Raw genomic sequence first — 72,089 nt, 5'->3', positions numbered from 1 at the left:
ACAAATGATGAGGTCTTTAACCTAGGCTTGAGTCCAACCTAGCCCACCCTTAGTCTTAGATTACAAGCCCAAGCCCAAGCCCACGCCCGACTTACGAGCTTTCTAGGCATAATGGGTAATGACTTTATGCTCATGGCATCAAATAATAAACATTTAATTATTTAAAAATTTAAATCAAACAACAAGTAATACATATAAAAAAATTTGCTGAAGCCTAAGTTAACTTGGGCTTAGCTAGGCTTTAGGCCTATGGCACAAAAAAAGTACAACATAGGCCTCATTTAATTGCTAGGCTTGGTTTGGATTCGCTTAGTTATCCTTTTATAAATGAAGGCAAATGTGGGACTTGAGCAATGTGGGATTTGAAATAACACTAAGTAGTTAGTGCAATTATTGAGTGTTTTTCCAAGTCCCACATTGCTTAGGGAATGAGAATGAAGGCATTGCTTAGGAGGACAATTCCCATACATGAATTGACTCAAATATTGACATGTGTCAATTCAAAAATATTTATTTCTATGTTAAAACAAAATTCAAAGTTTTCATATTTTATATAAAATAATAAGCATTTAGTATAAAATAAAATATACTTATGTATATATATATAATACAAATATTTATTATAACATAAAAATATGTATATTATATATTTAAAATATATTATATTGTGGGCCAAGAATGATCACCTTTATGTGGCAGAGATGCCTATATATATATATATATATATATATATATAGAGAGAGAGAGAGAGAGAGAGAGAGAGAGAGAGAGAGAGAGAGAGAGAGAGAGGTCTACAATCCGGTATGGGGAATGAGTATTCACATTAAGTATAATTGGCTTTGGGTATCTTAAGGTCAAAATCCAAACCCTATAGGATTAGGATGGACTAGATATCCTAAAATTCCCACGAAATTGCCATCTCCATACGCAAGAAATCAAGTTTTTTTGTTGATATTTTACTAAATCCTTAGGTTCACAAACGGATCTATTCAGTGGTTTGTTCTAAAGTTTCAATTGATAACAACAAAGTAGGGTATGATCTATGTCGACTAGGACTCCAACAGACATCTATATATATACTAAAGTAGAAACATGCCACATCATGGCCTAAGCTTTCTCCCATACTCCAACCGAGAACTCTCAACCCCTCTTCATTTTATCCTTTCTTTCTTCCTCATGAAGCCACCTTATCACTCCCTCCTCTTTCTCTCGTTTTGACATCTCAGCATGTCTGGCCTATCCATCTTTCCTCTATGTTCATCCCTTTGGATATCCCTTCCTAAAACTATTCTTAAAATTTCTCTCCACCAAAATCTAATCTAATCTAGCTAAGTGGCAACACTATCCCCCACTTTCTCCTGAATTATCTATAATTCCTATTTATCTCCTAAATTATATATAATTACTAATTATCTCTAATTTAGTAAAGAGTTTATCTCCTAAATAATCTCTAATTCCTATTTATCCTACACCACTTGTCATCTATATCTATCAAAAGAAAGTTCAAATTAAAAAATTTAAGATATTTAAATATTATAATGAAATTATGTAAATTCATAATTTTCTTAATAATTTTATACTATTATGAAATTCATAACAAAATTATGTACTAACAATATAAATTATAATTTTATGAATTATTCAAATAATAAAAAATTAAAATTTAAAAATATTATTTAAAAATTTCAATAAGTAAATACTATAAATAATAAAATATTAAAAATAATTAGATATTATATAAAAAAATATTTAATATTATGTAATGAATTTAAAATAAATAAAACTTAAATAATGACAAATTTTAAATATTTCACATTTTATTTAAATATTTAAATAACTAAGTATTTTAAATATGAAATATTTAACATAACTAAATTTTAGATAGTTAAAATATCAAAATTATGTGATAAAATAAAAAATTTTATTAAGAGTAGAAAGTCGTTATAATAGATTCCATAATATTTGAATTAATAATTTTATATTTTACAAAATTAATAACAAAATAGTGTAATAATAGTATATCTTATAATTTTATAGATTATGAGATTCAATAAATAAGTAATATTGAAAAAACTAAATAATGATATTATTTAAATAGATAAATAATATTGTAAATAACTAATATTAAATATTTTAAATATTACAAAAATGAATAACTAAATCACATTTTAAATATTATTTAAAAACAAATAAAATAGATTAAATAAAGAAAAAATATATTTAATATTTGATAATAAGAATATAAAATATAAATAATTTAAAATTTTTAAATATCATTATAATAATGAAAAATAGATTTAATAATTTAGAGGTATTGAAGCTTTCAAATAAGCAAAATTGGTAATGACTTTCAAAAAATGTTTTTAATAGATAATAATAATTTCTATATCAATTAATAATTCTATAAAATAACTTTCATAAAATTGATATTTATTAATAATCATTTTAAAATCTTAATCTATATTTATTATATACTTATATATACATATATATATATATATATATTAATAATTATATATAAATATATTTTTGTTTTGTTATTTAATAGAAAATTTTCAATAACTATTGGCGATTAAACTATTGTTATTTACTAGATGTAGGTTGGTTCTATTTAGGTGTAGGTTGTTTGGCCAACCAAATTGACCTAGCTGGGTTGGGGAGTTGGTCACACGAAACCAACCAACCATTAGTGAAAACCAGCCAACTTGAGTTATATTGGTTTGGGTCAATTTTTTGTTTGGTTGGTTGGTTCAAAAGATTTAAATTTAAAAATTATGGTGGTATTATTAAAAAGTTTAAATTTACAATATAAAGTATTTTAGACTAAGGAGTATGAGAAATTTCCCACTTTTCCAACCTAATTGTTGGACCGAAACCCACTAGAAATACTAGAAAATTGACCAACTCGAGTCGAGTTGGTTGGTGTCACTTAATTATATATTGTTATTTTTGTATTGTAAAAAAGATTAAAAGTAGTCTATAAAATGTAACTAATTATTAATTATTTAAATGGTTAAAGTATAAAATAATTGTCTACTCTTATAGGCTTTTATTGTTTAGCTTTCACTTAATAAAGCCTATGCATTGCATGGGTCCTTACTAGGTGCAACTTGAGTGGGTTGGGTCGGGTTGAGGGTCAATCCAATCCTAAGTCTCAAACCTCAAGCTCAAACTTGGTTCAATTCAATGATAAGCTTGAGTTTACTAACCTAGCCCCAACTCAATCTTAACTAAGAATCTTGGACTTAGGGATGGCAATTTCCACCCCATCTAGTGTGTATCCACCCCTACCAACCTCGATGGGGTGGTTTTTTTTTTTTTTTTTGTTTGAAGGATGGATTTTTGGGATTCTACAACCCATATGTTACGGGTAGGGTACATTATTAACCCAGCCCCCTTAACTTGCATATTGTTTGAAAGCATATAAACTTTATGTACTAGGTGTTGAATTTAATAATATTTTGAATTAGATGTAAAGGGTAATAGATGGTTTGTGCGTTCTTTTACATTTTAATCAAATAATTGGAAATTTTGTTATTTATGTTATTTTTGTTATTTATTGCTTTTATATAACAAGAAATAATAGGAAATTAGATGCGGGTTTTAAACCCAACCCATCCTTACCCTTGAATACGGGGACAATTTTGCATTTTCATGTGCGAAGAGGGTTTAGATTCTCAAAATCTAATCCGTTAGGCGGGTAAAGTCTAGAATATATATATATATATATATATATATATATATTGTCATAAAATGTTGAGCAAACTTAAATTGCATTAAATCATTACCCGAGGCCTCAACCTAAGCCCAATATGAGTTTAGTTTAGGCCCAAGTTTTTTTTTTTTTGCTCAAACCCATCTTAAAGATAAAAAAAACTCAAACCCACCCATGCAAAAGCTTTGATTGAATTGGATCGGACTTGGGTACACTAACCTGCACCCTTAGCCCTATTGCTTGAAACTGGTTTAACAAAGTCCGAACATCGCATGAGTCCCTGCTAGTTATTATTTAAAGAGGAACAGAATGTAGCAGCATATGTTGAGATGGGAGATAGTGGCAAGTTTCTGCATGCAGCAGCGTCAAGGGTGAATGGGATGGATGCTTAATGTAGTGAGGTGGCAGCACTTCTTATTGCCATACAATATGCTGTTCATTTCCTAGGCCAAACTATTCTTGGGTGATTGTCTTCCAATTGTGAAGCTGGTGTATCATAAGAATCAACTTCCTCCCTTAATTGGAGATGTGGGTTAATTGAAGATGCTTGATGTTTTGCGGATGGGTATCCATTTTATTATTAGAAACTTCAAACCACTTGGCTCATTTTTTAGCAGTGTTTTTGGTGTTCAAATAATTCTGTTCAAGAGTAAGTGGATTGTCATCTTGGAGATTACATTTCCTGCAACCATCGTCGCAGGACAAACCTGAGACCCCATTGATTTTTGAATGCACCAGTGTTTTAATTAAACACCAATTTAATGCTATATGTTGTCTGTTTTACCAAACACTGGCGTGTTAAAAAATCCTGGGGGTGGTTTCGGGTTAATCAAAATAAATTAAAAACAAAAATGTCATTTTTGCCCCTAATAAAAATAGACAATTATTTTATGTTTTTATTTGGTCAATTTTATTTTTTATAAAAAAAATATTAATGATATTTTTGAAATAAACAACCATGGATCCATACCCTTGAACATTTTTCACTCAATTTAGAGGTATTTTTAGATTAAACAACCATGGGTCCATGCCCTTAAACATTTTCTACTTAATTTAAATGATCATGTTATTATTTTCAGATGACAAAATAAAAAATTCTTAATGGAAGGTCAATTAAATAAATAGGTTGCAAACAATAAGGGGTATTTTAGTAAAATACAAACTATAGGATAGGTCTAAATAAATCTATAAAACTATAGGGGTATTCTAGTAAATGACCCAAAATTTAATGAATACGACAAAAAGATTTTTTCATCAATTTTGGTAAATATAATAGTATCTTATTTGATATGGGCCAATGTGTGAAAAAAATAGATGGAAGTATAAGTATTTTGTATTTATCATAAAACTCAGGGTCATAGGAGTTCTGAATTTTTTTATACATCAAATCCCTGTCGGCACCATATCTTTCCGGCATCATATATTTTTTCAATAGAATATTGCGTAGGAATGGGCTGAGGCTTTGGTGATCCGTTTACCCAATCCCAACCGAATTGGGTCAAACCCAGCTTCTCAGGCTCATCCATCCAGGGCTCAAAAATCTAAGACCAATCCATGCTGCCATATTGGGCTTGGGTTGGGCCGGTTGGCTTCACCAACCTGTAGTCCCCTGTTCATGGCCCAGTCTCGGGCTTAGTTTTTACCAAAAATCTGAAGGGGCCCAAAGGCCGAATCTTGAGTATCTTTTACTGACATAAAATACACCGACTTTTTTTTTTATTTAATCACCACGTTATGTATTTAATTATTCTATTAACTATTCAGTTGTTCATGTTGATTTTCCATTGCTCCGTCCATTTTCCTTGGTGATTTAAATACTTCTTTCTTCAGTTTATTTTTATTAATTTCTTAAGTATTTTCCAATTATCCCATGCATCATGCAGATTACTTGTTATTTAAGGCTGTGTTTGGTTGTGATGCAAATGTAAATATATATTTTGTATAAATAATTTTTTTTTTGGTTTAAAAATGTAAAATATATTCAAAGTGTAATCCACTTTTTGCATTTTTCATGTTTGTTTGAAATCGGTGTAAAGCATGGGCCCTATCATTAAATGCCTTAAACTTTTGGTCAATATACCAATTATCAAAAGAATACAAAAAATGTATCTAAAAAATGGGTACAGTAGTGTGCTCCCTTGACGGCACAAAACTGTTAGAAAACACATTTATGATCTTTTAATCATTGCGTTTTTGCATATCAAACAAACACTCACAAAAATGGGTGCATGTTAAAACTCTTTTTGTATCATACCTTTTGGCATCATGGATATGAAGAATACATATAATATTAAAGACACGTTCAAATTTTTTATAATTTTTATATTTTGTATTTTCATTATTTATTTTATGACACCAAAAGTTAACTTGTTTAAATGGAAGGGAAATGCAATTGCAATTGACTTTGAGAAAAATTGGTTTTATCCTATGTTAAAATCAACTAGTCAAATAGTTTAACCCACATAACTTCGCAATGATTCGGAGTCCATTTACCACCAAACCACTTACTTACAAAAGGCCATTTACTTTGTTAGCAACATGGTGACCTAATTGAACTTAACCTAGTTAGTGGGATCACGAACTAGACATCGATTTTTCTAATTTTTGTATTCCACTTCTATCATTAATAAAAACAAATTCTTTTCGGTGTTCAATATGTTAAGTATATAATATTAGACATATCCCCGAAATTGTTATATTATTTTTACATTATTTTTTATTTTTTTTTGTTTCTTATTATGATACCATGTGTTGACCAATTTAACCCAAATGGTTGAACCACTGACCTACCACCTAGATGGAAATCGGTGTCTTTTTTGATTGATTTAAAATTTTATATTCTATTTCCATCATTAATAAATACTTCATATTTACCTTTTGGGTTACCATTGTATGGCCTAGTTTTTGCCTACTCTATGATGATATATAATAATAGTGGTGTCCAAAATTGTCTACAGATTTTCTTTATTTTTATATTTTATATATTTACCTATTTTTATTTATTGTTTAATTATGGCATGATGGGTTAATCCATTTGGCCCAGATGGTTGAACTACTTACCCACCATGTAGATGAAAAAAAAACAATGGTTTCATTTTTGGGTTTCTTTTAAAAATAATTATTTATGGACTTAATTAATGAAATTTTAAATTTTCATGAAACTTATATACAAACAATAATTTTCATGAAACTTATATACAAACAATAATTTAAAATCTAAAACTATTTTGGCTGAATTTTCAAAATTTTAGAACTATTTTTTGGGATATATTTAATTGAAATATCAAAATAATTCACAAATTTCAGAATATTCTGAAACAGTTGATATTTCATTTGATAACTAAAGTCCTCACTCTTTTATTCATACCTTTTAATTATTCATCTATCCTCATTTCGAAATCAAAGTTAGTCAAAAAGTGATTAGAAAAAGACAGGGTGTAGCACGAGTCTTTGAAGGCTTAGGCAGCCCAAACAGGGCACGTGCAGTAAGTATGGATCCTTTTTTTATTTATGGGACTGAGGATCAATCACATGGAGGGGCCAGGGGATTTGATTGATCACATTGTTGAATGTCTCCGGATTTCTTGACTAGGAGCTTCCATCGATGGCGGCATAATCTTTTGCATTCCACACTTTTGTACACGAGGACTCGACTTTAGCTTTCCGGTTCTACCTAACGGCTAACCCGAACCGAACAGAATGGCAGCGACGATCTGTTAACTTGTTATAGTTCAAAATTTGAGGAATTTAATGCTGGTTAATAGTGGGTTAGTTAGAAATTAAAATTTTAAGCACTGTTTTTAAAACTGGACCGGACCGGATGGTTGGACCAGAAAAGAAGGGAAATGGTCATCATTTTTTCTCCAAAACCGCTTTTCCCCCCAAAACTGTTGATTTTGGTTAGCAAACCGTTGAACCGTTCGATTAACCATTCGAACCATTTGAATCATTTTGACCGGTTTCCAATTTTATTAATTTTTTGTCAGAATGGGCCAGCCGTTCAGGTCAAACAGTCAGACCATTCGAACCAATAACCGGACCCCTAACCGGTTCGTTTTTAAAAACAATGAATTTAAGGACCTCGTCTAATAGCTTAATTTTTTACGTTGAATGACTTTTTTAGATGCTATAAGAGTTATTGATCAAATAGTTTAGTGTTCAATTTTCATTAACCCCCTTACATCAAGGCCTTGCATGCTTTATGGAAAGTTATTTATCCAAATAAATATTTCTTAGGAAACATTTATTCGAGTAAATGCATTTATTCATCTTCTTTTATTTCTCATGTAAATAGGACAATGATTATTTTAATCATAAAAAGTTATTATTAAAAGGGACAGTTTCACCTCATCCAAGTCTTCCTAATTCCCCCCTCCCTCCGGTAGGAAAGTTACTTATCCAATTGGGAGATGGGTATCATTTATCTAGGTAAATGATACAAGGGGAATAAATTTTTCATGGATCCCACATAAATACGAAAAAAAAAGAACATGAGTATCTTGGACAATTAGAACCACAATCCCATTGACCAACCCCCCCCCCCCCCCCTTAAAAATGCAAACAAAAGAAACCTCCCTTGAAGTTTTTGGTTGTTATTGAATCTCCCCTGAAGTTTGGAAATTGTGATCACCTCCCCTAAACTTTTTGACATAGTTGCAAGTTTACTCCCCTTTGTTAGAATCCTTTGAAAAGAGGCATGGAAATGTCCAAAATACTCATTTAGTTATTTTTGACCAAAATCTTTATTTTCCAAAATTTCTCTTCATATGAATGGCCAATCCAAACCCTTCTAATCAAAATTGATTTATTTTTCAAATTTGCCCTTCATATCAATTGCTCAAAGGTAAAGGTGCAACTTTAAATCATCTTTTTGTTTTGTTGTTTGTAAAGTTTGTATTGTTCTTTTCTATAAAAACCAGCCTCGGTAGTAGCTAACCACATTGGTATTTTGGACATTTTTGTGCCTCTTATTAGAGGATTCTAATAGAGGAGGTACTTGCAATGTGTCAAAAGTTTGGGGGAGGTGATTACAATTATCAAACTTCAGCCCAGGGTTTAGCAACAATCAACAACTCTGATAATTAATTTAATATTTGTTTGCAATTAATCCTCATAGTAAATGAGGTAGTGTTCAATTATCTTCACTCCATTATAATTAGGGTAAATTGCTAAAACCTCCCCTGAAGTTTGGTAATTGCGATCACCTCCCTTGAACTTTACACAGTTGCAAGTAGATTCCCTTGTTAAAGTATTCTAAGAAGAAGCACAAAAATATTCAAAATAGCCCTACAATTACTTTTGACCAAAATGTTTGTTTTCCAATTTTTTCTCCATAATATCAATCACAAAAATCTTCCAATTTTTTCTTAATATCAATTACTCAAAGGTAAAACCACAACTTTAAACTCTTTGTTTATTGTTCATAAAGTTTGCATTGTTTTTCTATAAAAATCAGCCCCAGTACTACCAACCGCACAAGTATTTTAGACATTTTAGTGCCTCTTATTAAAGGATTTTAACAGAAAGGATCAACTTGCAACTATGTGATAAAGTTAAGGGGAGGTTTCAGCAATTTACCCTTATAATTAATTAAATTTTAGTACACGGTAAGAATTGACCCTATTCATGGAGCTCACCTAACATGTTGAACACTTGAACTTGAATGGTTCGTTGACAGGTATTACTGATTTTACAGGTGATAAGTCAAGGGTTTAAAGATGGTGAATCACCTTCATGCGTACTCATGTGGAACATTGTATAAGGAAACCATGTAAACAAGTACAATTCCATAGGTGTGGCACATTAGGAATTTTTATCTTCTTCAAGTAGGGGTGGCAATTTTTCACCCAACCCGTCCATTTAAATGGATTGGGATGGGTTGGGTTGTGGATAACCATTGGGATAATAATTACAGATATAAGTATTAATTCCTTAGCTTTTTTTTTTTAATTTTCTTCATTTGAATTAAATAATTTATAATTAATGCATTAATTTTATATTAATTATTGACTAAATTTAGTATTGTCTTGAATCAACACACTTCACCCAACATAAATCTAAATCAATTTGACCTGAGTTCAGACCAGTTCAATGCAGTCTAATCCAAGGTTCAAAGTATCAGAAGCGCAAGGTATATCGGAAAGGTAATTTTAAGAGACACATCAAGATACACTTTGGAAACACATAGATACAGACGAAAAATCAAGATATGCATGGATACACTAGAAAATTTAAAAAATCTTTAAAAAATATAAACAATAATAAAAATGAGTTTTATGTGATTATGATTAATTTATTTAAACATAAAAGATCATTCTTTAATGATTTATATGAAGTATTGGGATATAATTAGTAACCATTGAAAAATAATAGAAGAACTAAAATGTATGTGTATAGATACTAATATTTATTAGTTAAGATTTTTTTGAAGTCATTTATTAGTTAATATTTATTATATATAGATTTAGATGATATTTATTATGTATACAAATTAATATATTCCTTAATTTTTAATAAATAAATTTAACTTGTATCCATCTTATTATTATATAAATATTAATAATCAAATTTATAGCATTTGTTGGGAAACATCCACTAAGGCAAGAAAGATTACTTTAAGTATAAAAAAACATATTGTTCTAATAAGTAATTGAGGTTGGCATAATGGTTAATTTATTAGTGTTGCAAGCAAATGACTTGGGTTCAAAACTTCTTACCTTTGGGGGTAGGATGGTTCGGTACCGCTTGCTTTTCCCGGTTTGGGTCATCCGGTCCAATCAATGTTCACGCAAAATGACCCGACCCGTACAAGTCGATCTAGGTCGAGCCAAATATGAAACAGTTTCAGACGAGATGGTTCATTGTCCGCGTGCTTTGCCCAGTCTAGACCGGCTGGCCGACCAATAGCCACACTGCCCGACTCGATTTACTTACGTTGACCCACTTCGGGTCAGTCAATTCGTTCTCAAACCCGTGCACAAACGTGATATGATCCGGTCCAAGTCAATCCACCATTGACTGAATCAGGTTGGTCCGGTTCAATCCGATCGGACTAATCTAGGTTTAAACGGTTCAACCACCCTTGATGTGATTAGCTCGAAGATAATCCAATTAGATAGTTTAAGTTGGTCTGACCGGTTTGACCTAAGTGGTTCCGTCAAACTCAAAATCCGAATATAGTCAAATGGCTTCGCCGCTTATATAAAAATAACATACATATAATATGATTTGAACCTTAACCACTTATGTAAATAATAACTATAATTATCATCAAGCTATGATCAACTTATTTGTTAAGAGAGAGTTAGTTTGTTTTTTAAGCTAATAAATATAAGATTAATGGTTTGAACATGTTGAATTAGATTAAAGCAGATTTAGATTGAATCCAACCCATTTAATTTTATATAACTGAGTGATTAATGAGTTGACGGATTGGATTGAAACTCAACCCAACCCGCCCAATTGCCACTGTAAACTTATTAACCGCAGTCTTATACGTACTTTTTATTTGAGAAAAAGGTATGATTTTAATTCTATATACACTACGCCAATTGTAAGTTTTGGTTTACTTCTACTTGAGATGGATTTTATTTTGCCTTATTTATTTGTGACAAGTGGGGATCCTAATATTATCATAATCAGCATATTCTTTTAACAAGCCTTATAAATCAGACTGTTCTTCCTATTTAAAAACATAAATTATATGTATCAAAGAAAAGAAAAGAAACTTACATGGTGATAGTACCCCTGAGTTGTTTTTAGCCCTATTTCATTCACCATATTATGCATACTATTTATAATGGCTTCTTTACTTCCTTGGCAATAACTGGCTTTCTTGAAACTTATAAAAATGAAACGGGATCTCGGCAACCAAAGTCTCCCCTTTCACACTACACGGAAATAAGATATAACCATTTCAGAGAGATTACCGTGCAGGGCACTAATAGAAGATTGTTGTCACATTCTCGTCCAAGCATCAAAGAGAATAGGATACAACCACACGAGAAGAGAAGGAAACCGTGCAGCAGACCGGTCGACTAACCAAGGTCTAGATCTATTGAGAGGAGTTCTGGTATCAAGATTTTCCTTGCGAATTAAGGTAATGTTTGGTTGAAGGAAAAAAATAGGAAAAGGAAGGGAAAGATAGGAAAATTTATACAAAATTTGTAAAGGATTCGTTACCTTTTCATTCCTTTTCCTATTTTTTTCTTCAAACCAAATACAGCATAAGGTTTAGGGAGAAGTACAAATCAGCCCAACTCAGAATTTACTAGGCCCAAAGTACAGGGGGAATGCATCCTGACCGTGAACTGATGCCAAATTCACGGGCAGGATGCGATTTATAGGGGGATAGGGCTAGTTGTAAGGGGGGGGGACTGGAATTCAGAATTCTGCATTGTGTGTCTCCGTACTTTTCCCTAAGGTTTATTGCTTTCTTAGACGCTGCGGGCCATGCCTGGCCCCTCTGGTGCTAATTTATATTCCAATTTACAAAAAGTACATACACGGAAAATATTCCCAGTGTTAGGTCTCCAGCAGGGGTAGAGCCAAGGTTTTATGTTAAGGGGGCCAAAAGCTAATAAACATGGATTGGGGTAAACCTGTTCATGGACCGGGTAGACCAACGGGCCAGTCCAGCCCAGCTCGATCTAGGTCAGGATTGGACAGGATTTCAGGCCCGTGGGTTCGGGCTCGGGCTTACAATATCAGGCCCGACCTTTTTTCGGGCTGCACTTGGACTTTCTCAAAAAAGCCCGGCCCGATTCCAAGTCCGAATTGATAATGTATTATATATCTATAATATTTTTCTTTATTTTTCTTCTCTTTTTTTCAAGTAATAATGAGATCTTTCATTATTTTTTTAAGTTTTTGATTTTTTAATATAAATAAAATAGTTTCTAATTGAATTAAAAAAGAAAACAAATCTTTTTTTTTTTCCAAATTTTTGGCTGAGCTTGGATTCGGGCCTGAACATATTCAATAACATAAAGGCAAAATTTGGCTCGGCTCGTAAACAAGTCTAGATTGGGGGGAGTTAAAATTCCCATTTTACCTTTAATGGTCGCTTTAGTCTTAAGTGTGGTGATGCAGCCATGGTGGCATTATTTGGAGCAGCTTCCTATTTCGTAGCCACGTCAGTGATTAGTTTTCTGGATTTTCATCAAACACAACTGATGATGCACAATCCGGTCGGTCTTAGTTGTCGTGCCGAATTGGCGCTTCGGCTAAGTCACTCTCGGTTGCCAGTTAACATAGTAAGGCTATACGCCCGATCTGTTCCCTGCTCGGGTTAGTTAACATAGGCTTAGAACTGGGCCATGGGCTATGCACCTCGGGATCCATACTTGTGCAGCTTGCTTCGCTGATGAGGTGCCGAGGTCATCTTTAGCTCGACATTCTGGCCCTTACAGTGCCGAGGTCCTTAGCTCGACATTCCAGCCCTTACGGTGCTGAGGTCCTTGTTAGCTCGACATTCTGGCCCTTAGGGTGCCGAGGTCCTTGTTAGCTCAGCATTCTGGCCCTTAGGCTCTAGTAGTGGCTCATGGCCTGCTTAGTTTGATAATTTATAGGTAATATCGTCTTAAGTTGACGACGTTCCATGCCCGGGGTATCTGTTTACCCTCCAGGGTCTCGAGCTCGTATGCTCCCCCGAGTGCTCTCTTTACTCGGTAGGGTCCTTCCCAGTTCGGCCCGAGTTTGCCAACGTGTTATGGACACACCGACCGGCAGCGCACTACGGCGCAGTCATAGGCAGCAGCAAGCACAGCAGGCTGCACAACAGCAGGCATCGCCCGACAGCGCCGCACAGCAACACGCACTGCCTGACAACGTGCAGCATGCACCACCCGGCAGCACGCAGCACGCACCGCCTGACAGCGCGCAGCACGCACCACCCGACAACAGCACGCACCGCATGGCAGCAGCACGCACCGCAAGGCAGCAACATTGCGAGACGCGCGCATCACCGACAGCAGTAGTAGGGCGGGGCCCACATGACAGCTCATCAGGGTGGGTCCACACTTATCTTACCACATCAGCTCTGCTCGCCAACTTGCTGCCAGCTACACCATTCGTCATCCCTTATCCTTATCCTTATATTGCCTTATCTTAAGTAAGAGTTGTGTTACCTTTAGGAGTAGGTAATTAGGAGTTTGAGTTTAAGTTGGATTACCCTAGCCTAGCCGAATCCAACAAGGAATTTCCTTTTGTAATCTCCTATTTAAGGAGCTACGAATTGAAGTAAAGGCATTGAGTTTTCGATCAAGGAAAGAGCTTAGGAGAGTTAGGGTGGTCTCTTGGACAAATCACCCATTCGGAGAGTTCGGGTGGTCTCTTGGACAAATCACCCACTCGGTTTTCCACAATAGGTTCTGCACGCAAGGAAATGCGCAAGGGAAAGTCAGGCTTTCTCCCCGTGGATCGACCCTGAAGGGATAGGGAATCCATCATATGGACGCCCAATATTGCGGAATAAAGGGGGGTGAATTTCAAAAATTTTTTCTTTCCCTTCAACTGGGAATCAAATTCCCTATTTGGAAAATCATATTTTCAAGGATCATTCTTGAACCATAAACTGAACTAGATCTGAACCAAAAGAAGGAGAGAGAGATAATACCTGATACAGAGAAATAATATCTCTCAATGGAGGTGTTCACGCCCAAGGTAGAAACCAAAAACCACTCCCACTAAAGATGGCGCAATGCAGGGTGGAGCAGAATCAACAGTGTCCTTCCTAAGAACTTGATTCTTCCCAAGAATCACCTCGGCGGCTAGTGAATACAACTCCTACCAATCTTTTCTCCAAAAGATTGGAATCAAGATCCAATCTTGATTTCTCCCAAGCAATGGAGATCGAACTGCTATAGGCAGCTGCAGGAAGGAGGCGGCTAGAGAGAATTTACAGGGTGCAGAATTCTCTCCTCTGTGATCTCAGCTCTGAAGACAAGACTTGAGTCTGTTGGTTGTTGTGTGTCTAAAGGTTGCCGCCCCCTCTTCCTTTTATAGACTTAAAGGGATCAGCTCCTAATCCCATTAGGAGTTGCTAACCCAAATCATATCTGTATTAGAAGTCCCTTTAAGATAAGGGATAATCCTTATCTTATCTGCAGATTATATCAGCCAGTTCCTAATCTAATTAGGAAGTTTTCAAATCTAAATCTCATTCAGATCTTGGACTCTCTGAGTGGATAGGGTGTGGGCCCAATCCTATCAGCTGATCTTATCTCAGAATTCGCCCCTTAAAGACTAATCAAATTAGCCCAGTTCGAAATGGGCTTAAGGCCCATTCAGGGTTATGTATTCATTAAGCCTTTCAAACTGCTGCCTAGTTGGGCTTCCTTGTATGGCGTGGGACCCAAACATTGATCTACACATCAGCCACATGGGTTCAGCCCAGCCTTTGTTACAAGGCCTGGCCGAATACACTGTTATGAACAGTGCACCCCCTGAAACCCATCAGATGGGCTCTATGGGCCCAACACTAACCCTAAGTGGTCCCTGGGCCAAGCCACATTGTAACACCCAGGGACTGTGGGCAGATGCAAGATTAGCCCATCAGGTATTATCCTCAATGGCCTTACACTTAACCTCTCAGCCCATAATGATCATACACTGCCCGACAAGAGAGGACCTCTCCCTCGGCTGCATTTCAAAACCTTTTGCAAACATTTCAAAACCATAATATATATATATATATACTTTTTATATCTCATATAAAATATATTTTGCAAAACAAATCTCAACGATTGAAATCAGCTGCCGGTAGTCTTGGTTTTCATCAGTGAGAGTGCATCCCCGATCATTACCTTTGTCCGACAAAGGGGCTGATCCTGTCACTAAGGATCTCACTGATTGGTATATCAAAGACAGCCCAATCCGACACCTAGTGCAGTATCATAATCGAGTCTAGGGGTCGAGTGTAACTTTCTAGTTTTGCCCATCAATCTCCAAGGTCCAGGGCAATACTGGAAATCTGGTCCAGTTCAAAGATTCAATTAATCCCACACTGTATGTGCCTAGGGTCTCACCCCGGTACCTGAGACAAGCCACCCCAACCGACTTGGTGGCACCACAGTGTCAGCCTTGTCAGGATAGGTCTCCCCATACCGACCCACTGGCTGTGAACATTCTAAACTAACACGAGTCTCATTAAGTGTCCAGTTTAAGGGTATTACACAGAAACATACCAAGGGAACATGAATCAAATATGCACTTTTATTCATTTACAATAAACTCATAAAGTACATCAATTTTGATTGAAGCTAAGGGCATACAAAACTATCTAACAGACCCGTGACGAGATCCTACGCCTGGGCCCATAACATTATGGTATCAGAGCCAAACGTCATGGGCGATATGGAGAAGCTATCATCCAAGGTCCATGAACTGGAACATAGGCTAGTAGAAACCAACATGGAGGTTCATGAAGTCAAGGAAGATGTCCGGGAGCTGCGACGCCAACTGGAAGCATTCCTCTCCAACAAAGAAAGGAGTTCTGAGGGAATTTCCAATACAAACAGTCGCCGTCTAGACTGGGCAAAGGCATCCAGCAAACAACAGATCGCTTCCCCGACAGCCATAGTTATTCCCAAGTATAGCCGTTTGGAGTTTCCCTCATATAGCGGCAGCGGCGACCCACTAGGATAGCTGTACCGTTGTGAGCAATCCTTTCATAATCTACGCACGGAGGATGAAACTTTAAAATCTCCTCCTTTGGTCAGGGATGGTAACTATGCAGAAGCCCAAGAAACAGGAGTGCACAAGAGATATAAGGTGGATGGGCCGGATATGGAGGTAACTTCCTTCCAAGCTTATATTGATGGCATGGATTTTGTGTTCATGGATAACCCTATGTTTCGCAATATTGAGAAAAATATATATGGGGGAGGCTGAGGGGATATTTTAAAATGCATGGTTCTCTTCTGTAAGGCTGCTCTTGAGGTTCTCTTCTATAAGTATACCCAGTGCGTTCTGGTGATCCACAACATAGTACACCGGGGTCATGGTCCAGTACGCGATTTTCGTTATGTGGATCTTCCACAAAACTACTTCAAACTACATGACCCAGGAGGTGGGGAACACTTCAATGTCCTTGCAGCTGGCCTGAAAGCAGCAGATCGTGTAGTCACTGTAAGCCTTGGTTACGCCTGGGAGCTGAAAACTAAAGAAGGTGGCTGGGGTCTGCATCAAATAAATGAGTGTGATTGGAAGCTGAAGGGCATCGTGAATGGGATTGATGCAAGCGAAGAGAACCCCCAGCTAGATGTTTACCTAACATCGGATGGCTACACCAATTACTCTGCGGAGACTCTTCGGACTGGCAAGCCTCAATGCAAAGCAGCTCAACAAAGGGAGCTTGGTCTTCCTCTTTGGGAGAATGTTCCTCTGATTGGGTTCATTGGCAGGCATCACCATCAGAAAGGTGTTGATCTCGTTGCTGAGTCCATTCCTTGGATGGTGGACCAGGAAGTGCAACTAGTCATGTTGGGCACTGGGAGACCTGACCGGGAACAACTTCTCAAACATTTTGAGAGTCAACACCATGACAAAGTCAGGGGTTGGGTTGGTTTCTCTATGAAAATGGCTCGTCGAATAACTGCTGGTGCGGACATCCTACTCATGCCTTCTAGATTTGAGCCATGTGGACTGGACCAGCTTTATGCACTGAGCTACGGGGTAGTCACTGTTGTCCATGCTGTTGGTGGATTGAGAGATAGTGTGCAGCCGTTTGATCCATTGGCAGAGTTCCAAGTCATGTATCCGGAATTCAAGCTTGAGGACAAGCTCGCTGTCCAGGAGGGGTGTGGTGTTATGGACACACCAACTGGCAGCGCACTGCGGCGCAGTCATAGGTAGCAACACACATGGCAGGCCGCACAGTAGCAGGCATCGCCGCACAGCAGCACGCACCGCCCAACAGCACGCAGCACGCACCGCCCGGCAGCGCTGCACAGTAGCATGCACTGCACGGTAGCAGCATGCACCTCACGACAACAGCACCACGAGACGCATGCACCGCCGATAGCAGTAGTAGGGCAGGGCCCACATGACATCTCATTAGGGTGGGTCCACACTTATCTTACCACATCAGCTCTGCTCTTCAACTCGCCGCTATCTACACCATTCCTCATCCCTTATCCTTATCCTTATCTTGTCTTATCTTAAGTAAGAGTTGTGTTACCTTTAGGAGTAGGTAATTAGGAGTTTGAGTTTAAGTTGGATTACCCTAACCTAGCCGAATCCAACAAGGAATTTCCTTCTGTAATCTCTTATTTAAGGAGCTACGAATTGAAGTAAAGGCATTGAGTTTTTTATCAAGGAAAGAGCTTAGGAGAGTTAGGGTGGTCTCTTGGACAAATCACCCATTCGGAGAGTTCGGGTGGTTTTTTGGACAAATCACCCACTCGATTTTCCACAATAGGTTCTGCACGCAAGGGAAGGCACAAGGTAAAGCAGGGCTTTCTCCCCGTTGACCGACTCATGATGAGATCCTACGCCCGGGCCCATAACACAACACTGGGCTCGGGTACCATGACCTTGCGGAGAACTAGGTCACTGACGCGGAAGTTTCGTCTCTTAACTCTGGTGTTGTAGTACCGAGCTACCCTTTGTTGGTATGCCGCGGTCCTGATGCATGCGGGGTCCCTTACCTTGTCAAGTAGGTCAAGGCTGGTACGTAGTCCATCCTTATTAGTATTGTCGCTGTATGCTTCCAACCGAAGTGAAGGGATTTCGATTTTGGCTGGGATGACTGCCTCCGTGCCATAGGTGATGTTGAAGGGAGTTTCTCCGGGGGCGTCTCCTCTGTAGTTCGGTATGCCCATAGGACATTGGGCATTTCGTTTGCCCATAACCCTTTAGCTCGGTCTAGCCTGGCTTTTAGTCCACAAAGGATAGCTCAGTTCGTGACTTCTGCCTGACTGTTTGCTTGTGGGTGCACAACCGTCGTGAAGTTTTGCCGGATCCCCATGTCTTGGCACCACTCTTGGAATTTGATGTCTTCGAACTGCTTGCCATTGTCGAAGATCAGCACCCGAGGTAGCCCGAAGCGACACACTATGTTCTTCCAGAAAAAGTTCTGGACGTTTCGGGCTATGATGGTTACGAGAGTTTCAGCTTCAACCCACTTGGTGAAGTAGTCTACTGCCACTACTAGGAACTTCCTTCCTACTGTTGCTGGTGAGAATGGCCCGAGTAGGTCGATACCCCATTGTGCAAAGGGCCACGGCCTGGTGAGGTACTTGAGGTCGACGGCGGGCTGGTGGTGAATATTGGCGTGCTTTTGGTACTTCTCGCACTTCTTGACTAACCCAACAACGTCTGCTTTCATTGTTGGCCAATAGTACCCCTGTCATAGTGCTTTCTGAGCGATGGCCCTCCCCCCCCAGGTGTCCACCACATAAGCCTTCATGAATGTCGTGGAGTATGAGCTCGGCTTCGGGAGGCTGCAAGCAGCGTAGGTAGGGGAGCGTGTAGGATCTTCGGTACAGCCGTCCGTCTATCATGACGTAGTGGGCTGCCTAGCGTTCTACCCTCTTGGCGGCGTTGCGGTCTGCGGGGAGGGTTCCTTGTAGTAGGAAGCTCGCGAGTGGATCTATCCAGCTCGGTTCTGCTTGGGCGACAGGAGCGACCTCCTCTACCCTCTGGAGATTGCTAGGCCGAGGTAAGTCCTCCATGTACACAGTTCTAATGGTGTTGTCACTGGTGCTGGCTAGCCGGGACAGGGCATCGGCCTAGACGTTCTCCGACCTCAGAATTTGCTTGATGAAGTGTGACTAGAAGCTAAGCAGAGCCTCTTTTACCTTTGCCAAGTAAGCGATCATAGTTGGCTTGCGGGCTTCGTATTCCCTTGTAACTTGGTTAACCACGAGCTGGGAATCGTTGTAGATAACTATGTGTTTTGACTTTACCTCTTGCGCCAGGCTAGCCCGGCTATCAATGCCTCGTATTCCACCTCATTGTTGGATGCCGCGAACTCGTATTCCACCTTTACCTCCAGATTCGTGCCACTCGGACCGTGGAGAACTACACCGGCTCCGTTGTCCTACTGATTTGAGGAGCCATCTATGTGGAGGATCTAGGGCTCTTCATCCCAATTCGCGCTCGGCCTAACCTAGAGAGATATCGAACTAGGTGCGACCTCACAGGGCTCAGACTTAACCGGCTTGGGAGCACCGAGCTCACCCGAACTGGGAGCCTCGTGCTCAGCCATGCTGAGGACCTCGGAGCTGAATGTGCATTCTGCAACAAAATCCGCCAAGGCTTGGGCTTTGATAGCGATTCGTGGCTTGTACTGGATGTCGTATTCACTGAGTTCGATGGCCCACTTCGTTAATCGACTAGAGACCTCGGGCTTGAGTAATACTTACCTCAAGGGTTTGTCGGTGAGGACGATGATGGTATGGGCTTGGAAATACGGGCGGAGTTTTCGGGCCGCGATGACCATCGCATAGGCTAGCTTTTCTATATCCAGATATCTTGTTTCTGCTCCCTGTAATATTTTACTAACATTGTAGATGGGTTGATGGACCTGATCTGCTTCTTTTACCAGTACCGAACTGACCACTTCGTCGCTTGCCGAGAGGTACAATTCTAAAATATCACCTTCTTCGGGTCGGATTAACACTGGGATAATGGTGAGGTATTTTTTGAGTTTGTCAAATGTGAGCTGGCATTCCGGGTTTCACTCGAACCCTTTGCTTTTCATTGCCTTGAAGAAGGGCAGGCAAAGGTCTGCTGATTTAGACATAAAACGACTAAGAGCGGTTATTCTGCCATTTAATCTCTGAATATCTTTTACTTTTCGGGGTGGTCTCATATCTAGGATGGCCTTTATTTTGTTCGGGTTGGCCTCAATACTGCGCCGGTTGACGATGTTCCCTAGGAACTTACCCGAGGTAACACCGAAGACACACTTGTTTGGGTTTAGTTTCATGCTAAATTGACACAGAATTTGAAAGATAGAATGCAAGTCTTGTATTAATTCATGCGAAAACTGTGTCTTGACGACCATGTCGTGTACATAAGATTCTATCTTTGTGCCAATTAAGGGTTGAAACAGCTTATTCACAAGCCTTTGAAAGGTTGCCTTAGCATTTTTCAGTCCGAAGGGCATAACCTTGTACCAGTACAGGCCAAACTCGGTTATGAAGGCGGTTTTTTCCTCGTCGGACGGGTCCATCCAGATTTGGTTGTAGCCCGAGTAGGCATCCAGTAAGCTTAGCAACTCGTGTCCTGAGGTCGCGTCCACTAGGCGGTCAATCTTTGGGAGGGGGAAGCAATCTTTTGGGCAAGCTCGGTTTAGGTCGATGTAGTCGATGCACATGCGCCACTTGCCATTTGCCTTTTTTACCAAAATTGGGTTGGCCACCCAGATCGGGTAATGAACTTTCCTTATGAAGTTTGCTGCAAGGAGCTTCTCGACCTCCTCATTGACCGCCCTCTAGCGTTCTGGGACAAGATTGCGTTTCTTCTGTCTAATGGGCCTAACTATAGGGTTAGTATTCAGCTTGTGAGTTATAAGGTCAGGGTTTATACCAGGCATCTCTGCCACGAACCATGCAAAAACGTCTAAATTTTGGAGTAAGAAAATTACCAGTTTGGATCGCAAGAATTCTTCTAGGGATGCTCCGACCTGAAGTAATCTTGCGGGGTCTTTTGCTGAGACAAAGATGGGAACAGTTTCCTCCGTTGGTGCAACTCGCTCCTCATTCTGTTCCACCGGCCGCTCCAGTTCGAGATCACCAGTTACCTTGGCTTTTCCCTTGAGGGCGGCGACATAGCTGGTCACCTCGCACTACCCCGATGCCGAAGTCCGTTGGGAACTTCATGGCCGAATAGTAAGTAGACACCACTACCTTTAAAGCATGGGTGATTGGCCAACCTATTATGGTGTTGTAGGGGGATGGGGTCGCGACCACCAAAAAATCGTGACTGAGTCTTACAGTACTAGGCCATGTTCCGACTTCCACGGGTACTGTGACTTTTCCTAGGGGTCTGACCTCTTCTCCACTGAAGCCGACCAATGGGGTGTTCGTGGGATTCAAGCCATTCTCTCGGAACTGAAGTTTGTCGAAGGCTGCTTTAAAAAGGATGTCTGCTGAACTGCTAGAGTCAACGAGTACGTGCCAGACTTCGAAGTAGTTGATCTTTACCTTTAAGACAAGTGCATCGTCGTGGAGGTAGTGGACCCCATGCGCATCGTCTTCGGTGAAGAATATGGGGTCTCCGGTCCTAGGCCGCTTTGGGGGGATTTTATTCTTCTCTGGCGGCCGCCCGGGTTGATGCCCGAGCTGCTGCCGAGGTGCATCCTGCTACGATCGATCCTCCAACGATCACGTGGATTGTTCCCCGAATTGGTCTTTCTTCTGGGGGCTGCTTCTGCGGTTCAGCTGGCCGGCTGCTGGACTCAGGAGCATCTCTGTTGTGTTCTCCCTGCCGACCTGTCTTATTACTATTATTATTATTATTATAATTCTGTACAAAATTCCTTAGGTACCCGCGACGGATAAGTTCTTTTATCTCGTCGCAGAGATTATTACAATCTTCGGTGCTATGACCGTGGTCTCTATGAAAACTGCAATACAAGTTTTTATTCCTCTCGTTCTGGTTTCCCTTCAAACAAGGTGGCCATTTCACGTATGGGGCATCTTTGATCGTCATTAAGATCTCGACCCTCTTTGCGTTCAAGGGCGTGTAGTCCGTCTGACCTTTTAAGGGAGCTCGGAACAGCTGGCTTGGCTTCATCCCCCGAGGTGGGTCTTTCCTTCTCCTGTCATTTGGGTTGGAGGGTTCTTCTTCTCTCTTCCTTTTTTCGATCCCACTTTCATTCCTTTGATTGATCTCCTCCTCTGTTCTTATGAATTTGTCCGCGAGCTTGAGGAATTCAGCTACGGTGGCGGGCTGGTTGACTACCAAGTGCCACTTGGGCTCCTTGTGTGTCATGCCCCTCTTGGTTGCCGCGAGCTATAACACGGGGTTTAGTCATAGTATCTGCAAGCACATGTCATTAAACCATTTGACATAGCCCTAGATGGACTCTCCTTTCCTCTGGACTATTTCGAGGAGGCTTTCCTCGGTTCGGGGACACCGCTTGCTAGTAACAAAGTGCACGGTGAAGACTTGCACGAACTGGTTTCAGCTTCTTATCGACCTGGGGCCAGGTTCCTGTACCAGGTGCGGGCCACTCCCCTGAAGGTGGTAGTGAAGGCCATACACATGCAAGACTTACTGGCCCTCGCCAGGTGCATTTGGGACTGGAAAGCATCGACGTGGTCATTGGGGTCAAAGGACCCATAATACTTGTCTAGGGGAGGGAGTTTGAAATCTTTGGGCATGGGAACCACAAGGAGTTCTGATGACAGGGGGAAGGAACTGAAATAATAGGGTTAACTTTCACCTCGTCTGAGCTTGTTTCTTCTTTACCTCGGAGCTTGGGCAGGATGTGGGTGGTAGTTTGGCGTCTTCGCTGCTGCTTAGAAGGCTTGGTATTGGCGCTACTTGCCTTGGTGTTGTCGAGCTTGATCGGCCTGGACCTTTGGTAGTCCAGGCCAGGACGCCGAATTGGTTCTCTATGAGTGGGAGCTCGAACTTAGAGTGCCGAGGTGCTGACTTCAACAAGGAGGTTTCTGATCCACCGGTGAGTTGCGAGGCAAGGGTAATTAGTCTTTCCCTCCTGCCCGGGGATGAGGCCTGGCTCCTGAAGGGGTTCTGAAGTTGGGAGGCTTCGCCTCGGTGAAGGCGCCCACCCTGAGGGGGGGATGGCTTGATTGGCTTCGCAGCAGGGTGCCGAGGTGGGAGCTGTGGTTGGTTCAGAAGCAGTTGGGGGAACTGCTGTTGATAGTGACACTGAGAAATGTGGTACAGTTCTTGCTGCTGATGCAGTTGATGTTGCTGGAATTGCTGCATTTGGTCTTGCATTGCCCTCATGCACTGCATCAAGTCATCAAGATGGTTTTGGCTGGTCGTTAGAGGGACAACGGTTGGTTTGACGAAAGTTGTCTCGATAGGGGGGGAGGGGAACATTCACAGGTGCCACCGCACTCGATGCATTGAGGCTAGGGATTTCGTCCGTCGAGAGGGGGACGGTGAACTGTCCGATACATACAGTGGCGGGTTGAGGGTGTTCCCCTACAACATTCAAGTCGGCGTTGTGCCTGTTGCTACTGGAGGAAGCCATGGAAGCTGAGGTTTCTTTGAGAGAGAGAGAGAGAGAGAGAGAGAGAGAGTTAAAGGTTAGGGGAGGCTTTTTGAAGTCTTCCCACAGATGACGTCAAATGATGATGCGCAATTCGATCGGTCCTAGCTGTCGTGCCGAACTGGCGCTTCTGCCAGGTCACTCTCGGTTGCTTCGACGTATCGTGTGGCCAAGGGGTCGAGCCAAATCTTCCTCTATCAACAACTTTTGGCATTTAGATATAGGGCCAACTTGGAATATCAGAAGCTGTCTTGATAGCCAGTGCTTCTGCTTTGGATGCGCTGTGTTAATTGAGTTGCGGTGGTTGAGCACCGCTATTGTGAAGAAGTAATTTAGAGTATGTTCAGATTTAGGCAATGGTTTGGGTGTTTAAAAACATTATATTGGCTTTGAGTTTGGCTTTAGTTATGGCAAAGTTCATTCGGGCAATTTTTATCTCTGTATTTATATGTTTTATTTCATAAGTAATATTGCAATATAAGGTTAGAAAAGGCTGTTAGCACTCCCAAACAGGCACTAAAATTAGCTTCACCCGATGAACAAGTGGGCTTTTGAGTTTTTTTTTTTTATCGAACATAAATTCTAGACTTCCTGTGTGAGGAACATTTTTCAAAGTCAGAAGTGACGGTATGAAAACTCTCCCAAACAGGCCCCACTTAACAACACGTCAACAACTTCTGAACTTGTGTCAAATGATCCATCCACGTATATTGTCACCCGTGTGTATATGAACTGCGAATTTATAAGATAATTTTAGTGATGAAATATTGAAATCGATAAAACCGAATACTTTTTTTTCGGTTCGGAAAGAATACAAATATATACAATATAAACTTTTTTACAAAACATATTTGTATTTGTACTCCTTTCAAACCGAGCCTAGTTGTGTTTAGTTGTAATGTAAATTTATTTACACTAGTACAAATGTATAAAAGTACAAATGTAAAAAATGTAAATTTTTGTTTAATTTTATTTTGGATTTTATTTTACTCTATTTTGTCTTAATTTATTTTATTTATATTGCAATCAAATAAATTTAACTAAAATTAAAAAAAAAAAGTCAAAATTTACACTGAAATCATTAACACTATCATAATTTTGCATGAATACAAATTTATTTAATTGCAACCAAACAAAGGCTAAAAAGAAATAGATACACAAATAGTCCAGCCAACATGGTGCAATATACCACTTTACTTTACCTGCTACAATATGCGCACACATAGTTTTACACCTATTTACTTCAGCAAAAGTATGAGCCACATTAACAAATTTATCTATAGAAGACAAAAAAAAAAAAAAAATCCGATTAGTGCCACGAAGCACCCATTGCATCCGTTCATGAGTATATGAGAATCTGAAATTATGAAATTATGCCAACAGCTTTGGAGCTTTTGCAAAAGCTATAGTGCTTTCCAAACCACCATGCTTCTTTCGGAGAAGTACGGAAAGATCGGATGTAGAATTCTGAATTCCAGCCCCCTATTACTAGCCTTTTACCCCTCTATAAACCACATCTTGCCCGTGAATTTGGCATTAATTTACGGTTAAGATGCATTTCCTCTGTATTATGGGGCTATAAAATTCTAATATAGGCTGATTGATCATTCTTCCTATTTTTTTTGGGGTAAAACTCCAAAATAAGAATTAACCATCCACCTATTGGTTATTGCCAGTTTTTAAAAACAAACCGGTGATCAAACCGATCAGGGGTCTGGTTACTGGTTTGAATGGTCCGATCGTTCGACTTGAACGATTCAACGATTTATTGACCAAAATCAACAGTTTTGGGGGAAAAACAATTTTGGAGGAAAATGGTGCCGGTCAGGTGACTGACTCTTGGTTTTTCTGGTCCGACCGTGCAGTCTGATCTGGTTTTAAAAACACTGATCAAGATTTAATTTAAAATCGCAAATAAATGCGCAGAAGCCAAAACAATTTTTTTTTTTTTTTGGTTATCTTGTGAAGGGCTAAACAACGAGCAGAAGCCAAAAGTTTCAAGGGAGTTTTTATCCCAACCACCACCACAGATAAAGCCGAATGCTTCACTACTTCAATGCACATTATAAGCAATGACTTGTCTTATAAGCACTCTAAAGTAATTACTACATACGTGGTTCAGTGAACGAGCTTTCTGGTTGAAAAACGAGCTTCTGTAATCTTTACTCAGAAAGAAGGCAAGCTTCAAACTTTTCTGCCACCGACCACCCTCCAAAACAAGCGGTTCTTTAACTTGTAGCCGTCCAAAATTGTACTTTCTACTGACAGTTGATGGGGTGGGATTAAGGAGTTGGCAGAGCTATAGAAATTCACGGGACAGAGGACACCCATGAGACTACTGACTACTGCTGACTGCTAGAACAAACAAGACAAGAGAGAGGATAATAAAATACAACAAAGGCACAGAAAGAGGGAGGGGGCCAAGAGATCATTCCGCTTAAAAAGACATTCGATCGTTTGGATTCTGATGTCGGCTATCAAATTTTGTTTCTAGAAACTGACGGATTTCCTATGCTATAAAATCAATCCATTATAATTTTTGAAGATCCTTATTATTATTATTATTGATTTGTGTTGTTCAGTCTTCAAACATTTTTTCTTTGGTTGAAAGTTGTTCAGAATTCAAATACTTTATTGCTGTTCTTCAAAAAAAGGATGGATAAGACATGCAAATAAATCTAGTACAGTTGCACATAGTTTTTTTTTAAAGTTGATTAGTTTTATCCTATTGTTCAATAAAAAGTTTATGTTTCATCGTTTAGGCTGTCTACACATTTTTTAATGTATATTTACATTGATAATAAGACATAAAATTAAATTTGCATTCAATTAGATTTTTGATAAAAAAAGACATACTTTATTAGAATTTGCTTTAGCATCCATTACAGTTAAAGTTAAATTTGTCAGTGCAAAACTAACCCAATTTTGATATTTATATGAACCATTTTATATTCTACATATTTGCATTCACACTTATTTGCATTGTTTCCAAACATAGTGTTAGACTCGGTTCGAAAGAAGTACAAATACAAATAGGTAGAATACAAAACCTTGTATTTTTGTATTATTTTATATGCATTTGCACTATAAATATTTGTATTCTATGAACTATGTGGAAGAGTGCAAATATAAATATGTTCAATGTAAATACAAATACTGAAATACATGGTTTATGTACATAGGCTATTTTTGTATTAGTACTCTTTAAAAATGGAGACTTAATCATATAAAAATTATAGTATCCTAAATCAAATAAAAACTCAGTTTAAATGTGTCTGTACTAGTTGATAACAGCTGAAGTGGTTTATCTGAAAAGCTTATTTTTTTGTCTTTTAGTGAATAATTTTCTAAGTAGGTTGTGAGCTCTTTAATGGCTGAGTCTGAAAGTTGGGCAAATTGTTATATGCTTGAATATTTTACTATTTAATTATTTTATCAACTAAAGACAAAGCAATAAGTTGTTCAATTCAGCAACTTCAAGTCATTACCAAACAGCCCCAAAATAGGGTGTCTTGGTATGTATTTGCATGTGTGTACACATATATATGCATTATCTTAATCTCTTTTGTTTTTTAAAAAAGAAAATAAAAGAAAACCAAAGAAACTGAGATGAAACAAAGGGACAATGTATGATGTGGAAAATATATGGTATGGAAAGAGTTTTGACCAATCAAAATCCACCCATGAATTTTGATAAATAACACCTAATTGGCTACCATGTTTATGACTCCAATTGACTGGTCAGAAAATTTTTAGATATCATATTTTTTCCATATCATAGTCGAACCCACAAACAAAATAATCTACCCTCTCTTCTAAAAGAAAGTCTTTATTCTCTTTTTTCTTTTCCTTTTCCTTTTTTTTATTTTCTTTTCATTTCTTTGACTTTATTTGCAACCAAAGACAATGTTCTGAAGTTACTTTTAATTTAATAAAAAAGGTTCCTCTCACACTTATTCCTTAATCTAGTTAAAAGAAAGCAAAGTTTCTCTCTTGATAGCAACATCACTCAATATATCATACTTCCAACAAAGCAGCAAGTAACAAAAATAAAAATAATAATGAGTATGAATGATTTTGTTTTCAAGAGAGGAGATTAAAGAAACTGAATTATAAAAATGAGTATGAATGATTTTGTTTTTAGGAGAGGAGATTAAAGAAACTGAATTACACAAATCAGATTGTAGTTTGGGTCAGACAATGAATTAAATAAAATGTCAATCAAGATCTGACCAGATTAAAAATTCATTGTAGTAAAAAGAATAATAAATAAATCAGGAAACGAAAAAACAAAAACAAAACTAGTGAATGTGATAATCAATGACTTGGACCCTTAAAGTTTTAAGCCATATAAGGGCATGATCAATATGAACATTTTTTGTCTCTTGTTTCTAAATAATGCTACATAAAATAAAAGGTCATCATCCAATGTTGGTCCTAGTCATCTTAGAACGACGATCCAACAATTTTCACTCATGATCATTGTGGACCGGATCATCTATATAGGATATAAAAAAAAACTCTAGATATTTGATATCCTTATTTTTTTTAATGAAACCTCAATTTCAACTATGATCTTATTAAATAGCTTATAATTAAAACCTCTTTTTCTTTTTTTTTTTTTCAATTCGATTTCTCCGCCACCACAAACCCTAGTTATATGTAAGGATGATACATTTTTTATTTATATATTAGGAGAATCCAAATACTCTAAAACAACCCTGGTAATTTGGAAAGAGAAACGTGAAACCCAGACATTATACAGTGCCACAAGCATAAATTGAGACTGCTGGAAATGGAAAATGGACCACCTGAGAATCGGGTTCTGTTATTTTGCTTATATTCATCCCACGTTCCCATAGTAATTTTCATATCCAATACATGAAATTAGTATATTGGGCCGAAAGTACTCAAGTTGGATTTGATGCATCATCATGAATAAGGTTGTATGTAGGGCCCCATCAAGTTATGACTCATGAGACTTCTTTAAAATTGTACCCCACACTGGGGTAGTCGTAGGCGTAAAGAATAAATTAGATACCCTCATTCATGAGTAGACTTGTTTATGGGCCGGGTAGTCCGATGGCCTGACCCAGTCTGGCCCGTATTCTAGTTGGGCTTGGTCATGTAATTAGACCCGTGGGCCTGACCTCAGGCCTAACACAATAAGCCCGACTGTGTTCAGGTCGGACTCGGGATTTGTCAAAAAAGCTTAGCCTGAGCCCGGTCCAGCCTGACTTAGCATTATATATTTTATAAAATATATAATATGTATTTTATATATTATATAAAATTATAAATAATATAATATTTATTAAAATATATATTTATAATTTAATATATACATTTTTTATTATTTTCTTTATAATCTCTCTCTCTCTCTCTCTCTCTCTCTCTCTCTCTCTATTCAGCCGCTAGCAGTATGGGCTAAATTTTGGGCTCGGGCCCAGGCCTTAGAAAATTCAGTTAATACAGAGTGAAAGCCCGGCCCGGCCCGGCCCATGAACAAGTCTATTCATGAGGAGGCTCACTAATTATTCAAATTGACGCTTCGGGTGAAGGATAACATAGGCGTGTATATATACTCATAGGGCAAATCTATGATGCCGAAAATAGGGATATCAATCTCCCTTGTAAAACCGGGGTCTTGCTTCGAATGGGGTAGGTTTTCCCCGACCCTAAACAGGGATGGGGAAAATATTTTTTCCTCGAAACAGGGACGGGGCATGGATGGAATTTGTATATAATTCTCCGGACCTGCCCTAAACCAAAAGGTAAACTAATAAAATATCACTAGATTTAATATTGATATTTAAAATATCTCTAAAAAATCCTACGATCCCATAGTTTTATTTTTGAATTACCCCTAAAGTATTATAATTCAATTCCTAAAATACTCCCAAATTCCTACATCCTATATGTAAATTGTCCATAAAATAGATAATTTTTAAGTAGTTGCCTTGGAGCGGGGAAAATTCGGGGATAGGGCAAAGTATCTTGACTACGGGGCGGAGATGGGGAGGGGGTGCTCCGCCCCAAACCTGCCCCCCGTTGCGGTATCATTGTAGAACCCAATTATTATAACACAAGTATAAATAAAGAAACCATTTTGTTGAGTAAGAAATTTATAGTTGAAAGAAAGCGGGCTAAGTCCTCTCTTGTTATTCTTAATTTTTCATTTGATAATTGCTAATAAAATTTAAAGGTGGCTGCCCCTCCACTGGAGTAAAGTTTGGGGTAAAAAAATTAATTTGTTACAAGGTTCAAACTTCAAATTATTGAGACATGGTGATGACATGTGTTTTGGGGGTTTGGAGAAAACGTTTCCCCTTTTTTACGTTTTTTTATTCAAAATCTCATGGGGCCGGTCTTAGGCTTGCCTATCCCCTGAAAATATCAAAAACTCCAAACCTCATTATTTAATGTATCAAGTTTAAAGAGTTTCCCTCTCTCGGTTTTGAGAGATTCTCTCTATGGGTTTCCAGAGTTTGCCTTTCTCTCTTTGCTCTGAGAAAGTCTTTGTCTTAGGGTTTCCTTGGTTATTTCTCTTCGTCCACCTTTTTTCGTTCTTCTTTCATCTTCGGTCGTTTTTGGAGTGACACCCCTCGGGGATTTACCCCTATCCCCTTTCTTTTATTCTGCCTCTCCCCCTCAATTCTCCGTTCTCCGCTTCTTCCTTTCCTTCACTCCTCTCTTTCCTTCTTGATTTTCTTGTTCCACTTTTTGATCTTTCCTCTCACTCATTTTTCTCCTTTATCTTTTGTTTTTTCTTTCTGTTATTTTATGCAGGGATTTTGATACAAGAGGCAGACTCTTCCTTGAAGATTTTGGTGTTGGGCGGTGGCCTTCAACGTTAGTGGCTATTTTCCAGAGAGTATTTCACTAGCGATTATAGTTCCGATGGTTACAGTTCCAATAGATACAGTTCTAGATGGTTACAATTCCGATGAGTACAATTCTAGCAATTACAGTTTTGGGTGGCTCTAGTTTCTAAGTCACTACTTTCTTTATCCCTCACTTTTGGTGGTTGGAGATGCGCTCAATTGTTTCTTTTGTTGGTGATTCTACCTCACCTTATGTCAGTTGCAGAAGTTCTTTTTTGTTCTCCTTTATTCACTGTCTATATTTTGTTCTTTCTAAGGATTTGTATTTGCGCTTTTTGCTTGGTACTTTGATTACTTACATATATTCATACAAGTTTCTTAGTTTGAATGAAATATGATTCTTGCCTAACACACCCTAATATGTTACAAAATTTTAAAACCTTGTGATGAGGGCGGATTTGGCCCTCCAATGACATTGTGACACGTAGCATCTCAGAACAATTGGGTGGCACCCGGAACCACATAGGCAACAACTTACCTTAGCCAAGATGATGGCTTTCTGGCACAGGCGCTGAATTGGTGACCTGGTGACTTCGAGCACAATTCAGGTCGGCTAGAAGCACCTTGTCCAGGGCTAACCTACAACACCTCGTCATTGGTCGAAGTGACCTTGACGCAAGGAGCAACCTCCCTCGAGGGCGTTCTGGCCTGACTGAGGTCCAGGTGGCGACCTACAAGATGTGCTCGCCGACAAATTCGGCATGCATATCCCAACACTCCCACAATCCTTGGAAGTTGGCCCATGTACTGAACATTCCAGAGGATGGTCAACGTGCATGGCGGTTGCCTCTGGGAATCTTGGACCACTTAGATGACCTCTCGAAAATCTCGAATGTGGTGCATGAATCCCACACTAAACAATGCCTATATAAAGGCACCAACCCCAGTGACATAGAGGGGGCAAGTAAGCATATTCTAGCTCTCATACTTTGTGATTTTTAGCTCATAGTCTACTATGAGAGTATTGACTTAAGCATCTGAGCGACATCGCCGGGTTAGCCACCCCGAGTCCTCTAACATTGATTCCTTATAGGTCTCTAAAGAACTACGAAGCTCAACAATCAATCCAGCTCGACCCTTTGGTCAGTTCGACACCTAACCTGCCTAACTCGACTCAGTCAATTTGGCACCTAACCTGCCCAGCTCGGCTCAGTCAGTTTGGCACCCAACCTGTCCAGCTCAGCCCAGTCAGTTCGGCACCTAACCTGCCCAGCTCGGCTCAGTTAGCTCGACACCTAATATGCCTCCAGCTCGGCATCCAGGTCATCATCCAACAAAAGTTCTCCACTTCGGCCTCTGAGTCATCGGCCACTTGGAAGCAGACCAAATGACAAGGTACTTAGCGCAAAAAAATTGATTCATCAATTGGCGCCGTCTGTGGGAAATGCTACAAAAAGCCAAGTTCTCATCTTCTAAAATGCTAAGTCCTCTTCTTCCAGAAAGCTAAGTTTTCACCTTTTAGAAACAAAAGCTCTCACTTTCTAATTTCCATTTTCTATGAACTCAAAGACTAAGCAGGAAGCTGATGGCCAACAGACTAAGCAGCTCTGCCGACTTTATGTCAATTCGGATAAAGCCTCATCAGTCCTCTTCGCGAGGTACCCTCTACAGGATGAGCTCTTCGTGGCTTCCGTGGCAGTTGGCGGCCAATGGACTGCACGGACGCCCCTACTGGTCGAGCCTTTCAAGGCTCCCGTGCGAGCTGGTGACCTAAAGTCAGTAGTGCTATCCCCATAGGTCGAGCCCCCAGTAGCTTCTTGTAGGAATGAGTGACCAGCGTCACGAGGCTGATGCAGTGCAGCCGTAACTCTAAAGTGTCGAACTAATTAAAGACCTCAGCACCACATAAGACCCAGTCGCCTCTTAGGCATGGGAAAAATCAAGGAGAGTGGATTATGAATCGCTCCAGAGCCTAAGGGCTAAAGTGTCAAACTGATAAAAGACCTTGGCACCACATAAGACCTATCGCCTCTTAGGCATGGGCAAAATCAAGGAAAGTGGACTACGAGTCGCTCCCAGATCCTAAGGGCTAAAGTGTCGAACTGATAAAAGACTTCGACACCGCATAAGACGCAGTCGCCTCTTAGGCATGGGCAAAATCAAGGAGAGTGGGCTACAAGTCGCTCCCAGAGCCTAAGGGCTGAAGTGCCGAACTGATAAAAAACTTCGACACCACATAAGACACAGTCGCCTCTTCGGCATGGGAAAAATCAAGGGTAAGGAGAGTGGACTGTGTGTTACTCCCAAAGCCTAAGGGCAAAAGGTGTCGAACTGATAAAAGACTTCGGCACCACGTGAGACCTAGTCACTTCTTTTGCATGTGCGAAATATAAAGCAATTCGTATTCAACACGAGAAAACAAAGGAAAGACTAGTTTGCTCTCAGCACCATGATGGATGCAAACCTGATTTCTTCACGGCCGACCTCCACCTCAGTTGCAGGCTCCGCATCAAATTCACTGGCTAGGGCCAGCTTGAAGGACGCTGCATCGAAGCTTACCTAGGTGGAGTGACATGATAAAGTAGTCACATAGAACCCACTCTTAAGGGTGGCATGATGAGCTTCACTCTTGATGTACTTAGTCAGATCGCTAATAAGGTAGATGTCCTCAAGGTACCTGTTCCACCCCTCCTCGAGTAGATGAATTCGCTCTCGTGCCCTGAAAATAAAGATGGAGAGGTCCTGCAGAAGGTTGCAAACATTTGGACTCTTCCAACTTGAGAAGCAAATTGGATTGACGCGTACGAGCTCATCGAATTAGTCATTCCAGGCCAAAAGGAGCAATCTACTCCCTTCGCCGAGTTACTTTCAACTCGGGAGTGGGGAGCAATTGATGAGGGCGGATTTGGCCCTCCAGTGACATTGTGACACATGGCATTTTGGAACAACTGGGTGATACCCAGAACCACTTAGGCAACAACTTACCTTAGCCAAGATGATGTCGACCTAGCACAAGTGCCGACCTGGCGGCTTGGCACAGACGCCTAACTGGTGGCCTGGCACAGGCGCCGACCTAGCGACTTCAACCACAATTTAGGTCGGCTAGAAGAACCTCGTCACTGGTCGAAGTGACCTCGACGCAAGGAGTGACCTCCCTTGAGGGCATGCTGGCCTGATTGAGGTCTAGATGGTGACCTGCAAGACGTGCTCGTCGACAAATTCGGCATGCATATCCCAACACTCCCATAATCCTTTGAAGTTGGCCCACGTACTAAATGTTCCGGAGGATGATCAACGTGCATGGCGATTGCCCTCGGGAATCTCAGACCACTTAGACGACCTCTCAGAAATCTTGGATGCGGTGCGCGAAGCCCACGCTAAACAATGCCTATATAAAGACACCAACCCCAGTGACATAGGGGGAGGGGGCAAATAAGCATATTCTAGCTCTCATACTACTTTGTGATTTTTAGCTCGTAGTCTACTATGAGAATACTGACTTAAGCATCGTAGCGACCTCGCCGGGTTAACCACCCCGAGTCCTCTGACATTGATTCTTTGCAGGTCTCTAAAGAACTATAAAGCTCAACAATCAATCCAGCTCTGCCCTCTGGTCAGTTTGACACCTAACCTGACCAGCTCGGCTCAGTCAGTTCGGCACCTAACCTACCTAGCTCGGCTTAGTCAACTCGACACCTAATCTACCCCTAGCTTGGCATCCAGGTCCTCATCTAGCAAAATTTCTCTTCGGCCTTTAAATCATCGGTCACTTAAAAGTAGACCAAATGATGAGGTACTTAGCGCAGAAAATTGTTTTGTCACCTTGATTTATAATGCATTAGATGCTACATTTGATCCAATATCAATGAAAGAAAAAAAAAACACTGAAAAATAAATAGAGTTTAAAAAATGGACCTGGAAGGAAGAAAGCTCACAGAATCACTAGATCATCGGATGGACCATCTGCTCTAAGTTGAACATGTCGGTATTATCGATTAGGTTGTATAGACTATTATACATGTTGTATTTGTAGTTAGTTGGTGTTAAGGGTTATGGTTATGAAAAAGAGTACTATCGTCATAGAATCATACCATTTATTTTTATTTTTTTGAAAATGATAATGCCTTTCTTTAACGAGACAATTAATGCAAAAGAAGTTGTTCCTGTCCATACTTCATTTTTGAATCATGATTATGTGTATGTATTGATTAGGAATAACAGAAAAAGGTATGATATCGAAAAAACTTATCTTATCGGCAATAAACCAGTATCATAAAGAGGGTGACAATCTGGTATTCATCAAAATTTATAAGATTGCCTTGATTGGTCAAAATTCTTTTAATAACGTCTTTTGGTATCATAACTTTTCCCTTTTGATTATTTTATCTAACAACCCCAAACAAATATTCAGTTTCATAATATAGTCGATTTGAAACTTGGAATAATGAACTTTTGTGATGCAGAGTATGAATTTCAAATAAGGGCACAATCATGGAATTCTCTTTTTGGAGGGTAAAAGCAGAATGACGCGATTTTAAATGATGCTCAATCCATCACTTAAAATGACGTCGTCTATGCATTTTTTTTTTGGGTAACTATTAACCAACTTCGTCAGTACTCCAAGGGCCCAAATTGTGTCAAATAATGCATTGGGACACAACATATCTCGCTCAAAATTTAATAATTTGATACGAATTATCGTTGGACAATGGTTCAAGAGTATGAAATGAGAAATGTAGACAGAGTCCGGGAGGGGACCAAACTTCGAGGGGTAAAGAGAGAGAGAGAGGGGGGGTCAGTGGGTCTTAATCTTTATAACGTCCTCCAACTATTTGCTTGATGGTGGGAGTTTAGTGGGCCCGTGCACCGCCAGGCTCTCGTGGTCTATCATTCTCACAAAGGGACATAGGAAATATTGTGCAGATCTTCGGGACCATATATCTGTGGCTTCATGTCATGTGCACGTCCAAGGGTATCTGTCTAACAACCAAGTCCATATGGTAATCCTGAGGAACAAATTAAACTTCTCTTGTGTTATAAAATGTAATAATTTGAGAACCTGTTTGGGGTGGGGGTGTTAAGGTCCTTAATTATCAGATGGTCCAGTGTCCCTACCAACCAGTCTGTTGGTGAAAACCCCATAAAACCAAAAAATCGCTGTTTTTTTTCAGCTAGAAATAGGACTTTCTGCTCGAACTTTCTTTGTGGGTTCACAAAGTAGTTCAAACGGGCCCTTATAATAATAATAATAATAATAATAATAATAATAATAATAATATTATTAATATTATTATTATTATTATTATTATTATTAAAGGAAATGTGTTATGTGTGTGGCTTAGGCCCGTCCCATCACATATATTGGAATGAACTAGAGAACTCTCAATGACTCGTACCAATCCGACCTGGGAATGACAACAGGGCAGGGTGGGGCTGAGTTTTGCCTTCCCCGTTCTTGACCCCGAACTCAAATGCCCCACCCCAAACCCTGATGGGACTAGAAGCCCTAACCCCATCCCCATCCTCGAATTTGCCCCACCCCGCTTTGGTCATTCTTACTTGTATACTTAAAAATTTATTTTCTTTATTTTTTTAAATCTACCTAGAACTATTTTATATTATGTTACATAATATAGTTGGGGCGGGTTTGGGATGGGGTGGACAAATACCATCCTTGCTCCATCCCCGATCCCCATAGTTTCGGGTTTCCTTGAAACCCAATCAGTGGTAAAAAAACCCACTCCAACCAAGGCGAGTTCCCACGAGGACAGGTCAATTGCCATCTCTAGCTAGACTGCCTATCTTACCCAATATTTATCTCCTTGCATGACTAGGACTCCTACCACACCACATCTCTCTTATATATAGGTACTATCTTATCGGATAAAAGATATGCAATACAAAACACTTACTAGCTTCTTGTTTCCTAGCTTTTCTCATCGACCTACCTCTATTGCTCAGCCCAACCACCCCTTTCTTATTGACTTAAGCAATAGAGAGCTCACCCTAAGCATACCTTGTGACTCTCCCCTTTTGCAAGTCTACGAAAGTAGTTCGTTTCGACTACAAACCTCAATTCATCCTCTTTCCTCCTATTTATCTATTTGTAATATTTTGACTATAACAAAATAGTGTTGTCTGTAGGAACTAAGCAAGGAAGTAATATTTTCATGCTTCCAAAGACACATGACAACACCATTGGGGACTCTTAGAACTAGTCCCTTTCCCAACAAGTCTCAACCCTCACATAGAGCCGACATGAAATTCAACATCCATCGGATCCTTAGCAACAAATTCGAGAGGTCCGACCCAACACACGACAATAAATCATGATCCTTTAACGTTGAATTGATGACCTTATTGCTCTGCTATCTAGTAACCAAGGAACACCTTAGGAGCAAGACAAGATTTCAAGCATCCAACAAACCAATACTATCACATTAGCAGTCCAACTTAGTAAGCACATTGCCCAAGCTATTGGAACAATCAGTAAAACCTATAACCTAACTGCCTAACCACTTACTCTAAATACAATGATAGCTAAATAGAACGATTGCCCTAGAGTAACCATAATACTTGACCCTTGGGTAATCGAGCCCATCATTTAAAAGTCCAACATGATCAGTAAAAAACTCCATAGATGCATAAGATCCCAAGTAGAAAACCTCAACTAGACCTTGAAAGCTCCAAGTTACAATTGCTACACCCCATTAAATGTCTCTCAAATGTAGATCCTACTCAAAGTCCAAGACAAACCCTCTTCAAGTGTCCATACAATCTTAAATCTAACCAAAGAGATTAGGATGATTATTGCAGATTCACTTGAGGTCATGGACGTAACATTGAGTACTAATGAGAACTCAAAAATGAAATCGAGTACCTCATTCAACGAGGATACCTCAATCATCACATCTCCTATAACTGATACAAGAAAGACAAAAGTAAGAACCTGACTAGTATTAGAAGATTGTTTGAACCTTCTAATTTAAGTCTTATTCAAACTCAATTTTCATTCTAAATGTTTTTCTTTATAGGTAGGATGATTGGGCCCCAAGCACCTAAGGACCTAATCAAGTTAGACATGGAATGGCGGTCAAACACCAAAGCCATTCAATTAAACTTTGTAGATTAATTGGTCGTTGACAAACTAAGGCCTGACTCCCAGTATAAACCCATGTGGGCCCCAATGGGGCAGTCACCCCTGGTTGTATTGACCAAGTTGTCATGACAACCAAGCCACCACCAAGCATGGCTCACCTAAAGACCTAGTTGAGTTAGACTCAGTAGGGAACAACAACCAAGTATTAAAGTTGAGGAATTGAATGGCCTGAACATAAAGGACCTTACATACGTTAGCTCAATGGACCAACACAACTGGACTGAAGAGTTGAGCCATCTTAGCCATCAACCTGACCTGACTCGCAAAGGCCCTACATAGGTCACTTTAGCAAGTTTGCTTGGTTAAGCCAACTTAGCCTTCAACCATGTGCAATTGTAACGGCCTTAAACAAACCACCTCAATTATCGTACAAGGAAACTAAGAAACTAACTAGGCATACCAGATTTTCAAGAGCTTGGTTCAAAACAAAAACTTCCATTACTTTTTTAAAAAAATGGCCTTGGATTCTTGAGGCTTACAAAGTATAAAAAAGAAAAAACTTTTAGTTCATGTTGAACTGGGGGTACACCGTCAATCCTTGGTGCGACTGCCTTCTCAGTAGTGAGAGGCTCCACCACAGTGGCCTTGGCATCCAAAAAATTGACGTTACGATTCAAGTAATGCTCAAAAACTTTTGATCCACACATCAAGATCCAACCATAAAGATGATTATCCTATACTCTTTCAAGGCGTCTTAATGGTCCTTCAATGCTTTATTTGTAGCTACAACTCGGGTCCCTTCCTCAACTAATTGGACTTTAAGCTCGACAACCTTTCACTTAGTCTCCCTAGCTTTCTCCTCTACTACTCGATCATTTTTAACCTTCAGCTTTTTGTTCTCAGCCTTATGGGCCTCTTCCTCCATTAGCATCTCGTTGAATCGTGCAAACATTTGGCGAGACGGTCACATACAATGCATATGGAGAAGATGCCCTATAAGAGAACATCACTTAGAACGACAAGGGAAAAATGAATCAAACAATGTGAATAGGAGGAGAACATATCGACCTCAATTGCCTTTACATAGGCAAGGTATTGAAAAACCTTGATAAAATAAGGCTTTACCTCATCGAGATCCATGGGAAGGTATATCCTTTGAGCCAACTTCTTGGCTAATCACCTATTCCTCATGGAGTTGATCTCAGTGATAGGGTTAGGCCACTTTGGCATAAATGACTACCTCTTTCCAACACCCGAGGGGACACTTCGGAGGTCCCTATCCCAACCTGATTGTCACCTAGGATCTCAATGTGTTCTTGAGTGACTGTCTAGGTGACCACCAAGGGGATCAATACCTACCTTGTCTTCATCTTGGCATGCTTTCGTTTTTCTTTTTCTTGAGTAGCCTACGAAAATCGACAATATTTGCATCAAGTAAAAACAAATAATAGTATGAGCACATGTTGGTCGACTCATGGTACGTTCCTACCTATATTTGCCCAACTAAAATTAGCCTAAACGATCATGGTCTTGAACAGGAACTCCTTTATGTTGGCTTCAATATTAACCAAATTCTTGAAAACCCTAAGCTCTTTCTTGACCAACTCAAGATTCTACAAGCTGGTCACAGGGGCTAGCCATCTCATTGGCAACTTCCACGCCTCCGACCTGTTACATGAAAACATCGCTCATTCCAAGCATGATTGGAAGAAAGAGCCCCTTAAAACTAAGTGCCATTTTTCCAAGTTGCAAAGTAATTCCACCCCTTGGACTGATTATGGTTCTTCAACAAAAAATGCCCTTGGAGATTTTAGTGGATAGACCACGCTAACGGATCAGAGTCATATAAGTTACAGATAAATGAACCTCACAGAGTTTGAGACCAACTAAGAAATGGTCACTCAATGATCCATCAAGATCTAAGCCACCTACTCATCTATCAGGAACAACTTGGCCTTAAGTCTTTCCTTGTATATGCATAACCATCCCATAGGGGCCTAGCCACTTTGCTCCTCCTCGGGTCTAAGATATTTTTTCTAGATCCTCACCATGTCTCCTTGCCTCACGACACTTTTGATAAGCCACACCCCCTCCTTAGGCAACTTGACATCCTTGTTCTCGTCCACGCCATGTATGTCCACCTCGACGTTTTCATCCTCAGCCTCACCCCTAGCATGGAAGCAACTAGTCTTGGTATCTCTATCCTTGGCCCCCACAGTAGCCTCAGGATCCTCATCTCCATCGATCTCTAATCTCGGCCTCATCGGCTTTGACTTCAAAAGAAAATTCATCATCTTTTCGATGACTACATGCCTTATTCTACCTAACCTTGGCCAAGACAATCTCCTTAATCAAGTCGATTTGGTCACTAGCCAACTTTATCACAAAGTTGGAATGGGATCTATAATTAGAATTGGAACTGGACGAGGAGATACCGACCACCTAAGTCTTAAATGAACACTAACTAGTACCAACTTGAACTCCTAATTGGATAATGCCACATGTCCCTTGTTTTAGGGGTTACTCTGACAGACGCCTCCAAAGTCAAAGTGATGCATTAATGACCAACACCCATGTCAATCATACAAGCAAAAGAAATGCAATCCCTGAGATGGAACGTATAGTCCATGCACCATACAAGGAAATGGTTGTCTATCATGGAATGGTGGTGCAGCTTGAATCTAACCATTTTGTCATCCAACAATATTACTTTCTTTGACCAAACAACCTCCCAATAATTAAGTATCAAGATTATCGCCTCAGTCTCAAAAGTGGAGGTCAAATGATGAGGCCCATACATGTGAACCACACCCATGCCACCGCATGTCCCAAAATGAATTAGAGAGCAACCGATGACCCGAATCATCCCAACCACCTATTTGACCCAGTACTCATCTCCCTATAGGATTAGGAGTCCTCAACAACATGACATCTCTCCTATATATAGATACGACATCCTCGGATAAAAGGTACATAATTCATAATACTCTCTAGCTCCCTACTTCTTAGCTTTCCTCCCCAATCAACCTCCTCGGTTCAACTCGACAATCCCTTGCTCAATGACTTAAGCATTAGAGAGCTCACCCTGAGGGCATACCATGGGACTCTCCACTTTTTCACGTTTACAGAAGCAGCGCAATTCGACCACTCACCTCCACTATGTCTTTTTGGTCTATCCAATCCGTCCAAATTGATTTTGGACTGGACGGGGTCCAGTCTAAAACCGGTCCATTGACACCCTTAGCAACGGGGTGGCGCACCCACTCCCCATCCTCACCCCATAGTCAACATACTCTACCTTGTCCCCATTGGCGGGGCAGGGCAGCCACTCCCCATGGTGATAGGGAATCCCTGAATTTTCCCCTCCACGAGGCAACCACCTAAAAATAATTTATTTATAGATATTTTACAAATATGAGAGTATTTTAGAAATTGAATTGTGACAATTTGGGGGCTGCTTTATAAATGGAATTTTGGGATCTTAAGATTTTGGAGAAACTGAAAAATATTTTAAAAGTCAATATTAATTTAGGGATATTTTACTAGTTTCCATTGGGTTCAGGGCAGCTTCGGGGATGCAAGCCCCATCCTCACCCCGTCCTTTTTTTTAAGCAAAAAATATTTTTCCCGTCCTCGCCTCATCCCTGTTTAAGATTGAGGAAAACCTACCCTAATTGGGGAGGGGCGAGGCAGGCCCTGGTTTTACAAGGAAAATTGCCATCCCTACAATGGGGGGGGGGGGGGGGTTGGCATTCTCTCTGATTAGATCCTAACCGGATAAAATCTTGTCAATGCACATAACAATCAATATTAGTTTGTAAGGCTAGTTGGATTGGACAGTGGATACATACAGAAATTAAGGTTGCGCTTGGAGACAATGCAAATGGAGTATAAATCGTGATTTAGGATAAATTTGCTCTTTGGTTACTTTTGCCTATATTTGACAACATTGCATTTATGCATTGACAAATGACAGAACACACATTTTGTAATTCAATAGAACTCTGAAGAAGCATAAAAATGATGCATACATCTTTATGTTTAATTTTGTTGCATGTCCTCCCTTGGATGGTAACCATCCAATGATTATGAATATATAATTCTGTCAAGTGTTTTGGGCCCCAGACCGCCATTGAGGCTTGTGTTTCTGTTACGCCTGTCAATGAACTCCAAAAGTCCGATATTTAATTCAAATTATAATCTATCCGGGATTTAGATGATAGTATTTGTATTTAATAATCAAATCAGATGTGAATGAAGCTTTATTTGAGTTTGAATCTTGTAAAAATTCTTATTTTATGTATATATGTAATATATATAAAAAGTTTACAATTGATAAATTTAATATATTATATTTATATATATTTATTATAGATTAAATATAATTAGGTTTTTAATTTTTTTTATATTTTTTGGTTATTTTAAAGATAATAAAATTGTAGGAGATTAATTAAATCTAAATCCGATTCAAATTAAAATTCGGTATGATAATCAGATGCAAATGCGGATACAATTAGATTCGATCCAAATATGATCTGTTTACAGCCCTAATTCGTTCCCCCACCCGGGCCCTTGATTATGCTTTTCAAGATTTTTCCAACTGAAGAAGATTTAATTATATCTTCACTGATCTGACAAATTCATCCATTGAAAGACATTCTTGCTTCGACAATCTTTAGATGTTAGAACTACACGAGGCAAAATGGATTAAGAGTTGGTATTAAATCGGTCCATATTACAGAATCCCAAATAGGCTTGTACCGAATTCGTCCAGAGTAGGGTCTCGGAAACATTTACCCGATTGGCCCGCCCCCATTGACATCCTATTAGTTGCATGACAGAACCGAATAAGCTGAAGACCAAATCCTGCACACCAAATTGAACTTACTAATATTCTATACACATGGGGTTCATGTGAGACCCAAAACAAGAAACACTGGCATGTTGATTCGTAGTACACAACCTGACCGAATGTGTATAATTTTATCTCCAGCCAACCCGAACTCTTGCGAGGCTGAATAATTCATTAGACGAATGCATGGGACATGAATAGAACTCTAAGCCACTTAATCTGCAACTCACAAGATTGTTTTTTGTCTAGATTCCTTAGGCAAGTCGGCTTGTGGAAAACTCATGTCCAAGTATTATAATAATTCAAAAATGAAGACACACCGCCCATTTCCAAGATGAGTTAAGGGGACTGACAAAGTATGTGTATGTCAATGGTTATTAACTATATATAAAGCAAATTATTTGATTAGACATGTTAAGAAACGAAGATTCCTTTTAACTGTAGCAGCTTTCAATCAAATAATAGAGACTATGCTGGACAAAAATTCTCTCTCCGATTTCATGGGCAAATTGCTTATTACTTGGGTTTTGTTTATAATCCAAAAGTTTGTCGATTCTAACTGAACTGTGATCTTGTGAATGAAGCCATCTCTTCCTCGTCTTCTTCGGTTAAATCTATGATGTCCCCAAGATATGATACGGGTTAAGTGGTTATAACTTTTCTTTTCTCTCTATCATATCTTTCGATATCATGTACTTCCGATTCCATATGGCTTATTTGCTTATTTATTTCTTTTGATAATGCAGGTGTAATATTTTATTTTTTTAAGTTTGGAAAAATAAGTTGTAAGCATCTCAGGAAACCAATCCATTAAGGATTATGAAAAAAAGTAGATTAATTAGTGGGTAAAATACAAAAGCCTCCTATGAAGTTTTTGAGAATCATAAAAACATTTTCTATAGTTTCATTTTAACAAATATTTCTCTTAACTTTTGAGAAAATCAACAAAAACCTCCCTTCCCTTATTGTCTCAGACGAAAAACGTTAGATTGATGCACCAGTTTTTTTCCAAATATCTATTCTACCTTTTTATAAATTATTTTACATATAAAATTACTGAAATAATTCTATTTTAACTCAAAAAAAAATAAAATTTCATAATTTTGTATGTAAAATTACTGAAATGATCATTAAAAAGGTAATTCTTCCTTCCCCTCGTATCCTAACAAAACGAGCTACCTAAACCCCACTTCTTTGTTATATTGGCATCTATTTTCTCCGGTGATTACTGTCACATACCGCAGAAAGGGGGCCATTGGCAAGTGAGATGAGGATGAGGACGAGGAAGACAACAGAAGAAAGATCGGGATTCATGAATAAAGACAACGTCCTCCTTTGGTTTGCAACAATTTTTCCCGTTTTATTTACTGCCTCTCAAATTGGGCGATCAAAGCATCCATTTTCACTTTTTCTCTACTTTATCATAGATCGATGGCTGCTTCAGCAATGACGTGGAAGAGGATGGGCTGGGTTTTTTTTTGGTCTGTAATGTTCGCAACGGTTCGCGGGAATAGGGGTTTGGAATCGGAATCAGAATGGTTTATTCCAATTTAAACTGTTTGGTTGAGCAAAATTCGAATCCTATTCTCATTCCTGCTGGAATGGCATTTCCCCATTTGAAGGAATGACCATTCTCTATCCCTTCCTTGAGAATGAAATTCTATTCATACTGATTTTAATTTCCATTCCCATTCTTGTTTGAAGGGAATTGACTATTTTGATTCCAATTCTAGAGGATTTTAATTCCGATTCCGACCGTAAACCAAACGAACCCAAATTTAATTATTTGAATGTATGAAGTATATATAAGTAATTAATAAAAAAACCCTCAATAATTTAAGGGTTCGCATCCGCCCCCCACAGATTTGCCCCCCAAAAACTTCCCATGGATTCACAAACGCACTGCATGTCCTCCCACACGCGAATGCTAACCCGTTCGGAGTGTATGTATCCTCCCACTTCGCCCAAAATAAGTAATCTCTCAAACTCTCATTCCTTCCCCTCTCTCAAATCTCGGCCTCACTTGAATTCTCGACTTGGAGTGCGCGAACTGAAATCTACCGGAGCTTCCCCCGTTTGAGTTCCCTTGGCCAATACCGATGATCATTTCGGCAGCTTTATTTACCAGAGGTACGTTTTCCTCTTTGTCCTCGGTTTTTCCATTCTCATATTTTTTTTCTTATTTTTCTACCTTGTTTTTTTATTTTTTGCAATAGAAAAAACAATGGAAGCTCCGGCCCGCATGGGTATGTACAACAAATGTGTTTGATATTTTGATGCTTGAAACAAACAAAATCAATTAAATACTGATTTTGGGTTGAAATGTTCTGTTCTGTCTGATGAGCCAAAAAACCATGCCCGCATGTTTGGATGATTGGAGGAATTGGTGCTTCGTCTACAACGGGAAAGAATTAAGTTCTTTCTTGTTTTCTAAGCTAGGAGATGGCAACAGTTGACTTGTAAATATTTAGACCAGATAAAGAGACATAGCAAAGAGCATAGAGGTAGAGGAAACAAGAATCCTTCATGACAACCTGAGAACAAGAGAAGCAAAATTGTACATGCTGAGTGATTTGGAAAAACTGGATGCAATTTTTTTCGTTAAATGAAATTGGGTGATTCCATCAAAACCGTAAGTTGTCATTAAAAGTATAATAATTTTTCTCTTGTGAAGTGAGTTGTTGGTCAATGGAAGAAGCATAGAATTGTACATGTTGCGGCGGTTTTGACTTATCAGTGTCAATTGGCGAACTGGAAGAGGGCTCCCACTCCAACGAAAATGAGAAAAAAAAAATATTGGGAAACCAAATCTCTACGTAACCTTCATATTGAATTTCTACACAACCTTTGTTGGGAATCTTCTTGCATGCATGTAATTAGTATTCATAATGTATTTAGAAAATGGATTCCTACTGAAACTGAATCTCCTATAAATTATATAATAAAATTACGACAGTTTCCATAAAGATTTCTTTCAGAAAAAACAAAAAACAAAAAACAAGATATAAAATGAGAAAAAAAAAACAAAAACAAGATATAAAATGAGAAAAAAAAAAAACTTTTTTGAGAACTGAAGGATACTTACCTCTGATAAATAAATCTGATAGAACAGTTGTCGGTGTCGATTGGTGGAACTCAAAGGGGGGGGCAATCTCCGGCAGGTTTCAGTTATGAGAGCAGAAGGTCGAGCGGTTGAAGTGAGCTGAAATTCGAAAGAGGAATGACAAGGATGACCTTTTGGGCGAGAGGGAGCTAACGGCCGTCCCATGGGATGTGTGGGAGGACAGGCATGAATCCCCCTAATCCGCGTGGGGAAGGACACGCGGCGCACTCACAACCCGTGGGACGTTTTTGGGGGGCAAAGCTGTGGGGGACGGATGCGAACCCCTAATTTAAGTATGGAGAAAAAATGTGGTCCGATGTACTCGGGTCAGCCTGTATACTTCAAGGAGTTGATTGTGATCAGTGTTTTAAAAACCGATAGGTCGTGGGTCCCTGATTTGACCGTTTGGGTAGAATGTGTGTCAAAGCATGATACATTAGTGTAAATATATAAATATGGGATTTTACAAATTTTATATATAGTATCAATATATATATATATATATGTGTTTTATTTTTAAAAACTTTTAAAAAATATGAGAATTAAATTCAAGAAAAAGATTTTTTGATGAAAAAAATAGAAGAACAAGGCACATTGATTCTTTGGTACGCATATATCTCAAAAAGTTGTCTTGAAATGATATAACGATCATTCCAAATAAACAATTGAACACAAAGTTATGATCTTTAGAAGTTTTGAGTATAATGTTTAACCTGTGACCTGGTGGTTAGGTCAAATGGGTCACAATTCAACCACTTAAGTCAGACAGACAGTCATTACGGTTTTTCATCGAAAGCTGGGTTTTAGTAAAACCGGACTCACAACTATGATTGAGTGATGGTTCAACCGTTTCAACGATGATTTGAAAACACTGGATGTGATAATAAATGAGTTTTAATGTTAAGTTATTTCCCTACATCGGAATGATCATGGACCGGACCAGCCTCAGGCCTGGTTTTTACAGAGTATATTAATGGCCTTGAGGCCTTGCCCAAGCCTAGCCTACATTCCTAGGCTGTTCATATGAACTAATAATTTTATTTTTAAATAAATTAACAATTTAAATTTTATAATCAAAATAACAAAAAATATAGAATTTTTATGGCTGCTTGGACCCAAAATTCTGGGCCAGGTCAGCCAGGTCATGCAGGCCCGGACTGAGATGATCAACCCTACCCCTGGATAATCCGTTTGAGAAGGGGCTGGTTTTTGGATCTACAAATTTAAGCAATTGATATGGTCTGGATTTACTAATTATACAATTAACTAAGGTTCGAGACTGGGATGCAAAGTCATGATACCTTAAAAACTTACAGCCAAAACCACTCCAATGAGGTGATTATTTTCAAATTCACAGAAAATTTTGATTGGTGATCTTCCGATATCATGTCTTTTCGATATCATAGATTTTTCATTTAACTAAGTATAAAATTCTATTTTTATTTGCAAAATTTAATATGGTTTATGTTCTAGGTGAATAAATAAAAGGGACAGCCCATATATGTAATAAAGCAAAGGGATTGGGTTTTCCTGTGAGTAGAGAATTCTGAAATTGGACTTGTTGAATTATAACTTGGGTGGGTTGGTTTTGTCTCCAATTCACTCAATTGAAATTTAAAAGAGACAAAAAATTGAGGGAAAGTTCTTGATGAATCAGTTCTTGGTGATGTATTAATTTTTCGTGTTAAGTATCTCGTCATTTTGTCTGCTTTCAAATGACCGATGACTCAGAGGCCGAAGTAGAGAACTTTTGCTGGATGAGGACCTGGATGCCAGGTTGACCAAGCCGAGATGGGGGCAGATTAGGTGCCAAGCTAACTAAGCCGAGTTGGGTAGGTTAGGTGCCGAACTGACTGGGTCGAGCTGCATATTAGGTGATGAGTTGACCAAAGGGCCGAGTTTCCTATTAGGTGCCGAGCTGACCAGAGTGTTGAGCTGCCTATTAGTTGTTGAACTGACCAGAGTGTTGAGCTGCCTATTTAGGTGTCAAGTTGAACAGAGTGTCGAGCTGCCTATTAGTTGTCAAGCTGACTAGAGTGTCGAGCTGCCTATTAGGTGCTGAGCTTACCAGAGGGCCGATCTGCCTATTAGGTGTCGAGTTGACCAGAGTGTCGAGCTGCCTATTAGGTGCTAAGCTGACTAGAGGGCTAAGCTAGGCAGGTTAGGTGCCGAACTGACTGGGCCGAGCTGGGCAGGTTAGGTGCCGAATTGACTAAGCTGAGCTGACCAGAGGGTCGAGCGGGATTGATTGTTGAGCTTCGTAGTTCTTTAGAGGCCTACAAGGAATCAATGTCAGAGGACCCGGGGTGGCTAACCGGCGATGTCGCTCCGATGCTTAAGTCAGTACCCTCATGGTAAACTACAAGCTAAAAATCATAGAGTATGAGAGATAGAATCTACTTACTTGCCCCCCTATGCCATTGGGGTTGGTGCTTTTATATAGGCGTAGTTTGGCGTGGGTTTTACGCACCACATCCGAGATTTACGAGAAGTCGTCTAAGTGGTATGAAATTCCCTGAGGCAATCGCCATGCATGTTGACCACCCTCCGGATCGTTCGGTACGTGGGCCAACTTCCAAGAATCGTGGGAGTGTTGGGATATGCATGCCGAATTTATCGGCGAGCACGTCTCACTAGTCGCCAGGTCGACGCCTTTGCCAGGTCGCCTGGTCGGTGCCTGTGCGAGGTCGCCAGTTCGGCGCCTATGCCAGGCCGCCAGTTCGATGCCTGTGCTAGGTTGCTAGGTCGGACACCATTATCTTGGCTAAGGCAAATTGTTGCCTAAGTGGTTCCGGGTGTCACCTAGTTGTTCCGAGATACCACGTGTCACAATGTCATTGGAGGGCCAAGTCCGCCCTCATCAGTTCTCATTTGGTAAGAGCTCAAAATATGAATGAATTAATGTGAATGCAAATTTATTCAAATAAAATAATGCAAATCTGATTCGATTTTACACCAATAAATTTATGTTGTCTTCTTTGTGATGAGTGTGACGTGTGAACATTATTCCCAAGACTGGACCCAACCTATTTTACATTGATCAAGTAAGTTAGAATGTAAATTTAGCTTCCAAAACAGTTGAAAAAACAAATGTATCTTCATTTTCGGTATGAAAACACATTCTTACCAATCATCTACAAAATCGAATCGGGGTGCAATAGTCTGACTGTCTGGGTCAATTGGTCATTGACTTATTCAACGATTTGTTATCAGGGATCAGGTTTGGGATAAAATGGAACCGGTTGTTTAAACAGTTCCCAGGCTGAATGGTTTGACTGCCAACGACGGTTCAAAAACCATGCTATTTATTATTATTATACTCCAATTTGCCCCAATTCATAACTAAACAAAAGAGCTAAACAATATTGATTAAACAAAAATGTTTTTTTCTTGTGTGGTAGTTCATTTCCAATTGATTGATAATTAAGACCTTAAAGAAAGCATCCATGTTAAAATGATGGTTAATAATCCACAAATTCTGGCACTAAGGAAGATTAAAGCCCTGGAAGAATATTAGTTTACCAAAAGTCCAAATTGCCCATCGACCTAAAAAATAAAGTGTTTGACCTAGAAGGATTGCAATCGTTGACCACGGCTTCTATTACCAATCTGGCCAAACCGGCCCTTAGTTCTTCTGGGTTTAGGGTTTACATAATTCAAAGTTCAACACCGAATCGGGAGTCGGGAGCCAATAAAGTGTTTCATTTAAGAAAATATACTCCTGTTTCTTTGCTTCTTTGTTTGTTATTGCTTCTTTCTGCTGCTGGTTTTTGTGGAGAACTCTACCTGAGTAGATTACCATTAACCCTCCTTGGTTTGACTAGCAGAACAAAACACTACAATTAGGTAGAGACTTTGGACTTTGGAAATCCAAAAACTAAAGGCCAATAGTGTGTGGATTAATCTTTTTAACAGTCAAAACTATATATTAAATTTAAGTTTCCAATTACCCAGATTTGTTAAAGTAATTAAAAAAAAAAGAAAAACAAAGCAAGATTTTAAAAATCAATTCAGAAATGGAGCCGCTTTGACCACCATTTTTTAGGTTAATGGTTTAACCGTTTAGGTCAAATAGTTTGACCTATAATGTTATAAATAAAATAAAACACAAAAATATTTATTAATACTCAAAATATACTATAAATATGTAAAAATAATGAAAAATATCATCAAAATTAAATAAATATAAGGTAATGAGGCAGGCATGCCCGATCGGCTCCGGAGCGATTACCAATTCTTTGGTGGAATGGTCTGACCGTCTGGTCTGATCAGGTTTTCAAAACAGTGGAAGAAAGAATAAATGTTCATATTTAGGCAGCCTAACTCTTAAATTCATGGTTTTTAAAATCGGACTGGACTGGACGATTGGACCAGAAAACCAAGAATTGGTTAGGTGACTGGTTCTGTTTTACCCCAGAACCGTTATTTCATCAAAAACTGTTGATTTGATCAATAAACTGCTGACCCGAACAATCAAACCATTTAATGATTTTGGCTGTTTTTATTTTTTTATTTTTTTATCAAAATGGGCCATGCATTCGGTTTGAACTGTCAGACCATTTGACCTGGAACCGGATCCTGACCAGCTCGTTGTCCGATTCTTAAAACTGAACCCACCACGTATAGCCAGAAGATACCTGAAAGGTGAAACAAAACCCGGGGATTATGCTATAAACTGGCTGGGAGTTTTCTTCATGTCTTTATTTTCACAAAGTCATTCTCATCTTCGCATGGCAATCTGAAAGGGACTGTTTTATTGCATCAAAAGTCAAGAACTCAAAATGCGTTCTAACCAATCAAGAAAGGAAAGAGTGTAAAGTAAAAGCAGAATTGCATAAACAAACAAACAAGTGCCAGAAAAGGGGGGACTAGTAGGCATAGAAGAGGGATGAACTGTTTCAAACTTCTATCATTTGTTTAGGGCCCCAACTCTCAGTCTCAACTCATTACTCACATTTCAACTACTCTCATTCTTTATTGCACCTTCTCCCAGACCCTTGCTTTCGACACCACCTACAATGTTACTGCCGATAGCCGGTGGCTGTCGCAGTGTGAGCTGCTGAGTGAGAACGCTCAAGAAACGGTCCCAAGCGGTCAGCGCGGGAAAACCCGATAAAATTCGTCTCGTCAATCGTCACATTTCTTTTTTATCTTTTTACTTCTTTTTTCGAGAATTGAGAGAGTTGAGACTTGAGAGCACTTCTCGCCGCGCTGGCGCAGGCCGTTGATTGCGGTTGGGTATTAAAGGTTGTCGTTAGGCCCTATGTTGGGCAGTAACCAACCTTTTGACTAATAAAGTGAGAATTTCTTCTCTTTCCCAAATACTTTTTAAATTTTAAACCACTATTATTTATTTATTTATTATATTGTTTATTTATATTATTTTCCACCGGGGGAGACGAGACAAGAATACGCGAAAGTAACTAAAACTACTACTACTAGACGAGGAATTACCGATATTACAGGATTTGCCATTGGTTAGAAAGTATTTAGTGTTGACTACCCTATCGTAAGCTTGTCGGTGGGCTTTCTAGTTTCTATGTATAGAATATATACAAACGATGAAAGTTCTGTAAATTATAATTTATAAAATAGAAAAAGAAATTAATAAATAGCCGTGAGTGGTGCTTGTCGGATTGTCGGGGCTTTTGGAATCTTCACTTAGGGAGCGTTTTTCCACACCGACTCGTCTGTGGGGATCCCTTCCTCCTTAAGTCCTCAGATGTTCAGTGGGGTTGTTCGTTGTCCCAACCTCACATAGCACTTGGAACCATGTATTAGAAACATATTCCCATAAATAACAATTTATAAGTATGGAAATATTCTAAATGTGCGGCTCAGTATTTGTGAGATTGGTGTAAAGCGTATTTTGTGTTTATTGTCCCAGCCTAACAAAGCACTAAGAGCCGTGCATTAGGAATATTTTTGTATGAATAATAATTTATGTTTTAAATGTTCGCAATAAAATACTCTCAATATTATACCAACTGTCCACTGCAGCTGTACGTTGGGAATATTTCTTTTATTATTCACGAAAATATTCTCGATGTGTGATTGCAATGGCTGGTTGTAACATTATTGATATCATATGTTAGGTAGTTGACCCGAACTTCCCTTACCCTCCTCCTTGCACCGAACTCAATATTAGCCTCAAGCTAATATGGTACGTTGAAGCTCTAAGGTGAAAAGCATACCTTCAACTAATCAGGTTAGGTATTCATAGGTATATTTTCGCACTAAATTCAGAGTCCCTTGCAATCATAATTGAGAATATCTCTCCATAAATATTAGATATTCTTAATGCATGACTGAAAAATACTAGAATGACCTGAAGAAGGTTTTGTAAGTACAAATCAGATTAACGCATTAGTGTACAGCTGTATAATTAAGCATATGAATCGTGTCTACATTACAAAACAAGACGAAATTTCAAAAGGATATTTTGGTAATTTTAGAAGAAAAGTTAGTTGTTGCCCTAAAATGATTATCCTTTGCTCACCAGACTTTAAACGTGATTACCTGGACCCGGTCCAAAGGTAATGAACAACAGATGGAGCCCCTCCTTGATTGAAGGAAGAAGTAATAAAGAAATAATGAAATTCCGATATAATAGAGAGAGAGAGGCTAGTGGTTGGCGAGTCTTCATACCTCACATGCTCTAATGTCTCTCAATCTGGGGGATGGGCCGAGCTAATGGGGGCCACCGTTTGTATGCGTTGGAGATGATAAGAGGTGGCCCCCACAGTGACTTTTTTTTTTTTAAGTTTAAACCGGTGCTTTATTTTGTTCTTTGTTCTTTATTCCTGTTTATAATCGTAGGGTTTCACTGTTTCAGCGATAAAAGCGGAGATGATGCCGGAGTCTGAATAACTCTACTCTATAAACTCTCTGGTGTGTGAACTCATCAACCACGATAAAAGCACACACCCTTCCGCCGCTCTTATTTTAATGTCTGAATTATCCATCTGTGTGTTTCTCCACCTCAGTCCTCACCGTTTACATTTTTATAACTTAGACATGGGTGTGTGGAATCGTTGAGTCAGCGGAATTTGTGGGTTCTTCTCTATCCGACTAAAACCTAATATTTTTATTCGGGCGGTTCGGATTACAGAGTGCGTGTGCCTGCCAACTGTATAGCTGTATAATATATACGGATAAACCTCCTAGTGATCGAGGTGGATTCGGATCGGACCCAGACATCCAAATTAGCACAATCCGTATCTAATGGTTGTGGATTAAATTCTGATTTAATCCGAATTCATTTTATTATTTTTAGATAAAAAGTTAAGAAATTGATTACTTTTTAGCTTATATATACGGAATAAATTTATATAATATAAAATTTTAAATTACTGATTTATAAACTGCATATACCGGCCTACACAGAATTATAGTGGAAAGTGATTCTTATGGCATGGTGAGAACAATTAATGAACATAAATCTCAGCTCCTACTGATATGCTGAAGTATTATTGCATATTATAATTTAGAAAGCATGAAGCTGCGAATTCACTATATTAGGGGTGTTCATTGCACGGTCTAGTTTTTTTGAGAAGCTGAGATTAAAGCAAGGTCTTTAGGCTATAATTTTCACAGTTCAGATATATGGCCTTTTCAAATTTAGACATATTAGATTTTCTGATAATTTGCTGTTAAACTCATAACTCATTACTATCATTCAGACAATTGGCCTTCTCATTTTCTAGAAACTAAACACGTGAGAATTTTGAGAAATTTCAGCTACAACTCTCCACCATTTAGATACATGGCCTTCTCATTTTTCTAAAAAACTAAACACATGTCATTTTTCTGACAAGTTGTTGCTAAATCCCACAACCCACTACCAACATTTTTAATCCATTCCTAAAAAAATGCAAAAAATGCAAAAATGGTTATCCACAACCACTTCCAATCCATTTTCAATCCATATTCTAATAATTATTGAAATTTTATTTTTTAAAATAAATATTTCTTAAAGTTTTAACAATTATTTAAAATATTAATATATACAAATTTAATATTATTGATTCCATAATGTAAATTTAACATTACTGATTTCTCGTACTTATTACAAGGTCATTCACTAGTTGATATCGGTAGTAGACCTAATTTGGTCTAGTTTAGAGTTAAAAATGGTCTGATTTGATTTGGAATAATATAAAATTTTGATTTATGGTTTTAGTTTGATTTTTTGAATTTTAAAAATCAAATCAAAATAATTTGGGTTCTCTAATTAGATCAAACTAATTGTAAAAAACAATTAGATTAAACCTAATAGATTGGCCCACACCGTTTTAGAAACTAGACCAATCCATAATAAAACAGTTTGATTGGGCTTAGTTTCTATATAAAAATAGTTTGGTTTGATCAAATTTAACCAAACTGGAATGTGAACACCCTTAGATATGATTGTGTGATAATCTTCCCAAAAATTCCAATAGTGTTACTCACAAGGGTTTGCCAAAGGAGATTGTCCACAAACGAAAAAAAAAATCCGTTTATGGATCAATTCCATTCATAATTGTATTTCTCGTGTCATTGAAACCAAAAAAGTATATATAAATATGTGTGACATATAATTAAATAAATGAACATTTCATATATAATTTAATGAAACTTTTTCTTGTGTTTTAGATAGCACCAAGTATCCATAAATATTGCATTGCATTGTATCATATTACTATTGAAGATCATCAATACTCAAAATATGAGTATTTTGAATATTGATATCATATTAGGGTCCGTTTGGTTGCTGAGAAATAGTGGGATGAGAAAATAAAATTTTATTTTATAGTTTTTGGTCACTATGTTTGCTTGCTGAAACCCAATATCCTACAAAATCTGCTTCTATCGTTTGGTTGATCCAAGAGCAGATTTGTAGGAGAAGTTTATGTTGTTAAGACAAATAAATCATGAAAAAATTAAATTCATGTTAGATCTGTAACAAAACACTTTTGGTTTAATAGATCTATACAATGAGCAGGGGTTTATAACAACAAAAAATAAAAGGGTTTTAGATCTGGCAATCCAATGGCAAAGGGTTAGCAAATGGAGAAGATATGGGAAGAAGATGAGGATAAAACGGAATCCTATCTCCTTGTCGTTTGGGAAGATGAAGACAATGTTACCTTTATCGGAGAAGATGAAGACAATATCTTGTCTGCTTGTCGTCTGAGATCTGACATCGAAGTTGATGGAGGAAAAGAATGGTATTTTTGGTGGAATAAAATACCAAATAGCATGAAAGGGGATGTAAATACTTACCAAAGGCCGTAAACCTCGACGGAGATGAAAGATAAGGTGGTCAGAGTTCAGATCGAGGTGGGAGATGAGAATAGTCCACCCTCAACAAAATTTTCTCACACTCATCACACAACTTTTGTTTTCCACTAGGGTTGCACCAATTTGGCGAAGTCCTGCATCCCTTATTTTGAGAATACTAATCCCATTTCATCGCATCATATCTCTCGAAATAAATATGAGAAAATATGAATATTTAGCGAATATTCCTATTTTTTCATTCACGTAGTATAAACAAAATGGATTGTTAGTATTTGAAATGCATGGTACCGATATTTTTCTTTTATATCATTCATATCGATATTTAAAACCTTACACAATACACATTGCCAAAGATAAACCCATCCCCACAATCTTGATGTAGATAGGTAATGAGGGCGGATTTGGTCCTTCAATGATATTGTGACACATTGCACATTGGAACAAATAGGTGACACCCGGAACCACTTTGGCAACAACTTGCCTTAGCCAAGTTGATGGTGTCCCACCTGGTGGCCTGGCCCTGGTGCGACTTGGCAGCCTGGCCCTAGCGCGACCTGCCGGCCTGGCCCAGGCGCAAACTGGCGGCTTGGCACAAGCGCCGACCTGGCGACCTGCGAGACGTGCTAGGCGACAAATTCGGCATGCATATCCAAACACTCCCACGATCATTGGAAGTTGGCCCACGTGCCGAACGATTCGGAGGATGGTCAATGTGCACACGATTACCTCAGGGAATCTCAGACCACGTAGACGACTTCTTAGAAATCTCATATATGGTGCGTGAAGCCCACGCCAAACAATGCCTATATAAAGGCACCAACCCCAATGGCATAAGGGGGCAAGTAAGCATATTTTATCTCTCATACTTTGTGATTTTTAGCTCGCAGTCTACTATGAGAGTACTGACTTAAGCATCAGAGCAATCTCGCCGGGTTAGCCACCCCGGGTCCTCCAACATTGATTCCTTGCAGGTCTCTAAAGAACTATGAAGCTCGGAACCTAATAGGTAGCTCGACACTCTGGTCAGCTCGTCACCTAACATGCCTAACTCGACCCAGTCAACTCGTCACCAAACCTGCCTAGCTCGGCCCTGTCAATTCGACACCTAACTTGCCCAGCTCGACCCAATTAACTCGGCACCTAATCTACCTCAAGCTCGGCTTGGTCAGCTCGACATCCAGGTCCTCATCTAGCAAAAGTTCACTTCGGCCTCTGAGTCATCGACCACTTGGAAGCAGACAAAATGACGAGGTACTTAGCACAAAAAAATTGATTCATCAATTGGCGCTGTCTGTGGAAAACGCTACAAAAAGCTAAGTTCTCATCCTCCAAAAGGCTAAGTCCCTTATTCCATAAAGCTAAGTTCTCACCTTTTAAAAACTAAAAGCTCTCACTTTCTAGTTTGCATTTTTTATGAACTGAAAGACTATGCAGGAAGTTGATGGCCAACAGACTAAGCAGCTCTACCAACTTTATTTCAACTCGATTAAAGCCTCATCAGTCCTCTTCGCGAGGTACCCTCTACAAAGATGAGCTCTTCGTGGCTTCCGCGGGAGTAGGCGGCCAACAGACTATATGGACGCCCTTGCTGGTCGAGCCTTCCAAGGCTCCCGTGCAAGCTGGTGACCTAAAGTCAGTAGTTTTGCCCCCCGTAGGTCGAGCTCCAAGTAGCTTCTTGTAGGAGTGGGTAATCAACGCCACTAACGAGGCTAATGCAGCGCAGTCGTAGCTGACAGGCGTGACCTGGCGACCTGGCGGCCTGGCACGAGCGCCGACTTGGCGGCTTGGCCCAGGTAAGAACTGTCGAACTGATAAAAGACCTTGGCACCACATAAGTCCTAGTCGCCTCGGCATGGGCATACAAGTCCCAGTCGCCTCCTCGGCATGGGCACATAAGACCCAGTCGTCTCTTCGGCATGGGCAAAATCAAAGATCAAGGAGAGTGGACTACAAGTCGCTCCCAGAGCCTAAGGGCTAAAGTGTCGAACTAATAAAAGACCTCGGCACTACATAAAACCTAGTCGCCTCTTCGACATGGGCAAAATCAAAGATCAAGGAGAGTGGACTACGAGTCGCTTCCAGAGCCTAAGGGCTAAAGTGCTGAATTGGCAAAGACTTTGGTACCACATAAGACCCAGTCACCTCTTCGGCATGGGCAAAATCAAAGACCAAGGAGAGTGGACTACGAGTCGCTCCCAGAGTCTAAGGGCTAAAGTGCCGAACTCGCAAAGACTTCGGCCCCACATAAGACCTAGTTGCCTCTTTCGCATGGGCAAAATCAAAGACCAAGGAGAGTGGACTACGAGTCGCTCTTAGAGCCTAAGGGCTAAAGTGCCGAACTGGCAAAGACTTTGGTACCACATAAGACCTAGTCGCCTCTTTGGCATGGGCAAAATCAAAGACCAAGGAGAGTGGACTACAAGTCGCTCCTAGAGCCTAAGGGCTAAAGTGCTGAACTCGCAAAGACTTTGGCTCCACATAAAACCCAGTCACCTCTTCGACATGGGCAAAATCAAAGACCAAGGAGAGTGGACTACGAGTCACTCCCAAAGCCTAAGGGCTAAAGTGTCGAACTCGCAAAGACTTCGGCTCCACATAAGACCCAGCCGCCTCTTCGGCATGGGCAAAATAAAGGGTAAGGAGAGTAGACTGCGAGTCGCTCCCAAAGTCTAAGGAATTGAATCGACGCTTAAGAGCTCATCGAATTAGTCATTTCAGACCAAAAGGAGCAAATATACTCCCTTCGCCGAATTATTTTCAGCTTGGGAGTGGGGGGAAAATGATGAGGGCGGATTTGGCCCTCCAATGATATTGTAACACATGGCACCTCGGAACAACTAGGTGACACCCAGAACCACTTTGGCAACAACTTGCCTTAGCCAACCTGATGGTGTCCCACCTAACGGCCTGGCACAGGTGCGACCTGGCCCTGGCGCGAACTAGCAGCCTAGCACAGGCGCGAGCTGGCAGCCTGGCACTGGCGTGACCTGGCGACCTGGCCCTGGCGCAAACTGGCAGCCTGGCACAAGCGCGAGCTGGCGGCCTAGCATAGGCGCCGACCTGGCGACTTGTGAGACGTGCTCGGCGACAAATTTGACATGCATATCCAAACACTCCAACAATCATTGGAAGTTGGCCCACATGCCGAACGATCTAGAGGGTGGTCAACGTGCATGGCGGTTACCTCAGGGAATCTCGGACCTCTTAGATGAATTCTCAAAAATCTCGGATATAGTGCGTGAAGCCCACACCAAACAATGCCTATATAAAGGCACCAACCCCAATGGCATAGGGGGCAAGTAAGCATATTCTAGCTCTCATACTTTGTGATTTTTAGCTTGCTGTCTACTATGAGAGTACCGACTTAAGCATTAGAGCGACATCGCTGGGTTAGCCACCCCTGGTCCTCTGACATTGATTCCTCGCAGGTCTCTAAAGACCTATGAAACTCGACACCTAATAGGCAGCTCAACACTTTGGTCAGCTCGGCACTCTGGTCAGCCCGTCACCTAACCTGCCTAGCTCGGGCCAGTCAGCTCGTCACTTAACCTGCCTAGCTCGGCCCAGTTAGTTCGACACCTAACCTGCCCAGCTCGGCCCAGTTAACTTGGCACCTAATCTGCCCCGAGCTCGGCCTGATCAACTCGACATACAGGTCATCATCCAGCAAAAATTCATTTCGGCCTCTGAATCACCAACAACTTAAAAGCAGACCAAATGACAAGATACTTAACACAAGAAATTAATACATCAACAAAAAATTGATTCATCAATAGGATTCAATCCCAAGTCTCTTAATCCCGTCTCAACTACAACCATTAGTAAAGCTTACCAATTAGCCAAATGGCGCTTTATTAGATTGGATTGAAGTTGCATGCAATCATATATCAAAAGGTACAAAATTCATTAATATCTGAATCTAATAAATTATATAAAAACATCATCCAAATCCAAAATACCAGATATGATCAAACACTGGGAGTCTGCCCATCATCCACGAGGCCATGACTGTACTTATACATGCTTTAGGCTCAGAAGATCCATTATAGATCTAATGTGTATGGTTGAAATCGGAGAAGAAATCTTAGTGACCGTCGGAAAATCTTTACCTGCTGGAATTTTTGCCCACACATCAAAGCATCACACTCAGCCACATAGGATATTGTTGCCTTTTGGCCTTTTCCCACTGCTGACCAAATGCTTCCAATCTTGTGGCTATTAAGCTCTCCGGTGATTTTGTTTTTCACCTACAACTTTGCAATACACCTATTGAAGTCCCGAGCTACTGGGTAGGGGTTTTCTATTCCAAGTCTTCCATTCCATACAAGTTGGCACAAGAAGAGGAAGCTTATTGGATCTTGTAGCCCTTGGAATGCAAATACGAGGCACGAAAATATTAAATCCGATGATCTTGATATACACAATATTTCGAAATTGGAATCCTAGTATTGGTCATGGTTCTGAGAAACAGCTTAGCACCTCTCCCTATGAAATACGCTGTTTACAAGTTGTCAACGCACAGTGGACTATATGTGCTTGTCTCCTTTGTATAATCTAATATATTAGAGCTCATAAAAGGGATTAACATAGGCAAGAGATTAATATATTAGAGCTCATAAAGGAGTACAAGTTGTTTGATAAAATGCCCGAGTGAAACAAGAGACAAATAACGCACAGTGAGAAATATATAAAATATAAACAAATGAAAGAAGCAAAGATAGAAAGGTCACCATCCTCTACATATAATACGAATCACTGGTCCGTTTTTATAATATTTTGCGTATATAGTATTTTGTCTCCTTTTCATCATCTGGTACTTGTAATCTTGCATTTTAAGCCAGTGTTTGTTTGTGGGGTTCCAGAGAATAATCCAAAGGTGAGAAAAAGAGGAAAAGGGAAAAAGTGCGAGATCTCTATCCCCATCCCTCCATATCTTGTTCCAATCACTTTGCGAGAGCAACTTCCAATTTTCAATTTTGATACGCTCTCGCGTGAAATATCTTATGCACCGCCTTCCGTTTTTCCGTTGCCGGCAACAGACTAGATGATGGATGGCAGAGAGATCATCTAAATGACCGATCGGGCAACTGCAAATTTTACACTGACCCTCGTGTTAGGGGTGCTCACGGTTAGATTAACTGAATTGTGGGTTCATTATTGAAACCAAACCGATATTATTGATTTTCTCGAAACTGATAATTAAAATCGAATGAAGCCAATCATTTAATCGATAATTGACTGGTTTAATTAACTGTCAGTATGATTTACAGTTTTTTGTTTTTTATATTTATAATATATTATAAATAATTATAAAAATAGATATAAAACATTATATTTTAAATAATAAATAATATATTATATATTTTAAACATATTTATTAATTTATAATATGTGAATAATATAAAAAATATATATACCGATTGGTTCAATTAACCATTGGTTTTTTATATTGATTAACTGAAATCAAACGATACTTTTAATTTTTTAAAAATACTGAATCAAAATTAAATCGACCGATTCAATTAATCAAAAATTTCAATTCGATTTTTCTTGTTCACCCCTAAATTGTTCAATATGTCACCTTCCATCGTTCCAAGTATCTAACCACAACTAACAGCACCCATCAAATGGTAGCAATTAAGAAAGAAAATCTCACCAAGCATCTGAACACCTGGTTAGCTAACTCTTTCTGTCTGCTGCTCCTCCAGTCAAAAGATAAAACTTTATTTCGAGTGGTTGTGGGTGCCCACATCCAACAGAGGGAATACCGAATACCCAAGTTTTACTTTCATTTTTAAAAGTATCTTCTGAATAATCCAAGCAATTGGGATTGTTACCTGGAAGCTTCCACTTTCCATAGCATCTTCCTTGTGTTTTTGAAAAAATTTATGCCCCCTCTTACGGTACGAAACAAACATAGCCTTAGCAAAAATCATGGCGTGATTGAATTTACAGACGACTTATAGGTCAGCATATGCCTGAACAGAGCGCATACCATCACAACCAGTGGTCCTCTAAACTGTAAGGTCTAGGGCAAGTAACAAGTTTACTCCATGAACCGAGCTCCTGTTTAGGCGCTATATGTACACGTGGCCAATCTAATCGTTTAAATTTGCCACGTGGCAAATCAGAAAAGCTTAGCTTCTGTTGCTGAGTCCCAGCCTTCCGGGTAATCTATTATCTACAGGGCTAATGACTCAAGTGCAGTGAGTCCACACGATCCAAGGGTCCAACTCCAAGGACATGTTTGGAGTAGTTTAGTTTGGTTCATTCTTATTCGAAAGTGGTTTCCCTCCCTCCGCTCGGAGTCGTAGATGTCGGGAGTCGGGACCACCAAAAAAGCAAAAAACGAAAAAAAATGTGTGAAAGAGAGACGGTTTCTCTGGCCTTCTTGACTCCATGGCCGCTGCCACGCTTCCCCTTTCCTGTTTTAGTAAATTTGTAACTTCGACAGTCGGTTAAAAGCTGCAAAGCGTTCCCAGTTCCAAACCTGTAATTAATATATTTTTTCTTTAATAGTAAGAAACAGTAAATTCTCAGCTACAAAATTAATTAAAACCCCACCGACCCTTTTCAGTAAATGCAGAAACCAAACACATGACACAGTACTTTCTCTCAAGTCTCAACTGTTTTTGGTCCAAACAAAAAAATTTTATAAAATAGAACAATTTCATTTACGAGGCAAATTTAATAAAAAGAAATACATTTATTATTCTCTGCTAAGTTTCTGAGCTATTGGGACCTTCCTTTCCCCCTCCATATATAGAGGATTGTGTTCCTCCACATATCTCCCAACTATCTCTCTCTCTCCCCCCTGCTTCTTTTCGTCCGAGACTCTGTTCTATCTCTGGGTTCTTTGTTGGTTTATCAGAAGTTTTAGCTGATAAACCATAACAGCATTTGCATTTCCCCATTCCATCCACCATTTCGTGGTGCTTGTGAGGAGAAGGATTCATGGGTTCCTCACTTGAGTTTTAGATCCATTTTGTTTGTAGTGTTCGTCGCGGAACAGATCTGATTCTCTTGTTTGTTTACAGATCAGATCAAGTTCCTGGACTTGATTCTTCTTTTTATTTTTCTCTGTTGAAAGTACTCTTGTGTATTTTGGTTTATATGGAGAAGTTTCGCAGACCCATTGCCATGGCTCCCCTGTTTCTGCACGCCATACTTGTTTGGCTTCCTCTTGCTTTTGCTGGCCATGATTATGGCCAGGCTTTGAGTAAGGGCATTCTCTTCTTTGAAGCTCAGAGGTCTGGTTACCTCCCCGGGAACCAGAGAGTCCAATGGAGAGCCGATTCTGCTCTGCAAGACGGAAAGGCCAGTGGCGTAAGTTCTTCTTTCACTCCAACCCATTGATCTTTCTTTTGCTTTTCTCCCTTTTCACTACTTCCTCTTTTAGCTTTTTGTTTGACATTAATCCAGATGAGTATAATTATAACGTGATCTTTCCCTTGTATTCTCCGTCCCCTTTTCATTTCTTCGAAACTGGGTTTTGCTGGAAATGGTTTGCTCTAGTAATCAGCATCCACTGTAAATAAATTATTCAAGTCCAGTGGGGTAGTGGGAGAAATTTACTTTACCCTGTTCTTCCTTATTCGACTGGAATTCATTCATTGTTTCCAGTAACTTAAAAGAACTGGTCTCCTTGGATCTCTGTCTAATTTTCACTCATTTTCTTTCTTCTATAAGATGTGGGATATGAAATGTGCATCAAGTAGTAATTTCTTCATCCGCTTTTGTGTTTCAGGTTGATCTGGTAGGAGGGTACTATGATGCAGGAGACAATGTAAAGTTTGGCCTCCCAATGGCCTTCACCATTACCATGATGTCATGGAGCATCATCGAGTATGGAAAACAAATGGCTGCAACCGGAGAACTCGGACATGCCATGGATGCAGTGAAGTGGGGCACCGACTACCTCATTAAAGCTCACCCACAGCCATATGTCCTCTACGGAGAGGTATTATCAAAGCCCTGTTTGGTTGGCTTCACATTTTTAACTTTGTTGAAAGTTTTCTATTCTCTCCCCATTTTTTACCAATCACCATCAGAAAATACGAAAAATCCATTAATGGTTGAAATAAAGCAGAAAGGAAGTTCTGTCTATTCTCCTTGGAATCTGGTGTCTTTATTCTGATTTCTGAATATATTTAGTTCTCGTTGGTTCTTCTTTCTGGTCCTATTCCTTCTGTCAACTTCATTTCTTACCGGGTTTTAATTTAACAACCACTAACCCAAAGTTCTAATAATTATAATTATTAGTTCTTAATTGGTGATTCAGATTGATTTATAACTAAAACTAGTGTGTCGTTTTCTCCAATCTTAACGAACTAATTCTGTTTAGCGATAACTGATAACTTTTTGTTTGTTTGATTAGGTGGGTGATGGTAACACTGACCATTACTGCTGGCAACGGCCGGAGGACATGACGACCGACCGCCGGGCTTACAAGATCGACGCCAATAACCCGGGATCCGACCTCGCAGGGGAGACTGCAGCGGCAATGGCAGCAGCCTCTCTCGTCTTCCGGCACCATAATCCGTCTTACGCCAATGAACTGCTTTCCCATGCCAAGCAGGTTTGGCTTTCTCCTCCGTTTCATTTATGCAATTATGCTTCCCGCTTCGTATCAGTAACACAGTTGTATGGCGCATATTAGTACAGTCTAACGTGCGCTATGAATATTCTATTGTTATAACCGGGGCTAATAAAAAAATCTGGTCAGTGTGGACTGCGCACTGCGGAGTTTTTCCGGCGAACGCCGGCTTTTGAGGTAGGGATCTGCGACCAAGAAAACGCTCCCAATAGATATGCAGCCGCACATTGGGAATATCTCCCTTGTCATTCACGGGAGATGCTTCCGATATACGGCTGTAATTGCAGGTTGGGACGATGTTGGGACTGTGTGTGAGCTGATCCGGGCTTGGGAATCTATTTTGTCATTTTTTCTCTTAAAAAAAAAAAGAAAACATCATGGATCGTGAATATTGACCGTCCAGTTCAGATCTGTACTTAAATCTATACCGTCTGTTTACGATCCGCCAAAAGCGCGATACGTTGGTTGTACCACGTGGTGATCTGTCGGTGCTAGAGTACGGCAGTCATAACTGCCTTCTTTGGTCTGGGAACATTTTATTTTACAATAATACCCTCACGTAATTTATGAAATTTCTTGGGTTTAAAAAGAAGATGAAACATGAAATCAAAGGCTCAAAGCACAGCTCAAGCTGCAACTGCTAGCTTGTATTCTTATGATCTCATCTTCTTTTTCATTTTTCAGCTTTTCGATTTCGCGGACAAATACAGAGGCAAATATGACAGCAGCATTACGGTGGCGCAGAAGTACTATCAGTCTGTCAGCGGCTACGGGGTAAGAAATATCGTCTTCTCTCCTGTCCTGTCCTGTTCTGTCCTGTCTTCTATATTCATACATCCAAAGTGTTTGATCTATGGTCTCAACGACAGCAACAACATATGAAAGTTAAAATTTGAATTTCGATGTTTTTCTCTTCTAGGATGAATTGTTGTGGGCAGCCGCATGGATGTATCAGGCAACCAACGATGAGTATTACCTCAACTATCTTGGTAATAATGGTGATTCTTTGGGTGGGACTGGTTGGGCTATGACTGAATTTGGCTGGGACGTAAAGTATGCCGGAGCCCAAGTTCTTGTTTCCAAGGTGGGTAAAGCCCCAATAGACAGATTAATATTTCATTGGATTTACATGGCATCTTATGCATGTCAGCGCATACTCTATGATAATTTCTGCAGAATTTCAAAATATTTTCTAGTCTTTGCCCATTGCGACCATTTTAACTTTGGCAATTTGAACATTTGAATCCCACGATTTCAAAATATTTTCTTCATGATTGGTTTACAATTAGTTGGTGACCCGAGTTCCCACATTCATTTCTCAGTACCCGTCTAAGGCCTTTTCACTTCACTTTTTGCAGTTCCTCATGCAAGGAAAGGGAGGCCACTACTCGTCGGTCTTCGAGAGGTACCAACAGAAGGCCGAGTACTTCATGTGCTCTTGCCTCGGAAAGGGAACACGAAATGTTCAGAGGACCCCAGGAGGCCTTCTCTTCCGCCAAAGATGGAACAACTTGCAGTTCGTCACCAGTGCCTCTTTCTTACTAACTGTTTACTCTGATTATCTCTCTTCCGCTGGAAGAAACGTCAAGTGTGCTGCTGGAACTGCCTACCCATCTGAACTTCTTGGTTTTGCCAAGTCTCAGGTACTCAATTGATTTTTACTGAAGTATCTCTACTTAAAGCTAAAGCTTGTAGCATTCAAGTGTTTCTTTGAATGAGTTGATTAATTTCGATATTTTGTTAATTCTTAGGTGGACTACCTACTTGGGGACAACCCAAGAGCTACGAGTTATATGGTTGGCTATGGCAGCAATTATCCACGACAAGTCCACCACAGAGCATCCTCGATTGTCTCCATCAAGGTCGACTCTAAATTTGTTAGTTGCCGAGGGGGTTATGAGACTTGGTTTAGCCGAAAAGCCAGTGACCCCAACCTCCTAACTGGTGCTGTTGTTGGTGGCCCTGATGCTTATGACAACTTTGCTGATCAGAGGGACAACTACGAGCAAACAGAGCCTGCCACCTACAACAATGCCCCCCTGCTTGGTGTGTTGGCACGGCTAGGGGGAGGCCATGGTGGCTATAATCAGCTCTTACCAGGTTCAGAAAACAATCTCTTCTAATAAATTTACAAAGTATAAGTTAGAAGGATTATCAATAGTTTTGTTTTAATCATTATTGACGAGCATTTTCATGTTTCACAGTGGTACTCCCGGCTCCTAAACCAGTGGTTAACCAACCAAGTCCAGCACCACAAGCCAAACCAACCCCTGCTCAAGGTATATACATCAAGTTTTCTTGTTATGGTTGTTTTGCTTTTATTTCTCGTTTACTATTCCTCTTTCCAAGGAAATTAGAGGCATCTAGCTCTGATGTAACCAATGCCCGGGTTTACATACACAGGAGAGCAGGGAGACAACATTTCACTAAAGAGACTTTGATATTGAATACCAGTAATCTGTAAATTGCAGCTAAAAATTCTTTGACTTCAACATAAAATAGGGTGGAACTTTCTCTGAATACCAGTAATCTGTAAATTGCAGCTAAAAATTCTTTGACTTCAACATAAAATAGGGTGGAACTTTCTCAGGCTGAAATATTTCAGCTATACTTTTTGTTCATTATGATAGAAACATTGTTTTCTGAATAATTAACAGAGAAGCAAATTAAAATGGGTGGAAATAGTGGCTCAAATATTTTAGCATGAATTATGAAAGACTTGAGGAAAGAGGGTAAAAAATTCATTGCGCCCCCCCCGATTGCACATGGGTTTGTCTTTCCAAAATCATGATGTAGATAGGACCAGTTGGGTCATTCAATTGGGTTGACCTTGAGATATTATGGGTGGGGCTTGGCAAAGGCATGCCGTAAAGACCTCCATGTGATTATGTCTCTCTCCTCGATTCCTTGGAAATGAGCAACTTGTGAAGATCCGGTTCTGGTTAAACAGGTAAACTAAACTCGTCTTTGGCAGCTAAATCCTCAACTCCAATTGCAATTGAGCAAAAAGCAACAACCTCGTGGAACGCCAAGGGGAGAACTTACTACAGATATTCAACCATGGTGAAAAACAACTCTGGGAAAACTGTGAAGGACCTCAAGCTTTCAATATCCAAGCTATATGGTCCTCTCTGGGGCCTCACAAAGTCTGGTGAAGCTTATGGTTTTCCATCCTGGATGACGTATTTACCTGCTGGAAAAAGTCTTGAATTCGTTTACATTCATTCAGCCTCTCCTGCCGACATCTCAGTCTCAAGCTACACTTTATCTTGAGTGTATAGACAACTCAAACACGGAGAAGAGAAGGTTTGCTTGGTTTTTAGGGGGTTTGAAATGTAACAATTGTGCAGCTATAGTGCCATACGAAGTGAAGTCCAGAAAGGATCTTTTTTTTATCCTTTATGTGGGTTCTGGGTGGGGTATTAGCTGAAACTTAGGCTCAATAAGATGAGAGTTTGGGGGAGAAAGGTGTGAAGAGACAAAGAAAAAGAGTGCTCATCCTCTTTCCCCTCCACTCTATTGTAGTTACATATGGCCGGAGGTTTGATAGTTTTAAGACACGGAAAGATGTGAGAGAGAGAGAGAGAGAGAGAGAGTTGGGAGGGTGATGGAGGCTCCTCTCAACTGATTTGAAGTCTTCTGTTTCTTTGTATTTAAGCGACTTTTGATGGGTTCTTTACTTATTTTTGTGTACTGAGGTTGTATGCTCTGCAGCTTTGTTCTTTCCAATATGAATATAGTTTGTGCGAAGAACTGCATCTCTTCGCTTCTGATCTCTGTAAGAGAATGGGCGTTACTCATTGCACTCCTATTTGTTTTGATTTGTGAATGACTGATGGTGCCAATGTCATGTAGATGTGTGCAAGGTTCAAAATATCAATATTGTCTGATATCGGACTGTATCGGTTGTTGCTGTCCTATTTTTTAGTTTTATTTCAGAGGGGTCAATTTAAGGCCGTCTACTGGGTTAGACCCCAAAACACTCTTTGGAGAGACGTATGGAAAGCTCCTAATACGATATGTATTGGCTGATGCAGCTTTATACGTATCAAAATTTTGAACCTTCGATGTATGCATTTTAAGGGGTCTTGGGGATACTGCTAAATACTCCCCCTCTGGTGAGAAAAAAGACAATATTGGTTTCATTGCCCACTTGCGACTCCATGGATTTTTCTATGGCTGTCTTTGTTTGCAGTGTAAATACTCCATCTGTGTTATTTTATATTTTGGTCTTGTTTCATACATGTTTCAATGAAAGTATAAATGATAATCGAGAATTGATGTAATGCAGATCGAGTTTTACATCGATAATCGAGAATTCTAATAAAAATGATATAAAATTTTATCCATATTCTCCACTCTCCAGTTCCTATCAATTTTTTTAAACCAATACGTGCAGAACTCCACCGGTCCGGTATTTACATTTTTTCAAACGCAGCCAAATTGAGTTTATTGCCAAAAATTTCCATGACATTAGGGTCGATACATGATACAGAGTTCACTTTTGCTACGAAACATAACCTTTGATACATTGCTCTAATGCAGTGGCCTCACCATAACGTAACTTCATCTAATTCATGGTGATGTTGTGGTAAAAGTGGGAAACACAAGAAATTATCATCACGGTGTAAAAGCCAAAACGAATTTTAGACAATACGAATGGGAGCAAACGGAAACAAGCAGGCCAAACAGATTTTTTTTTGGAATGCCCAGTTCTCAAAAATGTTCATTTGGTCAAAATGGTTTCGTACTAGGATCATTGTGTATCATGCATGGTTTTAGAACCGTCATTCATCTAAACGGTCAGACTGTTCTGCCCAGGAACTGTCAAGGCAACTAGTTCCGTTTTATTTCAAATCTGACCCTTGGATTCCAGCCAAAAATCATTAAATTGATCAACAACCTGTTGATCTGAGTGATGGAACTGTCAATCTGTTTAATGTTTTTTTGGCCATTTTTTTAATTATTATTATTATTATTATTTTAATTTTTAAAATTTTGTCAGAATGGACCATGGGTTGAAATAGAATAGTTAAACTGTCAACCTAAAAACCAATGGCCAGAACAGTTCCAATTCCCAATCATTTTTTAAAACATTGATATAATATAAGTGATGCAACTTGGGTCAGATCGATTTGAAAATTTGTTAAATTTTTAATGGGCCTGAAACCTAACCGGAGCCCAATATAGTTGGAATGCTTCCCAATTTACAAATTAGTAATGATCAAAAAACATGAAAAAGGATCACCACGACTCCACGACAGCTACAACCCCGTAGAAATCCGTTTCTTTCTGGGCCTAAGGTTAAGGTTAGTATTTAGCCCGGTCCATATGCCAGATTGATGCAGGAATAAGCCGGGCTTTGCGTGCCCACTTGAATCCCATGCTAAAAGCTTTTTTTTGTTCCCTTCTTTTCTTTTTTATTTATAATTTCATGTTCATGCTAAAAGATAGAACAGACAAGGCAGTTTAGTGCCATTTCATTTACAAATAGCAATTAGTCAATTTTTTTTTGCACATTAAATTGGGGGTGTTCTACAACATGAAATTTTTTGTTTTCATTTGTTTTTTGAATTGCCACATCAGAAAAAAAAAGGGGTGGGGCTCTTCCCATCTCTGCAGGGATCCCCATTTCTCATGATTTTTTATAATGTTAATCATTTTGTTTTTATTTTTTATTTTAGTTAAAAAACTAAATATAATAGTTAAAATATATAGATGTATGTGTACATATATACATATATAACGTATGCATATCTCCCACGGGGATTGGGGAAATGGGGAAAATTGCTATCCCTATCCAGTAAAGATATGGTATGAGAAGAGTTTTGACCAATCAAAACCCATCTATGAATTTGATAAATAACACCTTATTTGCTACCACATTTATGATTATAATTTATCGGTCAATTGTTTTTCCAATATCATATCTTTTCTATATCATATTCGAATTAGAGGTGTAAAACGGGCCGTACTGGGCCAGCACGATACAACCCATGTGTGGCCCACACAAAGTGCAGGCCAGGTGGAACCCTCCCTTGGGATATTTTGGAGGCTCAGCCGGCACGGGCCCGTGCCATGCCACGAGCCGGGATAAAGCTACTTATTTAAAAAAATTGAAAAAATCTTAAAATTTGATGCATATAATTGTTTATATACATTAATTAAATAAAATAGTATAATAAAATTGAAAACAATTATTTGTTTTATTAATATATTATATACTATATTGTTATATAATTATAATCTATATAATATATTATATATAATATATATGTATAAATATTATATAAATATATAAATATATATGGGTCGTGCCAGGCTGGCCCACAGACCTGAAACCCCAAGAACTGCATGGCCCATACAATCGTGATGGGCCACGGCATGGTCCATGACCATTGGGCCAGGCCGGTCCGGGCCATGGTAGGCCGAAGACGTCATGCCCCGATTTACACCTCTAAGTCGAACCCAGAAAATAAAATCACGTTCTTGAACTCTGTTTTTGTTTTAAGGGAAAAATAAGTTGGTTTTGTTTTAATAAATAATACATGTTTTTGGAACCAATAAAATATTGGTTTTTAAAACAAAAACAAATTTTCTAATACAGAAATTATATGATTTATGGAACATGATGTTCAATAATCAAATGATAACATGTTTTTTAAACCAGATTCAATAACTGTTTCAGGTTTCAGTTTTGAAAACAAAAACACATACACAAAAAAGAACATGTTTCTTGTGTTTTTGTTTCAAGAAACAACTTGTTTTCAAACAAGATGGTTTTGATTTGTTTTTGGAATCGCTACATCAACAAAAAACAAAATCTTGAACTCTAATTTTGTTTTCAAAGGGAAAACAAGTTGGTTTTATTAAAAAAAAAAAGAATACATGTTTTTGAAACCAACCAAATATTAATTTTTAAAACAAGAACCAATTTTCTAGTATAGAAATTATATGATTTATGAAACATGATGTTGAATAATCAGATGAAAACATGTTTTTGAAACCAGATTCAAGAACATGCTTTTGGTTTTAATTTTGAAAATAAAAACACATACACAACCAAGATTATGTTTCTTATGTTTTAATAACAATTTTTTTCAAACAAAATGGTTTTGATTTGCTTTTGAAGTCAGCAAGAAGGAAAAAAAAATTAATATATTGTAGACCACCCACCTATAAGGGTTTGACTCAAATCAGGTTTTTGGTCGAGTCAACCAAACTCAACTTGAGAATAAGTCGGATTGCCATGATTGAAGGTTGGGCTAGACTTACAATTGAAAAATATTAACCTGACCCAATCCAAATTTACCATGTCTTTAAATTTAAATATGTAAATATTTTTAAACAAGAAAATGAGGTGGGAGTAGAAGAGTTAGGCTGTGTAGGTAAATGGTATGAGAAGGTTTGGGTTTATTATAGATTTTTTTTAAAGAAAAAATAAAAAAAAAAGTTTTTAATTTGAAGAATTGGAGGAGCATTAGAGAATGATCCTTAAACATTTTAGTTCAAGTTTGGGGGGCCTAGTAAATATATATAAATATTAATTGAACAAAAAGTTTGGGGGGGGGGGGGAGAACCCCCCACCGATATACTTGGTGATGCCGCTTGATTGGTTACTACTTTTATGATACTGATTGATTGATTACAAGTTATTTTAGTATGATACCCATAATGCCATAAAGTCATGATACCCAAAAAATTATTACTAACCAACATCATAAAAAGTGGTAACCAATCAGGTGGTTTTTTTATCAAAATTGATAGCGGCTTTGATCAATCTGGTATCACATCTTTCTAGCATTATAGATTTGGATAATTTTAAATAGGAAAAAAAAGATTTTTGTAGTGTAGCATAAATATAATACTCATAATGTTTACTATTAAACAAGAAGAAAAACAAGAAACATTCTAAAAAGATGGAGGGGAAAACCAAACCACCTCCTGATCAAAAGATTTATGTTGTGTTTATTAGCACAGTACAAATGTATGGGAGTGTAAATGAAAAAAAAATGCAAATTTTGGTTTAATTTTGTTTTGGATTTTACTTTATTCTGCTTTAGGTCTTACTTTACTTTATTTTTAATGCAATCAAACAAAATAAGGTATAATTTGAAACAAAAATAAATCAAAACTTGCAGCCAAATCATTTGCACTATCATAGTTTTTGCATTAGTGCAAATTCATTTGCACTGCAACCAAACACTTACAAGCTATAGAGTGCAGTAATCTATTAAAATTAATGACCTATATCACAAATCTATAAAAACAAACTTAGAAGAAAAAAAAGAAAGATCATCCAAAAAAACGTAGAAGTCCAAGGCCAAGAAGAAGAAGCCCCATTTAAGGCTAGAACCGTCAACAAGTAGAATTTTTTTTTGACTAAAATGCCCATATTTGTTATTTAGTCAATCTCTAATTATG

The 72,089-nt window shown here is 39.1% G+C and overlaps 1 protein-coding gene, 2 long non-coding RNA genes and 1 pseudogene across 3 annotated transcripts; 3 read left to right on the top strand and 1 right to left on the bottom strand.

The window, feature by feature from the left end:
* The first annotated feature begins 16,060 nt into the window (after positions 1-16,060).
* On the top strand, positions 16,061-17,569 carry LOC148864476 (granule-bound starch synthase 2, chloroplastic/amyloplastic pseudogene; annotated as a pseudogene).
* A 24,959-nt stretch (positions 17,570-42,528) lies between these two features.
* On the bottom strand, positions 42,529-45,900 carry LOC148864474 (uncharacterized). The gene is made up of 2 exons (XR_016110332.1): positions 45,770-45,900; positions 42,529-42,698 (listed from the first exon to the last, which is right to left on the bottom strand). It is a non-coding gene; the product is annotated as an uncharacterized LOC148864474 (long non-coding RNA).
* On the top strand, positions 44,268-45,007 carry LOC148864475 (uncharacterized). The gene is made up of 2 exons (XR_016109449.1): positions 44,268-44,814; positions 44,901-45,007. It is a non-coding gene; the product is annotated as an uncharacterized LOC148864475 (long non-coding RNA).
* Positions 45,901-61,651: 15,751 nt separating the features above from the next.
* LOC148864473 (endoglucanase 6-like) lies at positions 61,652-67,447 on the top strand. Its single transcript, XM_088976042.1, has 9 exons — positions 61,652-62,395; positions 62,817-63,029; positions 63,447-63,647; positions 64,350-64,439; positions 64,585-64,749; positions 65,024-65,308; positions 65,417-65,765; positions 65,870-65,944; positions 66,640-67,447. The coding sequence occupies exons 1-9, from the start codon at positions 62,183-62,185 to the stop codon at positions 66,936-66,938; spliced, it is 1,890 nt and encodes a 629-aa protein (XP_088832168.1). The 5' UTR covers positions 61,652-62,182; the 3' UTR covers positions 66,939-67,447.
* Positions 67,448-72,089: the final 4,642 nt, after the last annotated feature.

Source organism: Nelumbo lutea, chromosome 3 (genome assembly GCF_056320005.1).
Source record: "Nelumbo lutea isolate HS-2025 chromosome 3, American lotus-T2T, whole genome shotgun sequence".
Classification (NCBI taxonomy): Eukaryota; Viridiplantae; Streptophyta; class Magnoliopsida; order Proteales; family Nelumbonaceae; genus Nelumbo; species Nelumbo lutea.
Note: the sequence above shows the minus strand (reverse complement) of the source record. Positions and strands in the feature narration are given on the sequence as shown.

Excerpts from the sequence above, each read along its gene's own strand:
- LOC148864473 (XM_088976042.1), top strand. The coding sequence starts at position 62,183 with ATGGAGAAGTTTCGCAGACCCATTGCCATGGCTCCCCTGTTTCTGCAC. Across the intron at positions 63,030-63,446 it reads CATATGTCCTCTACGGAGAG|GTGGGTGATGGTAACACTGA; the intron begins GTATTATCAAAG and ends TTGTTTGATTAG. Across the intron at positions 65,945-66,639 it reads CAAACCAACCCCTGCTCAAG|CTAAATCCTCAACTCCAATT; the intron begins GTATATACATCA and ends CGTCTTTGGCAG.